At 32.6% G+C, this 72,089-nt stretch overlaps 4 protein-coding genes across 4 annotated transcripts; 3 read left to right on the top strand and 1 right to left on the bottom strand.

Moving 5' to 3' along the window:
- The first annotated feature begins 8,315 nt into the window (after positions 1–8,315).
- On the top strand, positions 8,316–18,108 carry LOC110686922. The gene is made up of 7 exons (XM_021863535.1): positions 8,316–9,265; positions 9,351–9,401; positions 14,245–14,498; positions 14,633–14,756; positions 14,848–15,147; positions 15,252–15,368; positions 17,508–18,108. Exons 5-7 carry the CDS (start codon positions 15,118–15,120, stop codon positions 17,949–17,951), a joined length of 591 nt encoding a protein of 196 aa, XP_021719227.1. The 5' UTR covers positions 8,316–9,265; positions 9,351–9,401; positions 14,245–14,498; positions 14,633–14,756; positions 14,848–15,117; the 3' UTR covers positions 17,952–18,108.
- LOC110686990 lies at positions 10,412–11,458 on the top strand. The gene has a single exon (XM_021863625.1). The coding sequence runs from the start codon at positions 10,412–10,414 to the stop codon at positions 11,456–11,458; it is 1,047 nt and encodes a 348-aa protein (XP_021719317.1).
- Positions 18,109–52,468: 34,360 nt separating the features above from the next.
- On the top strand, positions 52,469–53,467 carry LOC110686989. Its single transcript, XM_021863624.1, has one exon. It carries the CDS (start codon positions 52,469–52,471, stop codon positions 53,465–53,467), a length of 999 nt encoding a protein of 332 aa, XP_021719316.1.
- A 4,940-nt stretch (positions 53,468–58,407) lies between these two features.
- On the bottom strand, positions 58,408–70,320 carry LOC110686920 (probable beta-1,3-galactosyltransferase 14). Its single transcript, XM_021863534.1, has 7 exons — positions 69,312–70,320; positions 65,356–65,508; positions 65,196–65,278; positions 64,998–65,097; positions 63,167–63,280; positions 61,830–61,972; positions 58,408–58,971 (listed from the first exon to the last, which is right to left on the bottom strand). The coding sequence occupies exons 1-7, from the start codon at positions 69,671–69,673 to the stop codon at positions 58,892–58,894; spliced, it is 1,035 nt and encodes a 344-aa protein (XP_021719226.1). The 5' UTR covers positions 69,674–70,320; the 3' UTR covers positions 58,408–58,891.
- Positions 70,321–72,089: the final 1,769 nt, after the last annotated feature.

The following is a 72,089-nucleotide window of genomic DNA, read 5'->3' as shown; positions in this document are numbered from 1 at the left end:
TAGTCTGGAACAGACCCTTGCGCAGTGGGAGTCGTCGTCGAGGAGGGATTACTGATGGTTTTGTCATTTTATTTATAGAGCACTTTAAATATTATCGTTTTAATTTATTAAATTGGACATTATGTTGTAAGTTTGTAACATTTTAGATTGTTCTTTTAGCTTCCAACTTAAACATATTATCATTGTTGTTTTGAAATTTTGATATAACCGTTCGTGGATCCGCGCAACATACCCATGCAACATATAGAATGCAGTAAGCAATACAATATAAAAGATTAATGTTCTCATTAAAAGAGCAACGTACAAATAAGATTACATAGGAAGAATGTAAACATGAAAAACTAAAATGCAGCTAGGGTGTTCCATTCGTGGATCCGGTCATGATATAGCGCATCCCAACCCTCTACGTACCAGTTCTCAGGGGCATATTCACAGACGATGAAGATTGACTACGACTAGATGACGATGTCCGACTACGAGCACGACCACGACCAAGACCACGAATATACTCAAACGCACTCTTGTTCCGCCGTTGTCGACCTCGAGGACGGTCAACTCCTTCGGGTTCCTCATAATATAAGGTAGACGTGTGGTAGATGTCATGAAGTACATGAGTAGCGTCACGAATAATAGAAGGATGGCTGGAGGACACTCGGTCGTACATCGAACGAAACTGCTCCAACTCCTCCTGTTCACGGTCGGCCGTTTGAGTGTCTGCATGCTCACCAATAACAAGCGTCCTCTAGAATGAATGGACCTGATCAACATGTAACGACGCCCTTTCTTCTGTAATAACGCGGTGTATGGTGCATGCGCAAGGTAATCCATGAGTTACTGAAATAGCACACCCACACCGAGCATACACTTCGTCAGCCAAGTCCCTCATCCTGTTCAGCTCAGTGAGAATCAACCCCAAGCAGTAGTGCGACACACGACCATGGAGAATCTTAAATATAAAATGGCTATACATCGTACCATGTCGTCGTCTGGAGTCCTCTAGAGAGTTCCTGATGCCGTTCTTCTAAGTTTCAATTGACTTATTAAGTCTATCGAACAGTGTATCCAAAGCAGCGGTCGATGAATCAATCCAGTCCTTGGTAGCTCTATGAGCGCTCTCAACTCTACATGTTGTAGTGTTCCCGAAATGAAGTACCTGGTTTTTCCAATATTTGACAAACTTTTCCCTGTGAGGGACCCATTGCTGCATCACATAGTCCACCAGTGTCGGACACCACTGGTACGAATCCCTGAAGTTAGCCAATGCTCGCTCATAAGCTTCCTCTGTGGTAGCCTGTAGGATCTTCCGCCACTTACCATTCACCAATCTCTCTGCCATTTCCAAATTCTTGTTTCACGCAGTTGTTGATGTGCCATGTGCACAATAAGTGGTTCGATTCTGGAAACAGCTCTGCTATGGGGGAAAAGAGACCTCCCTCATAGTCGCTGACGATGGCTGCTGGATGAACATTAGGCCCGATGTAGTTTCTCAGCTTCTCCAACACCCAATAATAACTTGGAGCCGTCTCATCCTTGATGATTGCATGACCAATCAGAAAGTTCTGGTTCGTTGGAGTCATCCCCATGATCTCAAACAGTGGGAACTTGTACTTGTTTGTCTTGTACGTTGAGTCGATCAAAATCACAAATGGCCAAGACTTGATCATATCAGCAAAATCAGGATGCACAAGGAAAAGATGAGTCACCTCCGCTGTATCTTCATCAGAATCAAACCAGAACAGGTAACCACGTGATTGTGCCTGGTGTAGCAGCTGCTGTATAGGGTTCCTTCCCTCTGACCGTTCAAACCTGAGTTGCTGTCTGACGTTGTAGATGTGTCTTCGGTTTGGATGGTCTTCTGGAAATTTCTCTAACACAGATGCTAATATTTTAGCAGGCTTGACTTGAGCATCACTCATTTCTTTCACAACTAGTTTCGCAGCAGGACTTAAGCCGCTCAGCTGTCGATGACCCTCTTCATATACTATCATCTCATGGTTGTGATACCCCCATTTAGAGTAACCAATCACTTCCCAACCGTCACGACTCCGTAGTTGTCGAACCTTTACTCTGAACTCACACCCACAACCTTTCCGCTTTGTATCAAACCGAGTGGCTGTACGAAAATCTCTTTCTTCTCTTTTGCGATAACGGTCACATCTCAAAATGCGATCCATTCTACCATCCCGTTGAGATTTATGAGTTACTACTACCAAGCAAAATCCAGCTGCAATTGCAACCTGTTTTGCCCAATCAATCGCTTGTTGAGCTTCTTCGAATGGACCATCATGTCCAAATATCCCACTGTAATCATTTCCGTCTCCACCATAATCCTGCATCAATTATATATTACAATAAATACATTTAACGGATAATACATTTAATTTCTATATTTACACAGAATTAACACAAAAAAAAGCATAATTATGTATAATCAAACTTAATTTTTATAAAAACCCAATTCGAATTTTCAAACTAAATTTAAAAATATACCATTTCGAATTTTCAAACTTAATTTTAAAAAAACCTATTTCGAATTTTCAAAATTAATTTTAAAAAAACCCATTTCGAATTTTTTTAAAAAATCATTTTCGATTTTTTTTTTAAAAAAATAAATAAATAAAAAACAACAACAAAATCAAAAAAGAAAAAAAAAATTAATATATAAGGGTGGCGTCTGCCAGGGCTGCCACATCCACTGGACTGGCGCCTGGCAGGGCCGCCTTAGCCAGTAGAGTGGCGTCTGGCCAGGACGCCAGTCTGGTGGTCTGGGCGTCTGGGCTGGACGCCACTCTGGTGGTTCTGGCGTCTGGCTTGGACGTCCAGGCTACGGTTTGGGCGTCCATCCTAGGCGCCGGAGCCACTCCGACGGTAAACCGTGAATTTTAACGGTGACTTACCTCGTTTTCCGTCGACGACGACGTACCTCCGGCGTCCCCCGCATCTCCGGCCTGCCCTCCGGTCTCCCCCGGCGAGCCAGTACGGCTCCACATTTTTTAAACCGAGATTATTTCAATTTTAGAAAATGGGCATAATGGTCACACCAAGTCATATTTGTGGGCTTTATATGGTAATTTGCGGGCGATGTTTAGCGATTCACTAAATTAAATAAATGCTCAGATTACTACCCATTTTTAAATTCCGGTGGATTTTCCTTCTGTAGGCCCAACCTAACACTTATTTTGACCCTTTTTACTTATTTCCCCCCCCCCCAATTTTTCTCTTCAAAAACGCTCTCTATACTTCAATTCACATTTCCTTCACCAATTTCTACCAAATTTCAAAGAGAAAAATGTCAAACTGTAACACTTATTAAAACACTAACGGGGTAATAACATACATACTTACATAGGAACATTTTTATAATAGATTTATTGTGCATAATTATATACAAGTTAAAAAGTACTTCATCCGTCTCCTAATACAAAGTCTCTTTTGGTTTTTGGGCGGAAATTAAGAAAGTTGTAAATTCTTTAAAACTAATGATTAAAAGTACATATGTGCATGTGGGTTAGAGAGAGATAGAGAGAAAGACAAGGTAGTTGGGAATAATTAAAGAGATAGAGAGATAAAGTGTTGGAAATTGATGTTAAAAGTACAAAAAAGTAAAGGAAAAAGACGACAACTCATTAAAAAGAGGGTTATAATGTCAAAATATACAACTTTTAAATAAAAAGAGACATTGTATTCTGGTTTACCCAAAAAAGAAATGAGGCTTTGTATTAGGAGACGGAGAATTGACACATGTAATAGAAGAAAGCACTAATATATATATATATATGTATAACAACTTAAGTTTATATAAATAATTTTATTTTTTTTATGTTATGTTAATTTAATACATTTTTTTTGAACAACTTTAATTTAATTAAGTTTATATAAATAATTTATGTTTAAGTTTATATATAAACTTAAACATAAGTTATTTGTATAAACTTAATTAAATAAGTTTATATAAATAAACTTGTTTAAATAAGTTTTAATATAATTGGGCATGGGCCGTGCCACGAGGCGGTCGACGACCGTGCCGCCCGCCGTGCCCTTGCCGAATTTATATTTTTTGTTCACGGCACGGCCCACGGCCCACAAGTGGGCCGTCGTGCCGGAGTCGTGTCGGGCCCGTGCCGCCCTCGTGTCGGCACGACCCGTGCCCATTTGTAGGTACTACTTCCTCTATCCCTTTATTACCTGCCCGTAGTTCTTATCTGGTGACCCAAAATGTTTTGCTTTTTTTTTTAATTTCATGGAAATTACTTTAATACCCCACTCTTTATACTTTCTAAAACTAAAATTCTTTAATTACTCTTCAAAGTTGGTATCCACATGTAAAAATTTCACACCAATAAAGTGCATTAAATGTATTTTCATAATTGTCCGTGATAGAAAATAAGATAGGAAAAATTGTTGGAAATAATCCCACATTTGGGGCATCTGCGAAAAATAATGTATCACACCTTTGGAATATTTTTAAATAATCCGACCTTTATACTCAATCCGTTCAAAACGTTAAACATCTCCTCTACTTGAGAAAACAATTTATGTTCTCTCACACTTAAATAATTACTTGTCAAATTTTTTAAATTATTAAACTCACACAAAGGAAAATAAATTTGGACATCAACCCTACATTAAAATTGTCTTGTCATTACCCTCCATCACTATCATGGTACGCATTATCACCTGCTCTTCACAAAAAGAAATCACCACCCTATTCAATATTTCAATATCCACCATTACCGATCGTAGACGTCATACGAAAAACTCTTTGCCGTGGCAGTGACGAAACTTGATTTCCTTGTTCCCGACGATCTGTACAAAAGGTAACTCTGACGCCAAATGCGAGCAAGCCAGTGGTAATAGTATTTTGATTATTAAATCGTTTCAGGATTGAATTTGACTTTGTTCTTCAGCATGAGGAAAATTCAATATTTTAAAAATCAATGAAATAATATAATATCGGTAAAATTAACAATATCTAGTACAAAAATTGAAAATCGAAAGAAATGTTAAAATGAAGAACAAATTAATAACCAAAGGTTTTGAATGGTCATTAAACGGGCCTGTGTAATTGTCACTTGTCAATCCCTAAACTTTGTATGTAATGATTTAATTTACCATCTAACCCTATATATGTCTTTAAACTTTCACTACTATTTTTATTAATTACCATATCACGAGGGCAAGATCGCTAAAACTTTAGTATTTAATTGGAAAAAAATGACACATCAGCAGTAAGGTCTCTAAACTTTGCTTAGCCAACAAACTATTTACTCCAATAAAATATAATTGGAACTATTTTCGAGTGTTGATAGAGTGACTAAAATGCCCCACTTGAAAGTTATAGTAAGGAAATAAAATGAAACAAATACTGAACTTTAGGAACTATATCTTGTCTTTAACTAGATATGATAAAAAAAATCTAAGGGTGACTGTGCCTTAAAATTAAATGTCATGCCCAAACCTATAAAAAAAATGACGAGATTACCGGACCAAAACGGACTTCTCAAATTTTTCGAGTTCGGATTTTTATATTTAAAAGTATTTTTTCACTTACCCAAATCAACCCTATTATCAAGGCCGAATGGACAAGCCGAGTCATGATGGATCACCTCAATGTTTAATACGACTATACGAGTAACTCCTTAAAAATAAATGTCATGAAAATACAATCATCTCCCTCCACAATCCTCGCACATTGGTGTCCCAATAAAAACTAGAGCTGATCAAAACAAGCCCGGCCCGCTGGCCCGACCCGATTTTGGGCGGGTTTTGGCAGTATTTTCTGGCCCGACCCGAATTTTTTATTTTTTGGGCGGGCTTGGGAATGCATTTTAAAGCTATTTTAGTTCATTTTTTTGGCTCGGCCCAAAAATGGCCCGAAAAGCTCGCACGGCCCGTCCATTTTGGGCGGGTGTGGTCATGAAAATTTTGGCCTAAAGCTAGGCCCGACCCGGCCTGGCTCGAGAAATAGACTGATTTTTTATGCCTCGACCCGCCCGAACCCGCCCCGCCCATTGATCAGGTCTAATAAAAACTGAAAAAGTAATCCTTGAAGCTCTTCCTATCTAAATCATTCCATCATAGATTCCTGTACTTCCTAATATACGCAATGCCAGAAACCCACATCGTCAGATATTCACAACCTATTCCAAAATTACTAAAATACCCTCAAATAAACACCCGATTCACAATAATACCCTTGTGAGTTGTTATGCATATGATACATTCTTGTAACGTACGAATTTGCCAGAAACTCCAACCTTTTTCTTTATTTTCAGCCTGACAATTCCAAAAAAGATTGATTAGAAATTTAGAATAATTAATTATGAAGGTCAACCAATAATGAAAGCCGAAAGTGAAGGTTAAAGGAGAAGATTAAGGTGGGATAAAAGTGTAAATAAGATGTAAATGAAGGGTAAATATGGAAAAAGGGGGCACTTGTCGACAAAGCAGCTGGCCATGTGAGTTGCCAGCTGGGCCATTTATAGGACACTAAGACAAACAGTGGCTTCCAGCTAAGCTCATTACGGTTTTGAGCTTTTTGACGGCGTTCTTGTTATAGGATATCCCTATTAGTCATTGTTGATCATTGGCTCGGGATTTATACCAAAGTAATAATCAAGCAAGTTTGGTGTAGTTCATGTAAAAAAAAAAAAAACTTGGTGTAGTTGGTGGGTAGCTTAGGTTGTGACAAATTCAAGCATGCCAACTACATTTGCTCGGGAGTAGAGGGAATCATTTACCCTCCCCCTATACTCTCAAGCGTTATTGGAGACCTATATATGTAGTCATTTTAGTTTAATATGTAAGAGGTGCTGGCACAAATTTTTTTTTTATATAAAAATAGATAATGTAAGTATGTAACGAACTAATTCAATATATATCACATTATTTTTTGATAAACATTTTACATAATAATTAATTAGTAAAGAAATTTAGCTCAAAAAAATGTTCACTCTTGTCGACCCTCGTGATGCAATGCTTGCACTTGCTTAATTACTTCCTCATAATAATAAGCATCCTAATAGTATACTACGTATTTAAAACTTTTACGCTTATTATATAGAGAAGTTTACATAACCACTAATTTGAATCCGTGCATTTTATTTTTTTCCCCTCATTATTTTTAGGGTATGGATCTATCAACATTATCAAGTGATACATAAGAATTACTTCGTATAACAATTGGAGGATGTGTAATATATATATAATTTAAATTTGTCTTAGGAGAAAATGATGAAAACCTAAATTGTGATTTATTTTATTTATTTTTTTTTGGAGAAAATACAAATAAGAAAAATAATGATAAAACCTAGATTGCTCATTATTTTTGCTCATTATCACAAGGGTATATGGCAAAAGATGGAATAGGATGCTCGAAAATGATGTAACACAATCAAGTAATTGTCTTACAAAAGACAAAAGGCCATCATAATGCATGTAAAAATGAATTGAATGATATAACTCGACTGATACTATTCTGTGGTGATTTGTATGAATTTATGCATGCATACCATGCATGCAAGAAGCATAATTGAGTAATTTTGGGAGAAAAAGTATTGCACCGTTACTCCTCTATTTGATATCAACTTTTTTTTAATACTTGCACTAATATATAACAGTAATAAAGATATTAATGTTCAAAACTTTGCATTGTTATATGACAAATTAAGGATTTCTAAGTAGGGGTAGCGTGGAACAACGAGGAAAAAAAAAAGTTGGAAACCAGTTATTAGCCTTTAATTTTCACTCATTCATCTTGGTAGATAAATTTTCATTTTAAAATAATAAAATAATTTTATTCTAGCTTTATCAATACAATACAATACAATGATCAAATTATTAAAAAGCCCTACATATGCTTAATAAAGTAGTAAATATATATGTTACTCGTACTTATTATCAAATAGCAAGAATTTCATCAAATGAAGATTTTTTTCAAGAATATTAAGCTACTCGTTTCATTAATATTAAGCTACGATGATTAAAAAAAATTAATTAAAGTATGAGTATATATTTATTTTATGACTTTTAAACCATAGGTTCTAATGACTCTATAAAGTATGAGTAATTTAAATAAGGGGCTTTTTGGAGGGAAAAAAAACAAATAATTGGATGTATGGATAATTAATAAAGAGAGTATCTAATAAGAGACCAGATTCTATACATAATCAGTCTCTTTTAAGAGAGAAAATCTAAGAGAACTGTTGTTATAAATAACAAGTCTCTTTGATTTTTAAACCAAAAGCAGCAGACATTGATGTTCTCTATTAATTTTGCTATGCAGCATCTAAGAGACCAATTATTATTAGGAAACATTCATTTTATAAATTCCAGCTTTGGGCGTTTTACTTTTAAAAATCTCAAATGCAGGTTATCTCTAATAAAATCCCAAATTTTAGGGGTATTTTCTTTCATAGGACCCAAATGATCTGTTACTTGAAGAAAAGGTTAACTTTTAATTTTTTTTAAATTACCATGTGTCACACAGTTAGTGGCTCAAAAAATAAAAAATATTTGTTTTTAAAAAATCTGATTTAATTTAAAAAAAAATTAAAAAAAACCAACTCTACCCAACCCAGCCCCCTACCCTAAACCAGCAGCCCATCCCGGAGAACACCCCCATCCCCGTAAACACCTCCCGCAGCGCCGAAATTCGGCACCCAGCCCTCCCCCGCCCTCAAAACCCACCCTTTTCCTTTACCCCACCCTCGAACCCCTCTCCAAGCCGGTTTTCGAGTGTGGGGAATTAGGGGAGGGTGGTCTTACGGGATAGATTTAGGGAGGGGAGGGGTTTGCGACGGTGGGGTTGTTTTCCGGCAATTAAAGGAGGCGGAGGGTCGGGGAAGTTAGTTTTGGGATGGGGGAATTCCGGCAGGGGAATGGTTTTTTCCGGGGGAGGGGGGCTGGTGGTTTTGGGGGTGGGGGCTGCTGGTTTATTTTATTTTATTTTATTTTAGATTTTTTTTTCACATTTTTTTTTATTTTCTGATTTTGTTTTTAATTTTTTTGATTTAATTTAATTTTTTGAATTTTTTTGGACCAATTATAGTGCCGACTTGTTTTCCGTCGAGCCTCCATTGACGCTGCTGGTTGTTGCCGGCGCCGCGTCTAGGTAAGTTGTTTTCGTTTTTTGTTTTCGTTTTTTTTAATGACATTCAAATCTGACTTGACCACCACAACCGCAGCCTCCCTTGACCACCACAACCGCAGCCTCCGGCCTCCTCCCTTCCCTCGCCGTGGCTGTAGCAGTTTTCATCTCTTTCTGGTAAGTTGTCCACTCCCCAATTTTTTTTTAATAATAAACCCTTATTTATTTAATTTAATTATTTTTTTTAATATTTTATATGTAGGATTTGTACAATTAGATGGTTTAATTGTCAAAAAGAAGTGCAGATCTAAAGGTTAGTCACATTACAAACCCTAATATAATGTATGTATGTTAGTTTGGTTTGGTTTTTGTTTAACATAACTTAGTTTAGTTAAGTTTATTCTAATATAATGTGTTTTAGTTTAGTTTAGTTACTTTTTTTTTGTAAGTATGTTAGTTTAGTTTAGTTTAGTTTACTTTTTTGTAAGTATGTTAGTTTAGTTTAGTTTATCTTAATATAATGTGGTTTAATTTAGTTTAATTTTACTAAAGTATATTAGATTAGTTTAATATTATGAAACTTTAGGTACGTTTTGTTTAATATGATGTATGTTAGATTACTTTAGTTCATTATAATCTAGTTTAGTTTTGTTTAGTTTAATATAATGTTTCTTACTTAAGTTTAATTTTTTATAATGCATGTTACTAGATTTAATATTATGATATGTTAGTTTAGTTTGGTTTTGTTTGGTTTAATTTGTTTATATTAATGTTATGGTTTTATGATATGTTTGTTTATGTTAAGTTTAATTATGATATATTTGTATAATTTTTTGTATGTTAGTTTAGTTTTAATATCTTTAAATAAATCATTTGCATAATCATATGCCTAGATACCCGTTCAAGGCATACACATTAGGAGTATATCTTGAATAGTCCCCGGTTGGGACTGTCCTTGTACGTTTAATCTCACTTAGGTGGTGAATGTATTCCTTTTTTTTAATTCTAAGGAAGATCCTTGCTTGTCATTTCTCTATAATGTTCTCTAGGTACCTATATAGGTGTTTCTAATCGCCTATATCGTGTACTTGGAGAACTGTAGGGAATGCTGCCGGATTTTCCATAGAATTGAAATCCTGTCATACATTCACTAGTGAGATTAAACGTACAAGGATGGGTTAGGTTGGAGTGATAAGGACCCTTGGAAATCATTTCTCTTCTCATTTGCATTTCCATAACACTTTGATCTGTAATGAATATATATTGTGCTTTGTGACTAATGTGATTAATGGCATATGTGTTAGTTGTGTAGAACTTGTAATCATGCAACGAAAAGAACGTAGTTGGATGTACGTAAGGAAGGTTGGGAATTCTATTAATCCTGAGTTCTTGAAGGGGGTAGATGAATTCCTTACATATGTGGAAGATCATCCCGAGAGTAGCAACCCGAATGAAGTTAGGTGTCCATGTTTTAAATGCAAAAACAAACGTCGTCTTTGGGATGCGGTTAAGCTTCATTTGTATCGCAGTGGTTTTTTACATAATTACTATGAGTGGATGTGTCATGGGGAAGGGTTTCCTAGAAATCGTAGAAGGCAGTCAAATGAATATCGTGAAATGGTTTTGGATGCATTTGGTCAGTCTCAAGATCAAGGGCATTCCGAAGAGGCGGTTGTTTCATTAGAGGAGGAGCCTAATGCACAAGCCAAGCCATTTTTTGATTTGTTAAGGGCTTCTGAACAACCGTTATACGAAGGGAGTTCATTGTCTGTGTTAGAGATGGCTTCTAGAATCACTAGCCTAAAGTGCGAGTATAATTTGCCGCACAGATGTGTTGATGGATTTGCTTCTTTGGTTAATGAAGCGATTCCTAACAACAACCACATGGCCGAGACATTCTATGAGGTCAAGAAAATTGTTAAGGGGTTAGAGCTACCCCATGAAAAGATTCATGCATGCCCGAAAGGATGTATGTTTTTTTGGAAAGATGATGCTCAATTATCTACATGTAGGGTGTGTGGCAGCGACCGATACAAGAAGACTTCTAAAGGTAGCTTAGTGCCTTTGAATGTTCTATTTTATTTCCCTATCACACCTAGGTTGCAAAGGCTTTTTGCAACTAAAAACATTTCCGAGGAAATGACATGGCATGCTAAAAATCCTCGAGTTCAAGGCATAATGGCACACCCTAGAGACAGTGAAGCGTGGAAACACCTTGATAGTTGCTTTCCTGAGTTTGCCTCTGAACCTCGTAATGTTCGACTTGGCCTATGTACGGATGGATTTGCTCCACATGGTCAGTTTGGGGGACAATATTCTTGTTGGCTTGTCATTTTGACCCCTTATAATTTGCCCCGTCAATGTGTATGAAAAGAAAGTTCATGTTTCTTTCGTTACTCGTTCCTGTTCCTAAAAACCCTAAGGGAAACTTGGATGTTTACATGCAACCGCTCATACACGAGTTGAAACAGTTGTGGGAAGTTGGGGAAAATACTTACGATGTTTCGAGAAAACAAAATTTCAATCTTCGAGCAGCCATCCTATGGACCGTTAGTGACTTCCCGGCTTATGGTATGTTATCTGGTTGGACCACAGCCGGTAAGAAGGCTTGTCCATATTGCATGGAGAAAAGCAAAGCATTTTGGCTCGAAAATGGTGGTAAGGTTTCTTGGTTTGATTGCCATCGTCAATTCCTTCCGACAAATCATCCTTTTCGAAATAGTAAAAATGCATTTTGTAAAAACAAAGTCGAAAAAGGTTCACCACCTCACATCATGTCAAGAGAGGAACTCTGGGAATGTGTGAAAAACCTCCCGAAAGCAACAGATGGCCCCGAGGCACTGAAACGTCTGAAGAATGCAAAAAAAAAGGGTGGTTCAAGCAAAGCACTCTGTGGGACCTTCCATATTGGAAACATCTGCTTGTTCGTCACAACTTAGATGTCATGCACGTTGAAAAAAAAATTTTTGATCAGTTGATTCACACTATAATGGACGTAAAAAAGCTATCTTGTGACACGCCATCAGCTCGGAATGACATTGCCAAATACTGTAAACGACCCAGCTACATCTTCAAGAGGATGATAGAGGAAAAGAATTCATGCCAAAGGCTCCATTTGCTCTTGACAAGGCTAAGAGAAAGGTTTTGTGTGAGTGGGTCAAACAACTGCGGTTTCCTGATGATTACGCTTCCAATTTGAGCAGATGCGTTGATTTGCAATCAGGTAAGTTACATGGAATGAAAAGCCATGATTGTCACGTGTTCATGGAGAGGTTGTTGCCCACTACTTTGAGAGAATTGCTCCCTACCCATATATGGAATGCAATTACAGAGATAAGCCAATTCTTTCGCGATTTATGTTGCTACACAATTACAGTTAGCGACATGGAGCGATTGGAAAAAAACATAGCTGAGATCCTGTGCAAGCTTGAGAAGGTTTTCCCTCCATCTTTCTTCAACTCCATGGAGAATTTACCAATTCATTTGCCATATGAGGGCAAGTTATGTGGACCTGTTCAATATCGGTGGATGTATCCTTTCGAAAGGTAAATCAAAGGCCCCTTCTCAACTCTTACTTTCATCTCTTTCATTGCTTTTCGTTACTTATACTTATACGACTATATAAAAATAATTACAGGTTCCTCAATCACCTGAAACGAAAAATTGGTAACAAGGCTCGTGTTGAAGGTTCCATATGAAACGCTTATCTCACTGAAGAGATATCAAACTTCTGCTCCAATTACTTTCAGCCCTCAGTTGACACAAAAACACGAGATCTAGGTCGAAATGTGAATGCTGATGTGGAATCCACGGCTGACAACGATGAAATCCCAGAGCTGTTAATGGTGGATAAGGGTCGTGTGTCAAATTTGGGTAAAACTCGGTATTTAGATGACAAGGAACTCGAACGTGCTCATTTGTTCGTTTTAAGAAATACCGGCATTCTTGGTGAATACGAAAGGTATATATGTTTAGGATAAACTTTTGAAAAACCCTTAAATTTAATATAATTGCTGTAATGATTAACCATGTGTCATTAATCTATTAGGCAGTTTGAGGACTACATTCTTAGTACTCGAACTTATTTGCGTCGAAAAGATGTCATGGAGAAATGCGAAAGTGAATTCCCTGATTGGTTTCATCACAAGGTGATAATACTTTTCGAACATTGCATATCGATTAACTTGTGATAATACAATATATTTCATTTCAATTAGTGTGACATTTGTATTCGTAACGGTTATAGGTGAGAGAACAGAAACCAAGTTCCGATGTGTTGGGAGCATTGTCTATGAGGCCTTTCAAGCGTGTTCGAACTTGGAACCAGATATTTGTCGGTGGCTTTAATTTCCACACACAATCCTATGGCAAACACAAATCTACGATGAATTATGGGGTGTGTGTCTCAAGTGAGGACGGTGGAGAGTACTTTGGCATTTTAAACGACATAATTGAACTTGTCTACACCGGTCCCGAAAATGAGTACAAGACTATTTTGTTTAGTTGTAATTGGATGGATTGTGGTAAAGGAATGAACATTCATGAACAATACATGCTTGTCGAAGTAAATCATACTAAGAAATATCCCAAGTATGATCCATTTGTCTTATCTTACCAAGTGTCTCAAGTGTATTATGCATCTTACCCTAGCCTTAAACGTGATTGGGTTCAATGGTGGGCTGTATTTAGAACTCAAGCAAGGTCGGTGATTGATGCTCCAGTGGATTTAGAATTTTTCAGGGTCCTTCACCACAAGTATATGCAACGCTTTGTCCACCAACTAACATTCCAGACCATGAACTTGATAGTGATGATGATGATGACGATGGCTTTATTATCTCAAGCGATGAAGAAGAAGAAGAAGAAGAAAGCATTGGATCCAGTGATAGTGACGAAGAAGAGGACATCGATGTATTTTTTAGATGACACTAGTGATAGTAATAATGAGTGATAATGATAGTGGTAGTAGTGATAAGAGTAATGAAGAGGAGAATATGTAGTTACTCCTTTAACTATTGTCTTCGAATGTTTAGTTTTTAATGACTACTCGAACTTGTAATATTGCATTACAATTTTGGTCTCATTTTATTTTTTAATGTCATGGATCTAATTTATGAAATTACAATGTGCGATCATGGTACTAACAACTTTTTCAGGTGGTCATCATGGGAAGAGGAAATAAAGGAGAAACGTCCAAGAGGAGAAAAACTAAGAGGAAATCTCAGGTTGTACGTGATGACGAGGATGAGTCAATAGAGGAAGAGGAGGCACATGATTTGGGGGCCTCTCAAGAAATCATCAATCGGAGACAGATTCATAGGCATGTACAGGGGCAACAGGAGCAACAGGAACAGGAGCTACAGGACCCGCAACCTAATGACTTGCTGGAGTTGGACCCTTCCACACTTTGGTGCGTATGTATTTGTAATGAAATATCCTTAAATTCGTATTTATTTTGATAAACTGAATTTGTATTACTTTTACCATGTTTTGTTCACTTTTTGTTGATTATCTACTTACATGAATGTCTATCCTTTATTATAGGTTTGATGATAAGCCGGTGAAGAATGTGCTCTCCGACACGCTAACCGGCTACTATGTTGAGCCTTGGAAGAATTATGGAGAGGTTGATGAAGATTCGAGAGAGCACTTTTGGAATTTGTTCAGCGTATGATAACTTTAACCTAACATAATACATGTTTTATAAAGTATATTGATGGAGTTGAATTTTGTAATAAAGACATTTTCTTTTTTTGCAGAAAAAATTTAAGTGGGCACCTGAGTTAAACGACCATGTGAAGGACACTTTCGAATACAAGTTTGCAAATCGCCTACATGACACGTTCTACCACATCACACACAGGATGAATGGTGGCAGACCAAAATGGCTTAATAAGGATGTCCACGAACGCATGATGCGAATTGTTGCCACTAATCCAGATTATAAGAAGCGGTCGGAACAAAACAAGAAGAACCGAAGAGGCGGATCCATGGAAAATGTCGTTAAACCGACCCACTTTTAAGGTTCAATGTCATCTGTACAACATTCTAAAAGGATGGTAAGGTTCCTAAAATATGTCCAGTAACAATTAAGTCATTTGTGTATTAATGAATTTTGGTGGGCTAACATGTTTTCATTGATTTTCTACATGTATATATAAAGGCTGCACAAAACGAAGGCCAATTACCAAATGCCCATGATCTTTTCTTGAAGACACACTTCAAGGAAGTGCCTGGAAAAGGCCAAGTGGCTGCCAACACCAAAGCAAAAAGGATTGCGGTAAAAACTTATTATATGACTTGATATACGGCAAATTAGCAAAGTAGAACTCATTATATGCTTATTTGGATGATTTTGGATGAGTAAGGGTCGATAATTGACATATGTGCTTATTTCTCTTAATTTCTATCCTTATGTACCTAAAATTATGTAATATTGGAATGTTAGAAGAAAGAACGAGTCCATTTGATTAAAAACATAGAAAATAGGCACGATTTTAGCCATATAGGCCAAATTTGGATGATTTTGGATTAGTAAGGGTCGATAATTGACATATGTGCTTATTTCTCTTAATTTCTATCCTTAGGCACCTAAAAGTATGTGATATTGGAATGTTAGAAGAAAGAACGAGTCCATTTGATTGAAAACATAGAAAATAGGCACAGTTTTAGCCATATAGGCCAAATTTGGATGATTTTGGATGAGTAAGGGTCGATAATTGACATATGTGCTTATTTCTCTTAATTTATATCCTTAGGAACCTAAAAGTATGTGATATTGGAATTTTAGAAGAAAGAACGAGTCCATTTGATTGAAAACATAGAAAATAGGCACGGTTTTAGCCATATAGGCCAAATTTGGATGATTTTGGATGAGTAAGGGTCGATAATTGACATATGTGCTTATTTATATTAATTTCTATCCTTAGTAACCTAAAATTATGTGATATTGGAATTTTAGAAGAAAGAACGAGTCCATTTGATTAAAAACATAGAAAATAGGCACGGTTTTAGCCATATAGGCCAAATTTGGATGATTTTGGATGAGTAAGGGTCGATAATTGACATATGTGCTTATTTATATTAATTTCTATCCTTAGGAACCTAAAAGTATGTGATATTGGAATGTTAGAAGAAAGAACGAGTCCATTTGATTGAAAACATAGAAAATAGGCACGGTTTTAGCCATATAGGCCAAATTTGGATGATTTTGGATGAGTAAGGGTCGATAATTGACATATGTGTTTATTTCTCTTAATTTATATCCTTAGGCACCTAAAATTATGTGATATTGGAATATTAGAAGAAAGAACGAGTCCATTTGATTGAAAACATAGAAAATAGGCACGGTTTTAGCCATATAGGCCAAATTTGGATGATTTTGGATGAGTAAGGGTCGATAATTGACATATGTGATTATTTATCTTAATTTCTATCCTTAGGCACCTAAAAATATGTGATATTGGAATTTTAGAAGAAATAACGAGTCCATTTGATTGAAAACATAGAAAATAGGCACGGTTTTAGCCATATAGGCCAAATTTGGATGATTTTGGATGAGTAAGGGTCGATAATTGACATATGTGCTTATTTCTCTTAATTTATATACTTAGGAACCTAAAATTATGTGATATCGGAATATTAGAAGAAATAACGAGTCCATTTGATTGAAAACATAGAAAATAGGCATGGTTTTAGCCATATAGGCCAAATTTGGATGATTTTGGATGACTAAGGGTCGATAAGTGACTTTTGTGCTTATTTCTCTTAATTTATATCCTTAGGAACATAAAAGCAATTGATATTGGAATGTTAGAAGAAAGAACGATTCCATTTGATTGAAAACATAGAAAATAGGCATGGTTTTAGCCATATAGGCCAAATTTGGATGATTTTGGATGAATAAGGGTCGATAAGTGACTTTTGTGCTTATTTATCTTAATTTCTATCCTTAGGAACCTAAAAGCAATTTATATTGGAATGTTAGAAGAAAGAACGAGTCCATTGGTTTGAAAACATAGAAAATAGGCATGGTTTTAGCCATATAGGCCAAATTTGGATGATTTTGGATGAGTAACGGTCGATAATTTACATATGTGCTTATTTCTCTTAATTTCTATCCTTAGGCACCTAAAAGTATGTGATATTGGAATGTTAGAAGAAAGAACGAGTCCATTTAATTGAAAACATAGAAAATAGGCACGGTTTTAGCCATATAGGCCAAATTTGCTTGCGTTTGGATGAATAAGGGTCGTAAAGTGACTTTTGTGCTTATTTTTCTTAATTTCTATCCATAGGCACCTGAAATTTAAGCCATATAGGCCAAGTATGCAACTGAATAATCAAGAATAAGAAACCTTACCTTATGTTGTTGGTTGTTTTTTTAACAATTTTTTTTATTATCTTCAATATTTTGTAGGAGACCTACCAGAAGAAGCTCAAAGAAACAAGGAGTCAGGGGATTCAGAAGAGTCCCAATGAGTTGTACTGGGAGACGGTGGGTGGGCGCAATAATAAGGGTCGTGTGAAGGGGCTTGGCCAAAGTGCAGAGCTCTACTATGGCAACCGGATGGGTCGAGCTTCCCGTTCTTCACAGAAATACACGTCGTCTGTCATTTCTCAGATGCAAGACCAGATGGAACACAGGGTGCAAGCTCTCCAAACTCAAATGGAAGCCGAGATGCAAAGGCGAATTGACTCCCGAATGGCTGAAATAGAGAGGAGATACCGGGAGAGTATGGATGAGATGATGAGTCGTTTCACCAACAACGACTCATGTTCCACCATTCATCCTCAGCATCGAGACCCAAGGGATGACCCGGGCAGTGGTGGAGCAGGTCAGGGTACCCAGGTGATTGCGTAGCTTAGCTTTAGTCTAGCAAATATCCACTCTAACATAGCTTTTGTTTGGTATAGATACCAAAATATGGACTATCTTTTGTACTAGAACATAATTACTATATTTATATGTAAATGAATATAATTTCGTAGGTCGGTAATTAATTTTTTTAAAACAACAATTTCAGGTTTTGAAATGCTTTTTTTTTTGTCGATTTATTATAAAAAAAAATTCAGGTTTGGAAATGCATATTTTTACAGAAATTTATGGCGGGCTGGAACTGAAAATTCCGATTCCGACAGAAAATTCCGTCGTAAATTATATTTCCCGATAGAAAATTCTGTCGTAAATTATAGTTTGCGACGGATTTTTCCATCGGAATTTTTAGTTTACGACGGATCTTTTTTCGTCGAAAAATTGCGACGAATCATCAGTTAAGGCTAAATTCAAGTCCGACGATGTTATTTCCGTCGGAAGGAAGGTTTACGGCGGAAATTCCGTCGGAATATGACCAATTTCCTACAAAGGGTTTTTCGATGACCGGTTCCGTCGGAATTTCGTCGGAACCCTTCTTTCCGACTGATATGGCATAAGTTCCGACGAACTTTTTGCGTTGCAATTTTGCTGTTTTCTTGTAGTGATTTATGTGCAACTTTGGGATATTATTTGTGAGATACGGAGTATAAAATATTCTAAAGTTGCACATACTCCCTCCGTCCCTTAATACAATGCCTCTTTTGAGTATTTATTCCTCACATAATAAAGAGATTGAGGCATTGTATTAAGGGATGGAAGGAGTAACATTTAACAAAGGTAGTTTAAAAAGAATTTTAAGGCAGACATTAAATGAATTCAAACTTTTTTTAAAAAAAGCTATATAACTAATTCATTAAATTAACTGACTTTAATTTTATGATTTGCAAGTCTTATTATTATATAACGGTGCGTAGCACCAGGAAAAAACTAGTTTATTATTAAGATTGAACTTATTGTAACTTATTAAACATGATTGAACTTATATATAATTGGACCTTATTAATTCTTAATGAATTATCAAACCTTATTTAGCTTATTATTAGAACTTATTGAATTTATCTAATTTATTAGAACTTAGACATAGAACACGACCTTATAATGCTAAATGCTTCCTTGAATGTAATCATGTCTCCAAACATATAACTAACTGGTTTTATTTATTTATTTATTTATTTTTTATTTTAAATTCTGTTAAATAAAACATTATTTGATCTCATACATCTTTCGTCCTTCTTATTGTAATGCTTACTATCATTTTTTTTAATCGGCCATGGGGGTCTTTGGCCCAAAACCCACCATATTATTTATTTTTTCCACCTTAAAATGTACTCCTTATATTTTTTTTACTAGATTAACCCCTTGCGATGCACGATTTTAAAATAAGAATGAATCATAGACTTTTAACACGTACTGAAAGAAAATAACTTCCTCATTTTCCTAACTAATTTCTAATTAAATATGAATATACTATTCCCGAAAGTGCATAATTATCATATTTAATTAAAAAATTTCAATTTAATTATACTCGTATTATTAACTATTGTTAACAACTTGTAAATAACTAAATAACATAATATGTGTAGAAAAATAAAAATTTAAAATTTAAAAAATCAAATGGAAAATATTTTCAAAGCTATATTAAATAGGGTCCTTAAAAAGGAAAAAAAAATATGAAATCATCCTTGCATTTTGGAGGGAAAAAATTAAATAAATAAGTGACATGTAGGCAATGTGACATCAGCAGTTGTTATTTTAGTATATATATAGATAGAGTGTATTACTTTCTTTTTTAGCATCTTCTCCTATTTGTTAAAAGGTATTTTTAGAAAATAACACCACTAAAAAGACACAATTTTGATTATAACACCAAAAAAAAAATAAAAATTATTATGACACCACAAAAAAAACACAAAAAATTGATTAAATCCCATCAAAGAATCCATTAGTGGGGCAAATAAACACATGTCACTAACCTATTGGTTTAACAAAAAAATAATTAAAAAAAGAAAAATTAAAAAAAATCTAAACAACCAAACACAGCCCAATTCCACCACCTATGCCCCACCTCCGACAGCCTAACTCAAGTCGACGGTACCCCTGCCCACCAAAACCGGCGAAACCCACCCTTCCCCCTCCCCAAAAACCACCCCAGGTCCGCCTTGCCTTACAGTACAACTCCAATTACATCAACTATGAATTCGCACCGAGCAACCCTCGCAACCACCACTGCCACTGCAGCCATCGAATTCCCACCCCTTCGAACCCCTTTTGACACTTCTCTAGCCACCGAAACCTCTTCCACCGAAAACCTCGTTCGACACACCCCAGCCACCAAAATGCTCCTCCTTTCCCCACTCAAAACCAATAGCCACCACCATATATCTTCCACTCTAAAACAAAACTAGCTACTTGCACTTCAGATCGGTCAATTTAGGGCTAAATTTGACCACTCATGCCCTAATTTGACCGATTTTAACCGTTAGTGGCCAGTTTGGGTGGTTGCTAGGGTTTAGGGGGTTGCGGGTTGGGGTCAATTGCGGCGTCTGGTGATCGATAGGGTTTTTTGAGGGTGGGGGTGACCTGGTGAACGCTGGTGTTGCATGGCGGTAGTGGAGGGTCGTGCCGCTGGAGAAATGTAGGGTTGCTGGTGGTGGGCTTGGTGGCTGACTTAGAATTTATTTTTTTTCTTTTTTAATTTATTTTTAAACCAACATATAAATGACACGTGTACTTGGCATGGTCCACAAACGATTCTTTGGATGGCATCCACTAGGTGCTGGTGAAATCAAATTTTTCAATTTTTTTGTGGTGTTATAATTAAAGTTTTTTTTTGGTGGTTTTGTAATCAAAGTGACTTTTTTGTGGTGTTATTTTCTAAAAAATCCTTTTTAAAATAATGTTTCTTTAACCACATGATCTCCACTCCTACCTTTTTTTTTTCTCTAATCGGTAAGTTTCGTGGTAATATCATTATTGACAATGCAAGATGGTTTCGTCGGCGGGGAGGCCATGAGTTATGTGGTCAAGAGAAGAATTCCTACCATTAGTATGAAGTCTTTTGGAAAAGTGTCTAAAAACAAATTTGTGTGGCTAGGTCTAAAGTGAACAAGCGGTAGCATACTAAGGGCCTGTTCGGTTCAGCTTAATTTCAGTTCAATTCAGCTCCAATCAGTTTAGTTCAGTTCAGTTCAACTTCAGTCAGTTTAATCCAGTTCAGTTCAGTTCAGTTCAGCTTCTAATTTCCCTCTCTCATAAAATATTCTTTTCAGCTTAGTTTAGTTCAACTTCAATCAGTTCGGTCCAGTTCAGTTTAGTTCCAATCAGTTCAGTTCAGTTCAGTTCAGCTCAGCTCAGTTCATTAAATGTGAACATGCCCTAACTAGCCTTTTTAAGAAGTATAAAGAAAAAAGGGAAAGAAAAAATTAACAAATTTTGTCCATTGGAATCTCAACAAGGGTTTTAGCAAAAAATATGTAATTGTTGCGGGTTGAAAATCTATCCATTAATCTAGTGGAAGTTATATAGGAGTGGAGAAGAAAAATATTACTTGTATATAGTTGTATCTGAATTGAATATGGAAGTGTAAAATTGATGAAAACTGATGAAAGGATTTAAGGTCGAAGCTAAATGGGGAAGATGTAGGGTTAAGGCAAGAGAAATTGTAAAAGACGAGGGCATGGTGCATCATATTAGGAATAGATGTATGGTAAAAGCAAGCATGCAGCCCAACAATAATAATAATAATAATAATAATAATAACAATAATAATGGTAGTACAATGCGATAATGATAGTAATAATAGTTAAATTAAATAGTAACAACATTAATAATAATAATAATAATAATAATAATAATAATAAAAATAATAATAATAATAAAAATAATAAAAATAATAATAATAATAATAATAATAATAATAATAATAATAATAATAATAATAATAATAATAATAATAATAAAAGGGTGTTCCATTGTTCTCGGTCTCGACGTCGTGCTCTGCTTGTTCGAGGGTTTTTGCTGGAGATATTTTCGGTGATCACGCGGTGTCTTGTGCTAGTATTGTGGGTATTAAACATCAGCATAATGTTGTTCGGGATACCCTTGTTGATGTTTGCTATCGTTCTGGGATTTCAGCGAGAAAGGAGGTTGACATTGGGTTGGCTGGAGGGAACGACGAGGCCCTCAGACCTGCGGATGTGTTACTTTATTCATGGGATCGTGGTCGCGATGTCTGTGTTGATTTGACAGGGTCTTCTCCTTTGACACAGTCAGGGCTATCTGACTTTATTCCTGGGCGGGTTGTGGCTGATGCTGCTCATCGGAAGCGGGTTAAGTATGAAGCTCGATGTCAGGCGATTGGATATGGTTTCATTCCCTTCTCCTTTTATTCGCTTGGGGAATTAGAGAAGGAGGTTGTTGCGTTACTGAAGCGGATTCAGAGGTTCTCGACGACGCAAGACATTGGGGCTCGTGCTGCAGCTCATATCTTCACTAGGGTAGGATTTGCTATAGCTAGAGGAGTGGGGGCCCAGATTGTATTTCGGCTTTCCACTAATTTATTGTAGGTTGTATGACTTTTGTTTTTGAGATAATAATAATAATAATAATAATAATAATAATAATAATAATAATAATAGTTGTATTAATATTAATAAAAATAATGCTAAAATCTGCTCTGCTCTGCTGAAATCTGCTCTGCTCTGATTTGCTCTGCTGAAATCTGCTCTGCTCTGCTGACCCCTGCTCTGCTCTGCCCAGAAACTCAAAAGAACAGGGCCTAAGTTGACAACCCTATTAGTAAATTGACAACCCTTTTATTGATAGCAAATTTTCTATTTGTTTCATGTAATTTTCTACCTAAGAACAACAAATTAGTTTATGTTTATTGCTACGAAATTAATATGATTTCTGTCAACAACAACAAAAAAAGTGTTTTTTTAATTTGATTAATTTACCTTCTTTATCGTTTGAAGAATTGAAGGAATATATTCCTGTCCGTGAGTTGATCGAAAGATAATTTAGTTTTCAAAGTCCGAAAACAATACAACTTACAGTATTAAATGTATTTATTTTGAGGCAAGTAATGAAACAATGCAAAGTCATGCAATTAAATATAAATGTGGTTGAAATTAGCTACCCCTGGTCCCCTTTAAAGGAGCAATTATTTTCAAGCTTTTTATTTTTATTTTTATTTTTATTTTTGAACTTAATTTGCTTATTTCTCATGCTTATATACTTAGGAGTTAGGACCCGTTCACTTCACTTATTTTTGCTGAAGTGAAACTATTTTTTACTAAATTGGTTATTTTTGCTGAACATAAATTATTTTACTTAATTGAAATTAATTTTACTGAACTAAAGTTATTGTTACTGAACTGAAATTATTTTTTACTGATTCTCTATTATATTTTTTTCTCTATAATTATTGAATTTTACTGAATACTATATTATTTTTGTACGGTGAAGTAAACGGGACCTTGGTTAAACAAATTTTCGAGCTTAAAAAAAAAGTTAAAGAGATTTTCTAACAAGGACACACAACTTATTAAAAGATTCCTTAATTACGGAGTATTAATGAAATCATTCTAACAATAAAATCATTTCAAACTTAATCAAAAATGAATTGAGGAAGTCATAAATTTCCTTTAGGCTTCAATTAATCGAGGAAGTCATAAATTTCCTTTAGGCTTTCATCATTTTCATATTTACACTATTTTAAGGGTTTAATATATGATTTGATAGCTTAAATAATATATTTTTTGCTACTTAATACGAAGTATATAATAATTTATTTATTCCAAATTAGTTAAAATGATCTACTTTTGACATTATTTACAAATTATATATTGCTTATCTTTTGTGAATTATTATAGATAAGAGAAACACAATCATGTTAGCATTTGATAGATTCTTCTCAATGTAAGTTTCATAATATCAGATTTTTATAATTAGAGATATTAACGGTTGATTTTATACATTAACAAACATGATAAAAGAAATATATTCACTAATTGTAATGACGGAGGAATATGCCCATGAAGACACGTTAGACAAACTATTAATGCAATAGATTCACTCCTTATTTTGGATCAAAGAAAACTTGTTAAAAAAATTAATTAGAATTAAAGAGCTAGTTGGGTGACTAATTTTATTTTATTAGAAGTCACAAGACCACTTCTATTAATTAATTGTCTCAGCTTAGAAATTTACATATGAGATTGATATTGTCATTTGACTTCCTTCTTCATATCTTTCCCAACTAGACAAAAAACAACTAATAAAAATAGAATAAGCTCACATCAATTTCCTAAAAACCTTAGTCTAGGCTCATAGGCCTAGTCCCCCTATTAACCTTAATACGACACCTAATCACTGACATCCAAGTGAAAAAGTACCTGTTAAAAAGTAATTAAGATCCACTAATCTAAGCTCAATTCCTCAACTAGTATTCCCCACTACACCCACTAGTCCATAGTTTGAGCCTTAGAACGTGACAGTCCTTGGATAGAATTACATAGGCGTAAGAATCTATTACCTTATTTTTATTTATTTCAGATATCTAATACGTAGTATGTTAGATGAATTTAGTGTTAATAATTTTTTTATTATTTTTTTATTTTTTTGAATGGACATATATTATAGTTCTACTATATCAATTATTCCAAATAAGTTTATAACAAATTCATATGCATCGCTCTTCAAAATAAAATCCTAACTTATTAGATTAGTTACGTGATATTTAGGTGAAAAAACTAGTCGGTCTAATTAAGGTTTTTATTTATTTATTTATTTTTAATGACTGATAATAAAAATCAACGTCTTAAGAATGGTACCTAAACCCTCGGATATACCCTTTACTCTGTAGTCCGTACTATACTTGGTTTTGTACTTCATATATCGTAATAGAGGTCACAACTCACAACCCGAACAATTACTCCTAACAACTTTGTTTTAGTTACGTTCAAAATTCAAAATGATTTAGGATCACCTCTACTTTGATTTTTTTTAGTTCGAAATTAAAAACAATCCATGATCACCTCTACTTTAAATACGCGAAAATCAAAAGTAGTGAGATCGGATGAAGAATACAGAATACTGGTGTAGTGGAGGATCCCAAGTATGTAGTACGTAGTGGAGATTTGAAAAGATGAGCAGAGAGTGATGAGATAGTAGCAGACTAGCAGGGTATGGGGACTGGGGTGGTGTGTTCTGATCATCATTCTTCAACCAGTGAGCCACCCATCGCCCCAACACCCTCCTCTTTGTTGTTTCTTGTCGTTATATACTACCTGCCCAGTTTTATTTATTGCAAGTTTCATCTTAAATCCCCAACAATTTTATTCTTTTATTGGGAATTTGGGATATATAATACTATTAGAATCTCAATTATTTTAAGGCATCAAGTGTTTTTCCTAGAATTGTATATATCAACATGTAATATTCGCACGTTGGAGAAGGTAACGAAGATTTATGATTTTTAAGGCATCATACAATATACACAATAAATAGGCCCTAACAAAGTGATTCTTGTTAATAAGAAAACAAAACTAATACAAGCTCCAAAGAAAGCAAAGACCATCAGCAGTTTGCTACTTCGTGAGCTCCCCTGACCTAACTTCAATCTATCTTAAGGATTATGCATAATCACAACTATATTATTTTTGCTTAATTTAAATTATTATTAAAATTCATTAAAAGGATTTTTTTTGACTTTTACCAACAAAAATAAAATTTATTAAAATTCATTAAAATGATGGAAAATGCCTCGTTTTGCGTGGAAAGTTCCACACAAATCGAGGTGTTTTTTAGTAGGAAAAACGAGCCATATATGAACTTTTTTTTTCAATTCTGACTTCAAATTGGACTCAAAGAACCAAAATGCCCCCCAAAACCCCTAAAGAGCATGTTTTTGACACAAAAACCGAAGAATTTAAAAAATCCGTTAGGTTTACCATTTTTTTTACGGCAGGTGATAAAAAAGTAATTTTTAATTTTTTTTGTTGATAAAATTAAAGTTTTAGAAATTTTGGTACTCCCTCCGTCCCTAAATTACATTCCTCTTTGGAAATTTACACGTGAATTAAGGAGGAAAGAAAGACAAATAACAATAATTAGATAATGCAATGGGAAGTACAAAGATAGATTAGTTATTACTCATGACATGTCATCAATCCTTTGCAAAAAAAAGGACCAATTACATGCTCCTAATTGAAAATTTTTAACCAATCATATTCATTGTAATTTGGCACAAGAATTATGAGTGAGATTAGGTAAGGGTGAGTGAGAAAGCATTAAATATAAAACAGAAAAAGAGAGTTGATTTACTAAAAAAAACTTACCAAAAATAGAAAGGAGGAATGTAATTTTGGAATACCAAAAATAGAAAGGAGGAATGTAATTTAGGGACGGAGGGAGTACTAAAAAACTAAAAGTAAAAGTAAAAAAATTACACTTGATAAGACAAAATTACTCATCCATCTGTGTACTCCATTATTATGTAGGTGCATTTTTCTATGTGAGGATGCCCCACTTTCTCATGGTGAGAAACAAATTTTATTTCTCACATGGAATTTTCGTAAATAAACCAACAACTTTATTCAACTTTATTCAATTGTGGAGCCCATAATAATAAAAAAGTTGTTAATTTATTCACAAAAATGCCATTATGAGAAACAAATTTGTTTCTCACCATGAGAAACACTGAATTTCCCTATGTTGAACAATCCAACAATATCAAATACAAGTAGCTAATTTGAAAGTTAACCTTTAACATTTAGTACACCCTTCTATTCTCAAATAAATGTCAAGTATTTTATTTAGGTCAAATAAACCTCGACAATAATCATACATGTTAAATAATACTCGTAGAAGTTTTACATCGTCCAATTCGCTCAACCTATGTGATGTACATCATACTTCTAGTGATGACTATCAAATAATTGTTATTAATGTTTATATAATTTCATTTTTGACTCCGGGTATACAAATGTAAGTCTGTAACAACGTTTAAGGGTCTCTTCTGCTCAACTTAATTTCAGTCCAGTTCAGTTCATTTAAATCTATGTAGCTCCAATCAGTTCAGTTCATTTCAGTTCAATTCCTAATTTCCTTCTCTCATAACAATTCATGTCAGCTCAGTATAGGTCAGGTCAGTTCAATTCAGCCCCAATCAACTTTAATCAAGATCGAGCCAACAAGAAGAGAGACCATCTTGAAAATGCAACAAAATATGAAAATACAAAAGTGGAATAGTTATTTAAGGCCGAATCTAGGGGCATAGTTTTCATGAGCTGCAGTTGCTTGAATATTACATTTGGCATCATTCACGTACAGTCCATAACATTTCTACACACTCTTGAGTCTTCACTCCTCCTATCCCCCGCTTCACACCTATTAATTTTACAGCAGATTTAGTATATCAGTACGACAAAACAATGATACGGTTAAATATTTAGAGTGATTTTAATTCATTTGTTCTAATTTGTGAATACCAAGTATTTATACATTGATGTAAATTATAAGAGGAGGTCAGGAAATTTGGAGAACTTGTAATAACTTAGCTTGGACGTCATGGGGTTAGTTTGACTCTTTCTAGGTATGCTTTAAGATTGTGACTATCTTATCCTATTCTTGTTTTGCAAGTATTTGGGTTCTTATTGGCTATTTGAGTTTAGGGGCACCCTAATACCCTATGTAGGGTCATACACTCATACTTCATGCTCATTTCTCTAATAATAATGTGAGAAAAAAAATATAATACTTCTATTAATAGTTATCTGTAACTTTCAGGTATTATTTATGAGATATTAAAATTCCAAAGTTGCTGATAACCATTAACGGAGGTAGTAGTATAAAATATCTTATAAAAATGAGTTTGAAGTTGGAAAATAAAAAATTTTCTGTAGATACATTTAGTGGCGTCGCACACAATATTCTATATACATGACCTTTAATTTTTCACTCTTTTCCTTAATCTATAGCTCAATCTTCATTACTTTCTCCAACGTGCAAATATTGCATGTTGATATTAATGTTTGACATTATTGGTATAGTGTATACACGGATACCTAATATTTAGGAGATTACACATTCTCTCTCATATATGAGTAGCTATTTGTGTTTTGTGCACCATGCATTTATATTACAGAGTATCTTAATAGCTTTTGAATATCTCTACCTAATAAATTTGTATTACGGAGTACCCGTCCCATGCTCACTCCTACCTAAACATAGTTATTTACATATTTTCTCTTATCGTTAATTTAACTAAATTTGTGACTTAAAGGTCAAAGCGAAAGAGCATCTAGATATGACTAGCTGCGCGGTTGCGCGTGTTAGCTCCCTAGTACTTGTATATTTTTTACTTTTAATATCACACTAATTAATGATATCTTTTGGTTTTCAAATAAAACTACATTACTACTAATAAATTTTTAAATTAAAATTTTATGTAATTAATGAGGTTCTTATGTGATCTTATCCCCCATTCTTAAGCTAGCATCATATCTTATGTATCATTTCTTACATACAAAAGAATAATTAATGGTGCAAATTGTCAAAATTAAATACATTTAAGGCTGTTCTCCCTACAATACCCAAATGTCCCTTTTTCTTTGAAAGAGCTTTTCAATATACGTAGTGGTTTTAGAATAACTTACATTCTAAGAAAGTAATATGAAACATCGGCCTCTACACTCTACATATATAAATTGTATTTAAAATGAGGAAAAACCAATTAATAATGTCCTGTGCCATGCAATGCATTGTTATTTTTCGTAACTATGCATAATTGCATATATACAATTTATTTTTTCGTACCTTTTTGTTTAGAAAACATGATATGATAATTAATCGTTTGATATTTGGAAAAATAACCTTGAAATTTTGAATGGAAATGGCATGGCAAAGTAGGTTACATTAATGGAATTTCTATATGAACTTGATTGGATAAGAATAGATTTTTTTACTATTATAAAAGTGTTAGAAGTTTAATTATCAAAGTAAATTTTATAATGGATATACTTTTAAGATTATAATTTATTAATTTTGAAAATTAAAAATTGTTGTGTTATGTGGGATTGAAGAACAATTTGTAGTCACAATCCACAAATAACACATATTAGAATCATTCTCTAACATTTTACTACCTATGTAGTAATTTAGTATAGATAATAATTTTCTTTGGTCGGAATAATAAATCACAATGACAACACAAATTATAAGTGGAGTGTAGGAATTTGAACTAGTGACCTATTGTGCATATGTCTCATTCTTAACCATGCATTAGGGAGAGATCATTTAAGGAATGTCTCACCATTTAAGGAATGAAAGAAATTGATTGCTTGAGACGAAGTCTTCTTAGTTAGTTCTTCCCTTGAAATGTATTGGAAGCTAAGCTATCAACATGTTTATTGATTTCACATGCGTATTACGTGTATCCACTCCATTATTATCTATTAAGATATCTAGAAAAAGTTATCACCGTCATAATACGTGAATTACTGGTATAGAAGTCTTGTAGTGATACATGTAAATTTTAATTTAGTTAAACAAGAGTTCGACTGTGTATGTGTTATAGAAAAAAAAAATGACTAGAGAGATTTATATGACAACTAATTACGAACGAAGGTAATAATCTAGATTTCCCATTTTCCCATGCATTCTTCTAACCCAATGGGAATAGTACTTGCGAAGTTGAGTGTATTCATATATTTAGACTTGAATCTAGAGTAATCAACTCTCTTTAATTCATGAATGCTGACTTTATAGTTTGTTAGGCATGATTTTACAACATTAATTAATTCATCATTATTATTTGTAATAACTTCTACTAGTCTACTACTATACGTATTAATTTACTTTTTTCTATGGCTTTTTTGACTAAAATATTTGAGTTATAGGTTGAGCATATATAATTAGGTTTTGACTTTTGGTTCTAATCTCACCTAATCGATCTTTCTCTACCTTTAATGTAAATAAATTCATCGATCACTTGAATGGTGTTGAACCTTGACTTTGATATAGAATTTCTAGAATTACTTACAATTTTGGATTAAAATCTTTCAAATTGTCATAGTTAATTTTTGTGGTCATCTAGTTGGCTGAAAAAAGCTACACGTACTTTCTATTCATTTATGAAGTTTTACTTCCTAAATAACGCAATAAGAATCATTATTACATGGGGTTTAGGTCATCAATTTCCCCAATTTGTGGCCTATTTGCATTAGAAGAAAATTGTATGTACAACTTTTGTCAACTGAATACTCCATTATATTTATTCTTGTTATTCCCTTCGTTTCTGAATACTTAGAATAATTTAACTTTGATACTAATTATATATTAATTTACTTTGATACTAATTATATATTAATTTAGGCTACATCTATATATTATACTAAAAGACAAGCGCCTCAATGTGAGGATGACAAATGTCACTCTCTCATTGGCTTATCTTATGTATAAAATATATCTATATAATTACTGTTTACATATTCAAGCATAGTTATTTTTGTTAAACTTCAAACAATAACAACAAGTTTCTATACATGCATAAGCTTTTCATGATTTCCTAACAAAAATATTGATTTAATTTTTTATAATAAATATATACGTACTTTTCAATACTACAAATAATCCATAAAATCTTTCCAATCTTTATTTATAGTTAAGTTAAAAAATAATAACTAATTTGAAGCAATATGATTAAAGTGACATAATTAAGGAAACAAATATTTCGTCTTTTGAAACGCTAATATTGTTTTTTTTAATGAAAATTAAATAAAATCGATAATATTTAGTTTGACGTCGATTATGAAATCAATACAAACATTTAAAAAAAATCAGATGTACAATAAAATATTGTGCACCTATTATAAAAGCTACCCTGTAATGAATGAAAGTTATTTATTCTTTATTGATAAAAGTTACCCAAAATAGTCTTTATTTATAGTTAAGTTAAAGAATAATAACTAATTTGAAGCAATATGATTAAAGTGGCATAATTAAGGAAATAAATATTTAGTATTTTGAAAGGCTAATATTGTTTTTTTTTTATGAAAATTAAATAAAATCGATAATATTTAGTTTGACGTAAATTATGAAATCAATACAAACATTTTAAAAAAAATCAGGTACAATAAAATATTGTGCACCTATTATAAAAGCTACCCTGTAATGAATGAAAGTTATTTATTCTTTATTGATAAAAGTTACCCAAAATAGTCTACAAGTTATCCTAAATTCAATTTAAGTAATCGGATGAATACAAAAGTTTTTTTTATAAAGATACAAAATAGTGTAAAAATTACTTTTATCATTTGTTGTACTCCTTGACAAATACTGAATGCTGAGCCGAAATGTTGTCTTTGTAAAAAATACATAATCTTGAATATAAATTTAATTTTAATCGGCCTTTCATTTTCTATATAATGTCTTTTACAATGACCTTTTGGTTTTTTTTGCATAAAAATAAAATAATAATAAAAAAAACTGAACCAATAACCAATCTAAACAAGAAGAATAAAAGTTAAATTGAATTAGACATTTGACGCAAAAGGGATAGATATAAAATGTATTATAACTATTATTACTCATGTTTTAAATTGTAATATTCGTACTAACAATGCTATTACTTATGAATTTTTTTTAGAAAAACTATCATTTTGATTTAAAAATCGTGCATTGCTCATGTACTATACTAGATATACCACAATCATGTGCAATAATTTATGTTGTTTTATACATGATAATACTTTTAACTATAATAGTATGTGTATATAATATAATATTTTTTATAATATAAAAAAGTATATGTATATAATATAATATTTTATAACACGTGTCCTCCATACCAAGTGTAGTCCCAATAACCACTACACCAATTGGTTGTTGGTCTAGTGGTGATTGAGACTACACTTGGTAGGGAGGACCTGTGTGCTCCCCTGCAACAACAATCGGAAGGGGAGTGGAACCTAATAACCTAGAACTGATCCTCAAATTTGGATTAGCCCAAAGGGTGAACCGGATAGAACACCCAAAACTCAATGCATATATGACGGGAATTAACTTATCCTTTATCTATCTTATACAAAACTCCAAAGTCTTTTTTTTTTTTTTTTTTTTTTTTTTTTTTTTTTTTTTTTTTTGCAAAATATGATAATAACATTTGTAAATTTTTGTTAATATGAAAGATATAAACCTATCAAAATGTATATATAGTTAAATTTTTTAATAACTTATATCGAATGCGTAGTTTTATTAAAATTATTTGCATGTAATCATTAAATGTGTTGGATGTTGTGTAGCTATGCAATGTCCAAAACTTTAGTAGAGCGACTTTTATTTAGTGATTGTACGGTAAAAAGATATTGACTTCGATCTTGAAACCTAATATTCTAATAAATTCTAAATAGAAAAATTAAAACAAACGGAAATGAAAATAGTAAATGGCTTTAAATATTGAAATAAACATAACCTTTTAAATCAATTTAGGGAATTCAAGAGACAATTTTAAGGCATTTAAAATTAAATGGGGGAAAATATATGTAAAAAGAACATTTTTAGATATATAAATGTCCATGCACTATTATAAGAGTTTTGTTAACCTTTTTATAATTAAGGTAGAGATAAATCTTAGTAATATATACTCCGTATATTTTATTTATATAAAATTATCAGTATCCATACCTATATACGAAGTATTTGTGTCGTATACTATATTTAATCAGTTGTTGGTTATATATATGACTATTATATAATATATAGTTTTTTGCACAATGCTTAACTTAGGAAAATATATGTTCTGGTAGGTCAAATATAAGGTTATAATTGTGTCTATAGATTTAATGAGTGCGACAGGTAAATAAAACATGTATATATTAGATTGATTGTAGCTACTGATGCGGATGGTATGATAAGAAAATTTTAGTTTTTTCTCAACGGGAGATATAAATAAATTAGTCCACTTCTTATATAACTATGTGGAATATTATTCAATTATTTTTCAATTAATAAAATAACATTATAAAAAATTAAAAGAAATTCAAATAACATAAAATACTATTCAAATAACGTTCCTTTAATTTTTTTTTTATTGACCATTAGTACAAGTTCTTTAATAGTAAATGAATTACCTTTGTTTTTATTTTTATTTTTCCTACGAGTTTAATAATTTGATTTATAAACCGTGCATCGCACGGGCACTATGCTAGTGTTTCACTAATAAGTAATACTGTATATAAATTTCTAATGTTACTTTGTAATATGTTGTTGAAATTATTTCAATGTATATTTTTAGATATATGAGTATCATTTTCATATTTTTCGTTTATCAATACATGCATTGTAAAAGGCAAATTGGTGCATTAATACGTATATTAGTCAAACTATTGCTAAAAACAGACGGAGCACATTTGTACTCAGTAGTACATACATTCAAGCAAATGTCTAAATAAAATAGACAGATGTAAACTATGATCAGATTATGAATTTGAGTCCAAGCAATCACAAGACATAAACACAAGAACATGTTTTTAATTATTATTATAGGACAAACACAAATACATATAGTTAATCATCTCATTTAATTACCATTAAACATTTAACAAGCTAATTAAAGGTAATGAAGCTTCTTTTGTGATTACTTATACACAGTTATATGTGACTCCCCAAAATTTAATTAACCCTAATTAACTCCAAATCTAGACTATTAAATACAGGAATTAAATGAATGAAGGGCCAAGCTAAGATTGCTGTAAATAAGATCCAGAAAGCACGTGTTGAACTGAGGTCATGCATGCCTTTCGATATACACTACCATCCCGTGTGATATATAAGATTCAAAAATCAATCTTAATTAATGTCGCTTAATAACGTAATTTTTATGATTAGCTTAATTGTATGTATGACACAATATCAGAAATCTAGCTAGGGTGGTATTTAAGCATCTAAAAACGGATAAAAACAAATCAAATTTATTATTCACTTACGAGTACATGTATTGTATACATTAATTATTTGGCTATATATAGCTAGGCCTTAAATTAGTGCATTAATTATCATCATCACAATAAGTACAGTACGGTTTAATCAAATCAGTTATTTCGCCTGTAATTAGCTGTCATATTACTCCCTCCATCCCCAAAACTTCGACCCTTTTGGGTTGATTTCGCGGTTATTAAGAAAGTTAAATAAAAAAAAATAAAAACATATTGGAAAGATAAATTTACATGAGTTTTGTAGAAAAAATAGAAAGATAAATTATTAAAAATACATGAAAAAACAAAATTTTATATGGGAAAGTTAATTTTGCAGATATATTGTTGTAAATTAGTGGGTATTTTAATGTAAATGAGTCGATCATTTTAGAACTAAATTAGGCTAAAAGGGGCGAAGTTTTGAGGACATAGGGAGTACTATTATATATTACGGTATCAACTTGTCTATTAATTGTGACGGTTGAAGGTATTAATATGTGATATGTGATATGTGATATGTGGTAGTGTTATCAAGATCAGTTGTAACCTTTGTATCAAAATACACATTTTTTTTGCTAATAATAGTTGCATTGTACTAGGGTGTGTAAGAGGTGTAGCTTACAATTTGTATTAAAGAGGATAGAAAGTAAGATCATTATCTATGGTTTTGTGGGTAGGTTGTGAAATGAGTCTTTTAGAAATTGATCCTCTTTATGAATTACTATATTAGGTAGTCCGTATTAATATGTGATATGTGGTAGTGTTACGGCTGTTACCTTAATTGTAAGGCCCCGCTTGCATGTATGCTAGGTAAGATGAGGTGATTAATTAGTTAAAGTCTTCTATTTTAATCATTAAATTACACATTAACTAAAAGTGCATAGTCCTCCTCATGATGATGTTTTGACATTAAAACTAAATTCATAAAGACGACATCGAGCTAAGGGTGTACGTGTAAAAATGGGCAAATTCATGGAATCCCTAATATTATAGGGCATTATATTACATACTTGGAATTTTATCGTGTGTAACAATAAGATGTGTTTTTATTCACTTATCTGAACTTATCTTATCTTATTTTATTTTGTGTGAAATACTTAATATTAAACATGCATGAAGTAAGTAAACACCACGTAAACAAAACACATTTCCTAAAAGAGCAAATAATATGGTTTACTGTTTTTCCAGCATTTTTTTTCCTTTTACCCAACCTAAAAAAAATAAAATTGTATAAGGCCCCATATATATTATAACCTGCTCTTGACTAAAATAATTTTTTCACAAGGTTAAATATTTTAATATGCAGCAGATATTTCATACATTAAAAAATGCTCTTATTATTTTCAATTGTTATAGATATGTATTGCTAGATTTTTCTAATTTTCTTATTGATTTTTTCGACTTATGGTAGTTGAGCATAAGTTGAATGATGGTAACAAAATAAAGCTTCTGAAATTGATGGAATAAAGTCTAGTTATATAAGAGAATAAAGCTGCTAAAAGGTTTATGTACGGAATAGAAGTTGATGCAATAAGGCTCCAAGGAATCCTTGATGCAATTTTTTGTTTTAATTAAAGGAAAAGGGAAAAAAAATAAAAAAAATTGCCACCATTAATCCCAACTTCGTCTCGTTCGTCAATAATAATCCCTACTACCGTTTATTCACCATCACTTCCAACTTTGTATGGGATTAATTTCTATTACACCTAAATGACTTGGAACCGCTTGAAGAGGTAAATTTTGCTGACTTGTGATTAGTTGCACACGTGTCACAACATGATAGGTTAATTTTTTTTTTTTAAAAAAAAAAAAAAACTATAGCCACTTCCACTACCACCACCACCACCACTACCATCCTCAATCTTGTCGGGACCCTAACCCCAACCCTCAATTTCATCGGCAAACGGTCGACCAACCTTCGACTTCCACCAAAAACCACCGATCGTCCTCCACCACCCATCCCCAACCCTCAAAACCACCCAGCACAACCGGTTTTCGTGGCTGATTGTTGGGGAAGTGAGTGAAATCGAGGGTGAGGGAGGGGGTGGATTTCGTGGGCGGGGGAGGGGTGGGCGCTGTTTTTTCGGCAGTGGGGGAAGGGAAAAGGATGGGTTTCGAGGGCGGGGGAGGGCTAGCGTTATTTTCCAACAGCGGGGGAGGGGATTTCAAGGGTGTGGGAAGGGAAAGGGGTGGGTTTCGAGAGAGGAGGAGGGTTGGGCGCTGTTTTTCAGCAGCGGGGGAGAGGTTTTCAAGGGTGGGGGTGATTTTTCGATGGGGGTGGGGGTGGGGTGTTTTCTGGGAAAAGGGTGGGGGCCTGGGTTTGGTAATTATTATTTTTTTTGTTTTTTTTTAAATTTTGTTTGGACCTATCACGTGTCAACATGTGTCTAGGTAACCTGCTACACCAAGTTAGATTACCGGTTGGGTGCAATAGAAATTAATGGGGTACATATTTGGGAGTGATAGTGAATAAATGAAAGTTGAGATTAATATTGACGGACGAGGCAAAGTTGAGATTAATGGTGGCAATTTTTCCAAAAAGAAATATTGAGACACGAAAGGAACACCTATTACTTATTAGTACAAAAGTTCATATTGATAGTATTAAATTGAATAAGTTGTATTTTAAAGATAGTTTTTCCTTTAGTTTACAATGTGGCATATTCTATTGGTTGATTCTCATCTAGACATAGTCTAGATTTCAAAACTCATATTGATAAGGGTGAGATTCGATTCCAATATCCTAAAGAAAGAAGACTCTAACCAATTAATGAACTAAGATATCTCATACTAGCTCAAGAGTTTAGACGAATGGTATACATATCAAGACTCTTTTATTTTTTTTATTTTTTTTTAACATAAAGGAACTTACGAAGTATATTACGATTTACAAAGTGGTGACTAGTGAGGGAACTCGGCAAGATAACAGTTTGAGAATCAAAATGGGCAAAAGAAAGCCTCATAATGCTTTAAACAACAAAATTAGGGATGGCAACGGGTCAGATCTGGATTGGGTCCGGATGGACCCGGATCCAGATCCGTTTTTGTATATAGGATCCAGATCCGACTCGGATCCGTCGGGTCTAGAAAATGAAGACCCGGATTCGGATCCGTCAGGTCCAACGGATCCTAACGGATCCGGGTCCAAAACGGGTCCAATATATTTTGCCTAATTTTTTGCAATAAATGTAATGTTCGTGTTAAAAAAATTTATTTCAAACTTACGTTGTTAGTTATTAAGTTCAACCCCAAATTAACCAACTTATACACTCATATTTTGAATTAAAATTATAAAAAAAAAAAAAATACGATGTTACATATGAGCTAGTGAAAAAACAACGATGATGTATATAATATGAGCATCCAAAATTCATCTTTTGAAAGGGTTAATCTTTATCATTACTAACATTATCAACATTTTTAATAAAGAAACAAACAATTTTAGTTTTTTTTAATAAGAAAAATAAAAAAAACGGGTCTACGGATCTGGATCCGTGTCTAAGGCCCAGACCCAGATCCAGATCCGTTTTTGTCAGTAGGACCCGGATCCGACCCGGATCCGTCGGGTCCAAAATTTGAAGACCCAGATCCGTGAAAAACGAATCTGGATCCACGGATCCGAGTCGGGTCCAGATCCATTGCCATCCCTAAACAAAACTTCCATCCTTGAGATGATCTGACAACATAATTGCCCCGCAAAATAAAAATAGACGACCTGGCAACATACACATCAAGACTCATGATCTGCCATATTTACGTATCATACATGAAATTATCTAAAGTAAAGGCCTGTTCACATTTGCTGAACTGAGCTGAACTAAACTGAACTAAACTGAACTGATTTGAGCTGAACTGAACTAAACTGAACTGAACTGATTATAGCTGAATTGAACTGAACTGAACTGAGCTGAAATGAGTATTTTATGAGAGAAGGAAATTAGGAGCCGAGTTGAACTGAACTGAAGAGAACTGATTGGAGCTGAACTGAACTGAACTGATTGGAGCTGAACTGAACTGAACTGAAATTAAGTAAATGTGAAAAGACCCTAAATTTGTAATTTTCGAAAGGGGGCTAGAGGGTGATGTTAATGTTAACCAATGACAAAGAAATAATGATGGATAATCCACTCTATTGTAGTATATGCCTTGACCTTTTCGTCCATGGGTGGAGGAATTGAGTTGTATCACTTGTATGGCTATTATGATCTATGAGGCCCGTCAATTTTTGGATGTACACATGAATCATTCCAATATATACTATATACTAAAGTAATCACTAGAGTTATTCCTTAAGTACATATGTCACATTCACAACAAAAAATTTTCCGCCCAAATATTTTTTAGCTTTTTTTTTAAATTTCTTTTTTTCCCTTAAAAAATAACATGATAAAAAAAATTTAATGAAAAAAAACTTACAATAATTCATAAGATATTTTAAATAATGTATCTAACATGAGAATTTTAAGGATAGACATGATATGAATTCAAATTCAAAAATAAAAAATGTTGCATATAAGCCATTTCATTTAAACTAACTCCATTTTAATTGAATTTTATTAATTAATTTATTTATTTTAATTTTCAAGTCTTATTATTATAAATCCGTGCATTTGCACGGGGATAAAACTAGTGTAACATAAATTAAAGTCTATGATATGATCAATATGATACCAAAAAATAAAATAAAAAAAAATTATGGTTGGTCCAGCCCATGATTAATACCCAACCCGCTAATTTTTTGACACGTGTTTTTTATTAATTCAATATGATTGATTTCGATATATATATTTTTCATTATTATGGCTTTCATGTATGTTGTTGCTAATCATAGAAAAGCCCATTGGATTGGCTATATCAAGTCTTGATAATTACACTTCTAACAATCATGTGATACATAATTACAAATCCCTTGTCGAGTGGAGTTTTTATTTATTTTTTTATTTTTTAGATTATTATATTTTATTTATGATATTTATTTTTTATGCTATGCTTCCAATTTCAGCAAGGTCCAATAGTGACAAATTATTTTTACATCTATCAAACATCCCAAGAAGGAAAATTTGGTACTCCGTATTATAGATCAATATAAGTTCTTTGAACAAGAAATCAATCAATAATATTTATGTACACGTGATAAGCAGTGATGTAATAGAATGGAAAGAGATTTCATTATATTATTTTTATTTTACTTTTTGTTTTTTTTTTGAAAAAAAAAACACCACTTGGCCTAAAGTGTTTAACAGTGAAATTACACATAGTTGAGGAAAAAAAAGGTGAAATGAAAATTTTATAGACCTTATTGTTTTCACCTTACTAAATATATATAAATAGTAAATATAATTTAAGGTCTTGTTCACTTTATCTAATATATGTCGATTTTTTTTTTTTTGGGTATATATTATTAATTTTAGAGCACTATATGCATTATACACCCTAATGCTCCATCTATTTTGTGCATGTAAGTGATGTGCATGCTAGTTCTTTGCATGCCGACTCTTTTGAGAGTCTTGCATAATGATGGGCATGGGCCGTGCCGTCACGCAAGCAGCACGGGTCCGGCACGACCCGGCACGACACGGTCACCGGCACGGCCCACAGGTGGGCCGTGGGCCGTGAACAAAAGTCTGGGAATCGGCACGAGCACGGCGGCCCACCTGTGGTCGGCACGCCGGCACGACACGTGACACAGTCCGACACTGCAGTGGTAATTTAATTTTTATTATATGTATTGTTATTTTTTGCTAAATTAATAAAATTATTTATATAAACTTAAACATAATTAGATAAATAATTTATATAACCTTAATTAAAATGAAGTTTGTTCAAAACAAAATATATTAACATTAACATAAACATAAATTAATAACATTATTTATATAAAATTAAGCTGTACTAAAAAATATTTATATATCGTTTTTTATTTACGTTCATTTTTTAAAAAATAATAAAAAAAGTGGCACGGTTTGGCCCGTGGCCCGGCCCGGCACGGCCCGCCAGACACGTGGGCCGTGCCGTGGGCTGGGGTGTGCCAAATTTAGGCACGGCACGGCCCACCGCGGAGCCGGCACGGCACGCCCACCACCGCGGCACGGCACGGCCCGTTGCCCATCTTTAGTGTTGCACTATGTAATCGATTGTACCTTACAAACTTAAAAGTTACAATTAAGACTATTTTTTTTAATTAATTATTATCTATGTGCTTGTAAAAAAATTAGCACATAAATAAGAAAGCAACCTTAATTAATTGTACTATGCACATTATACAATCATTTACTTGTTAAAAATCGCTTTATTAGTTGTAGGAAATTGAATGGTTTTGGTAGCTTAATCCTCATTTTTGGTATTTTGGAAGCACTATACATGTTTTGTATGCTGTGAAAGGGCCAAATGGGTCAAGGTGTTACAATCAATGTTGTGTTACTTCTTAAACCACCGGCCAAACCAACCCCCACCCCCACAACCAAAAAAGAAGATAATGATTTTCCTATAATTTCTTGCTCTTAGAGTATTTAATTTTTTGTATACTCTACTCTGTATATTATAAATTGGAGTGTATTCCGTACGAAGTACTCAAGATAAATTACCCCATTGTCACGTCATACAATCAATTATTTTTTTTAGGAGAAAGATAATTTCATTAATTAACCGCCATACGGCATCAACAAGAGATATTCAAGAAAATTGAAATACAGTCCAACTAAATCAAAATAACACTTTTTGGCAAAAATACTATGATGACGATGAACTAGATGTAACAATGCAGCCCAACTTCTGTGTGTTCGATGGATCATGCAGCCCTCTGTGAGAGAATCTATTACTTTGACATAGTTTTGAGAATAAAGAATATTATCTAACCTAGTAGATCGCATCTAAAATTTCAACACCGATTGTAAAGTAATATGATGAACCACCAATGAATTGAACCTTTCAACTAAACTATAATTACCAATATCTAATCTCCCACGAGGGAAGAGAAGAAAACAAGACCCCAAACTTCCATTGAAGGAGATAAAGAACACAAACATTGGGTATAGTAGAATACTCTCCCAGAGAGAGAGGAGGATTACTAATGAATAAAACAATATAAACTAAATAATTACAGACAAATTAAATTTGGGGCTTACCACCATCAAAGAGATGATGATGGTAGCCCCTTGTGGCTGATGAGAAGGATTGAGTTTTTAGGGTTTTGGGGAGGAAGAGAGTGAAAAAGTCGTCCTACAATCAATTGATGTCAATAAGCTATTGTATTAGTAAATAAGTCCGGTCAAAGGTGATTCGTTAATAAATTAACAACCTTGAACAAAATCATTTTAGGTCTGTACTTTTTTTTTTCTTTCATCAGTGTCAAAAACTCGGATGTTTCTACAGTGGTCCATTTCAAATGGACTACCACTATACTTTAATTTCATTGGTTGATTTTATCTTTTTTTTAAGCATGGTCAAACCTTAATTAAGCATTTTCCTTTTTTAATTCTTTTTTTTTATTTTCCAAAATCTTTTTTAATTCTTTTTTGATTTACCAAAATTTAATTACTTTATTTCCAATAATCAATTTATAATTTTCGAAATTTATTTAATAAATTCATTTTTTAATTAAATAAAAAAACAAGATTAAATTAAAAAAACAAAAATGAAAAAAAATTCATCAAAGTTCTTCGTAGTTCATCGACATTCTTCATCGTCTTTCAAATTTGTGCAACAATCGACGAATTTCTCCACGAAATTAAGAATTACAGTCGTGCATCGATGAAGAAACCGTTAGAGAAGATCTGCATTCGTGCGTGGATGGAGAAAACGAGATAAGATCTACAATCCCGATTCATAGCGGCGTTAATTGTAAAGAAATTGTACAATATAAATCAACGGATGCAAAAAACATCGAATTTATGTATTCGATCAAAAAAAAAATTGATTTATTTTGGTAATCTAAGTTATTCAAGAAACTCAGTTAAGAAACGCACTATCTTTTCTTCGAAACGCTGTTTGATCCAAAAAATTTCAAGATCGAATTACAAATCGTGTTTGTGTGTTAGGAATTCACCCACGTACAAATTGGACATTACCTTTTATGGACATTTTACATATTAAATGGTTATGCCCTTACGTTATGTTGGACATTACTATTTAATTTAAATTAATGTGCGACCAGAAGAAAATAACGTTACCAATACTTGTGTAAAATTTAAATTCAATCTCTTGTCAAAATAAATAATAAAAAATAAAAAATTCCATTGAATAGCCTCAATATCTTTTAGGATATCTTTTAACAAAAGAAATATTATTTAAAAACATTTCAATCACCAATGATAAAAAGGATAGTTTCCTAATTTCTTATCTTATTATTAATGTATAAAAGATTTTAAGAATAGTATAATTTTCAAATTCAAAATGATTATATTCTAATATTTTCAGAATATTTTAACGCTGCACATCTCCATCGTTGTACACGGAAAACTCTTTGCAAATTTTGCGGCTGCCGAATATTGTGTTTGAACACCAACCATGGTTAAAAAGAAAGCAGATGTAAGTGTACTTAAATCAGATTTGTTTATATGTATTTGTACTGTAATTTAATTATTAAATTGTGTAATTTTTATTTTATTCAATCATATATATAGGGTTTATGTATTGAAATTATTCAAAAATAAATTAATTGCATAAATAATCTAGGGTTTATGTTCTCGATAAAGACTTGTAATTTACTGAATCATGTGTAACATCAACATCAAAATTTACTTGTTTTTTCCTTGTAGAAAGATAAGGAAATGATAAAAGACATTCACATCAAAGTGTCAAACATGGAGGCGTCATTGGCTGCATTACTTACCGAAGTTGCTAGTATAAAAAGTTTATCCAATAGTACGTCCAAGGTTCCAGAATCAATTGGTACGACCAATCAAAATCAACAACTCGTAAATCGCTCTAAGTCTCATTTCCTAAGCCCAAATGGTGAGTTGATTGTTAGTACACGTGTCTCAACCACTAAGCGAAAGCTAGATGTGGACAACACTCTAGATGTGGATAACACTCTAGAAGTGGTGGAAAACACTTACTTTGAAAAAGAAGAACAAGTTAATTGCTTCGATATTGATTCATTCAGCATTCGTAATATCCGTTTTAATGAGCCTCAATTTCCGCCGGGTCTTGAAACACTTAAGGACCTTATTGAGAAGGAGGAAACAGTGAAGGACACAAAAGCAAAAGAAAAGGCGAAAAGCCCTGACATCAAATTGAAAACTCCAAAGGCAAAATCAACAGCAAATACTGGTAATGACAAATCAAATGACATGCTTTCCTCAGATTCAAATTCAGAGAAGAGGCCGCATAGGAGGCCAAGGACTAGAGCAATAAATCAAGTAATTGATGATTCTGTGATTGTAGAAAAGGTAATGATTCATTAATTTATTGGTCATTACATTACTATGTGGTAAACATTCATTAATTTTTTGGTCATTATATTTGATAAATTTGATAAAGGCTTCACCGTCCTCAAAGCCAGAAAAAGGAAATAAGGGCAAATCAAAAGCACAAGTGGAAAAGGTAATAGACATGAATAATTCCTTAAAATTTAATTTGTCTACTGACTACTAAGTATTGCTAATTGTGTATTGTAGCAACATACACCTGTTCATGAAAAAACACCAACGTGCTCCATTGAGAAGGATAATCAAACTCTTGGAGAATTGGTAATCATATTTCCTTTATGTTTCTTAATTTCATATTCAACTCTATTTGATCCAAATAAGTGACATCGTACAAAGAATTATTTTCAGGCCCAGTTATCAAAATCAAAGAGGCAGAAGAAATGCATTACGAATGCATTTACCAGAGAGGTGATCTTGTATAAAATGATTTGTTTAAATAGCAATGACTAAACACAGTACTGGTTATTGCATAATTAATTTATTACCCTATTTTCCTATGGTTCATTGTTATCTAAATTACTACTCATAACACGCATGGACCAACAAATAAGGTTAGAGTACAAAGTTGTGATGATAATGGTGATGTGAATCAGTTTCAATATAAGCATTCTTCTCCAACTCCCTTATTTCTTGAATATGTATCACAATTAACATCCTTGGAGAAACATATATGTGTCATGGTTCACAAGGAACGACATTCTGAAGAATTCTATTGTGCCAAAAATAAACCAATTATCAGGTTGACCATCGGTGAATCTTGGTCTTTGTATCCAGATAGATTTCTATCTGCTCAGGTATGATATATCGTAATCTTCCAACCCTTCTTAGTTCAATGATCATAGACATGTTAACCTATATGTCATTTGTTTTGTAATTTTTTTTCCCTTCAAATGCAGCTGATAAATGTGTACTTATATTGATTTGGTAATGGGATTAAATGACCCAACTAAGCTCATATTGCCGGCAATATTTCAGGTATTCACAATAGTTAGTATTACACATGTCAAATTATTATGATTTATAACAATAGTTTAATTATACACTGCACCCAGACTATAGTAATGAGATCAGATGAACGGTGCCCACATATGATAAATCAATCTACTCTTAATTACCGGTACAAAGTGTTTGAACCCTTTGTACCGTTTGGAGATCTCGACAAGATTGAACAGGTTTGAGCCTTTTTTGTTTGGTACAATTTTATATGTGTTTAATGGTATGTGCGTCATTAAGTGATGTATGTTCATCAGATATTCATCCCAGTTACGGAATTAGGCGCGCCAAATTGGTTCCTACTAGTATATCATGTCTTTGCTAAAATGGTGTACATCGTTGATCCGCAAGAGAATACTAATAGCCGAATGCTTCTTTCAATGGATATGGTAACTATCTGTTTGTGTGTTAGCCTTAAATACACTTGTTGTTATTGTTTGTTTATAATGGTTTTTGAAATTGTGAACACATGAAATATGCTAGCAATGCTACACGAAGAAACCAATTGGGTCGATTTTTCAAAGACTATACAGTTATTTCACATCAATTTGTAGATGTTCATATGCAACCACATGGGTACATCCATCTAACATCATAGCATTAACCTAAATATTCATCAGTTTAATCTATATTGCTAAGTTAAATTTATTTTCTACCTCTTTTCAGTCGTGATTGTGGAATGTATGTATTGAAGTACATCGAGTGTGGTGATATCAGGGCCATGAAGGACATTACATATACAGTATGATTTGAAACTTTATTAATTGTGAAAGTTACACTATTGTAATAGCAATAAATTTAATTCTCTTTATTATTGTGCCATTGAACAGACAAGTGAAATGTGTGCTGAACGGTTAAAGTACTTGGCAAAGCTTCTTACCAGCGAGCATAATATCGATGACAACATCAAGAGGTTGTGCAGTGATTTTTCCGCTTGAGCGGGCTAACAAGATTTTTTTTTGTTTACCAATTTCATATAATATTGGATGACAGCATTAGCTAATCTTTTTTTTTTTCAATGTATATATATAAATATGCAATGATTTATTTTCAATACGGACAATACCTAATAATATTACACTTTTTTACAGATTCCCTCTTGTTTTTAAACCACCTCTCCTTATATTGTCGCCTATCGTTTATCATATAATAATATATATTTTAATCTCACTCATGTTTGTATGATAACAAATAGGCAATGTCTCATTGTAATAATAGACAATCCATATAGTTGTAAAAATAAATATATTGTCGCCTATCTTTTCATATTTTTAATTTTTCATTTTAAATCTTTTTTCCTTAATCTTAGTACTCTATTCAGCTATGTCCAACTATAACTAAAGAGATTACCACAGTTACAGCAAAAACAGGAACCTAGTAATCCCTTCGAGACCTTTTTTTTTTGTTTTTTTTTTTAATTTTTTTTGTCATTAATTTTTTTTTATGTTTTATTTATTTATTTATTCATTTAAGTATTTATTTATTATACATGATTTGGCAAGTCCCATTAATCAACCTATCTTTTCATAGTGTTACTATACATTATTGGGCAATGTCCTATGTTTATACACGACGTTACAAAATAAAAAAATAAAACAAAAAAGATGTTGTGCTGCTTCTTGTTTATTTATTTTTATTAAGTTATAGTCCCCGTGGATTGATTTCTTGTTTATTTTAACATGTAAAAACCTGCACTATATTGTTATTATACATGATTGGGCAATGTCCTATGTTTATAAATGACGTTACAAAATTAAAAAAAATTAAAATAAATAAGCTGTTGTGCTGCTTCTTGTTCCTTCTAGTTTATGTATTTTTATTGAGTTATAAGCCCTGTGGATTGATTCTTTTTTTTTTCATATAAATTAAAGATGCTAATCATTTGGAAATACATTTTCTTTGTCGTTTTTCTTTATTTATATTTATTTTCTTCCAACTAATTACATTTGGAAATACTAATTGTATTGTTTTTATTCATTGTTTGGAAGCTGATGATGAGGCTGATGATGACATGGGAGCCAGGGATGCTGGTGGTGGTGCTAATGATGAATCTGATACTGATTCTGGAAATGAAGACTTTGTTGATGATTAAGCTATCGACTTTTATGTTGTTTTTTTAGTTAGTATTTTATGGTTATGCTATCAACTGTTCTAGAAAGGTATCTATAGCTGGGTACAATTTTTTTTTTGTCAAGTAATATGTTGTTTCATGTGCGATGTGAAGACAATTTAACATCATATGTTCTGTAGGTCTTAAAATATATTTGGCCCTATGTGGCAAAATTCTACTGATGGCATGTAATTAAAATGTGTTATGTTTCTACACTTTGAGTTTAAGTACCAAATTCAATTAAAATGTGAACTTAAAATGGATATACAATTTTTCCATTTAGTCTAAAGTTATGTAAGGTCATGGATGATGCACTCAATTAGCAATTTTCCTATGCTAACACGATGTATAAAAGTCATAATTTAAAGTACATTAATACATCATTACATAAATTTTTTTTTTATAATTTAAATAACAAACGCCCGAACAGTACAAGTGATTTCAAAATGAGTCTTATTGCATTAGGTAAATCATTCAGTAGAATTTGACCACAAACACAGCCCATGATATAACCATTGCAAACAAAGTCGCTATTGTGTATGCAATATGTTTGTTCTTCTCCAAATTTGATTGACATAACTTGCTTTTCAAATCGCATATTTGTTCATGAAATTGTGACTTTTTTGCCTTCACTTTGTTTAGCTTCATAGTAAGAGATTCAACTTCCTTCTCAATTGCATCCAACCTCTTTGACATCATCTCACACTCTACGCATCCACCGACATCATCGTACAACCATTTGAAAAATCCACAATCAACCTCCTGCGATTTACACATATTATACCCTAATTCGTAATTACAACCCTAATAAACAGAATATTACACGTACTCATCTTCATTAGATAAATTATTTAAATCCAATCTCCATACCACTTAACAAATGACGAAAGGATTTAGAAATTTTACCGGAAATTTTCCACATCCACGAAATTTCCTTCCCCTGTTGTGGTTACGCTTGGTCACTGTTCAAATCTTAGAGGGAACACCACATCCACATTTCATCATGAATCCGCCAAAACTTGTAGATGAACCTCCATAGTGTAGTGAATCCCCCATTTTTTTTTAATGATTTGTTTGTTTTTTTCCTTTTTGTGGTTATGTTTATAGAATTATGTCAAGGATATAAATTGTAGTTTTGTAACTGACAACCGAAAATCAAGGGCGTTCATTTTTCAATTTTGAATTCCAATTAATTTGAAATTTTCAATTCATGATTTAACCGCGTTGCTCTATACAAGTACTAAACTTATGATTTAGCATATTTATTATCTTGTCATTACCTATTTGTATTTAAACTAATTTTTACAAGTAAAACTGAATTTGGGCCAAACCATGTATGAATAAATAAAAACTACGGTTCATTTCAATAAAAACCAAGCAACTACCCATTTGTGCAAATTATAATCTTAAAAATTGGTTGTTTAAAAAAAAAATCTAAAAATTGGTAATATCCTAAGTAGGGAACAAAATAATGGAGTTATTTCAATTTTGAACTAGCATATTAACTTTATTACAAAGATAGCAGAAATTATAAACTATGAATTGGTGATGTCCAAAACATGTTATGACCATATCCAATAGTTATTTAATTTGTGTTTCGCAGGTAAATCCCTATTTGATGTTTGGTGAATTCCTTTTCCATAAATACGGTTTATATTCATTTCTTAAACAAGGGGGGATTATAATTGTTAGAAACTGTCCTTTTATAATTGGTGATTGAAATGTTTTTAAATAATATTTCTAAGTTAAAAGATATCCTTTTATAATTGGCGATTGAATTAAATATTTTTTTTTGACAAGATTGAATTTAATTTTTGTATGTATAGGTATAATTTAAAACAATTGGTCGCACGTTAATTTAAATTAAATAATGTCCAACATAACTTAGGGGCATAGCCATTTAATATTTAAGATGCATATAATAGGTAATATCTAATTAGTACGTATGTGAATTCCTTACACACAAACACGAATTGTAATTCGTTTTCAAATATTTTGGATCAAACAGCGTTTCGAAGAAAAAATATACCGTTTCTTATCTGTTTTTCTTGAATAACCTATATCAACGAAATAAATCAAAAATTTGTTGATCGAATACATAAATTCGATGTTTTTGCATTCGATGATTTATATTGTACAATTTTTTTTATAATTAACGCCGCTATGAATCGGGATTTTGAATCTTATTTCGTTTTCTCCATCCACGCACGAATGCTGGTCTTCTCAATCGGTTTCTTCATCGATGCACGACTGTAACTCTTAATTTTGTGGAGAAATTCATCGATTGTTGCACAAAATTGTAGGACGTTGAAGAAGGTCGATGAACATTGATGAACTACGAAGAACTTTGATGAAATTTTTTTTTATTTTTGTTTTATTAATTTAATCTTGTTTTTTTATTTAATTTAAAAACTGAATTTAATAAATAAATTTCGAAAAATTATAAAATGAATTTTGGAAATACAGTAATTAAATTTTGGAAAAACAAAATAGAATAAAAAATGAATTAAAAAAAGAAATTACCTAATTTAAGGTTTGACCAAGGTTTTAAAAAAAAGATAAAATCATCCAATGAGATTAAAGTATAGTGGTAGTCCATTTAAAATGGACCATAGTAGAATTTTCCCAAAAACTCGATAAAGTGAAATATTTCTCCGAGGCAAACAAATTGAATAAGTATAATATCATGTATATATAAAATTTGGTCTACTATTAATTATACTAGTATAAATTTTTCAATCTACGTAGTTAGAAAAATGGGTAGTATTTAGTCGGCACAAGGCATATGTAACGAATGCCCCTTGTCCCCCACTGCAAGTACTGCCCCATTTCGTTTTTATGAAGAAAGCAATGTACAATTGTACATTTATTGTACATGAAAATGTACGATATTTCCAATGTTTTATGCGACTTACAATTTTATTTATTTGTTTAAATTTGTTTTTATGACGTCGTAGAAGTTGCCTTCGAGAAGTTGGACCAGCTTTCGAAATATGCATGAGGCTTGGATTCAGTTCTCAGTCTTCTCACCAAGGTTCTAATTCTTACTTACTAATTAGATAATTTATAATGATGTATGCATTTTGACAAGTAATAGAAAGTTTTAATTGAATAATGCCATGTGATATCTACATTTGAAAATCTCCAAAATCATGAGCACATCTTGTGAGGAAAGGTAGATGACCGTTACACTCTTGCCCGATTGAGCGCGAGTACAAGTGATTTTTGATACGTTTGATTGCCTTGTTCGGGCGGATGTTCGCCCGATGGGGCACATTAGTCCGATCTAGTGCACATGCAAATTGAGATTACATATCACTCTCGCGGTCTCGCCTGGTCAGAGGAACCTTTCTCGATCAGGCAAACCTCATTCGATTGGGCATGGATGCGCATCAGCAGACGAATGAAAATGAAAATGTTATGGGCATAAGTTTTTATGAATCACCCAAAAGTGCCTTTGAGTGATGTGATGTGTAACTTTAGAAAACGTACTGGTGATAAAATGTACACCCCGGTTGCACCGGAATTGGTAAAGAGAAGAATGTGTAGCACATCACATGCGCACATTGGATATTGGATAGCATAGGCATGAGGGCATCAAAGATGGACATGGAGAGAGACAACTTCCAAACCATCTTAATTCATTATTCATATTCACAGTCATATTCATATTATTATGGGCTCCCATATTCCCTTTATTCTTTTGTATGGCCACAGAAATAACACTTAGCACATGCCTACATTTTTAGAGTCAATGTGGTGGGTTCAACTATTTTCTACATTTTTATTTTTATTTTGTTCTTTATTATTGTTGTTGTTGTTATTATTTTTAATGTTATTTTATGTTCTATATATACAATATATTGTCATCAATTAAAGTTTATATACTCATTGAAAGATCAATCACTTTGTAATTGCACAATCTCTAATACATCTGACCATGAATATTTTCAAATATGTGTAAATAAAAATTACTAAAAGTTGATATTTAGAGAGTTTACATTGAGAAATCTACAATTAGGGGTGTTCGCGGTGCGGTTTGAATAGATTGTGATTTTTATGATTGTGAGGTTACATTGAGAAATATACAATTAGGGGTGTTCGCGGTGCACCAAACCGTAAAATTGCAGTTTGTGATTTTTTTTTCAAACCGCACTTCTAAAAAAACCGCACTGCAAAATGCGGTTGATGCGGTGCGGTTCGCGATTTAACTATATTTTAAAAAAATTATAATTATCCTTTTTAAAACAAAACTTTTTTTTTTATTTTATGATTGTAAATTTATAAATTTTTGAGGGAATTATAAATTTAAAATTCAAATATTAAACTTTTTTTTTTTCAACCTTTAATCAACTAACTAATGTGTGGCTCAGACAATGCTCTGAGTTTTTTTTTTTTTTTTTTTTTTTTTTTTTTTTTTTTTTTTTTTTTTTTAAACCTTTGTAATTGAATAGACAAGTTCATTCTTTATTATTGTTATGAAATATTTGTGGATATCCATTATCCTCCCTGTATCATTCCGGAATATTCTAGATTTAGGGTTTATTGTTATCTAAGTAAACCCTAGTTATATTGTATATATATATATCCACATTCTATGGAATAATAAAACTGATCTATTCTCTCTTAATCTCTCATATTTTTTTTCCTTATTTTATAACACGTTATCAGCACCATTGCTCTTGGATCTGAAACAATATTATTGATTCATATGATCAAGAGCATTACTGCTTCTCAAAACTACCCAAACTCCAAAACAACTCTCCTCTCCTTCGACACCCTAACTCACTTTCACTCATAGACTAACAGTCCCGCAGTCCGTGACGGCGTGACGCGTAATCAGGTCGTGGCCTCCGTGCTCCGTTCTCTGTGCTCAACCGATTAGTTTATGGGTTTATCTGAGGTCAGAGTTCGACAGTATTAAGTTTTGATTTTAAGCAATTTCTAGCATTACCCGTTCTTTGTGCTGTTTAATTTGTTTGTTTTAAATTTATGATGTTGCCCTTTTGATTTTAACACCCACTTAATGTTGCTAGTTGCTCTTTAATTGTTGTTGTTTCATGTGTGAAATCGTTATTTTAATTGTTCAACTAGAGTAAAGTGTTGTTCTTGGCATACTGTGTTAGTTTTAGTCCGGAAATTCGAGCTAAGAAATGTGTGGTTGATTGATTATAGTTTATCTGAGGTGGAATATTTGTAACGAATTGATAACGAAGTTTTAATCATTAATTTTTTTTTTTGTTATAATATGGTACTCATCCAAGAATTTATTATATCCAAGAAGTTTTAATCATTAATGCTCTGTATTTTGCTTCGTCTTCTGCTTTCGTCTTTCTTCGCTTATCCTATGTCGCTGGTTTTGTGTTAATCGTCTTGCATAATTTGTGATTGGGATCGGGATCCTGTTTAATCCATTCAATTGGTTTGATGATTTTGGGGTTTTTGATCGTTTTCTTTGTTGATTGTTACTGCTTCTTTTGGATTGATCGGTCTAATATTTGCGGGATATTAGTAATGAGAAAATATTGTATGTTTTATTGGGAGTTTTTATACATTATCGAGAATAATACGGTTAACAAAATTTTTTTATATAGAATTTTTTGAGAAGTGGATGTATCTTTACAGTGTATTAATTAATAAGCAAGCTTGTCATTGAAATGCTTTGAATCAATCATTGCGTGCAAAGACCTTATTGATACATTACTTTTTATAATCCGATTACATACGTATTTCCACAACTTACTTGTCCCAAAATAACGTTTTTGTTTTTTATAAGGTTTATGTTTATTATGGTAAATTAAGGTTCATGTTTTGTTATGATAATTGATTAGTAGACTTAATTATGGTCTCATGAACAATAACCTTCTCAAAGTTCAATACGCAAATCTTGTTATAATTACTTACTTGAAATTAGTTATCTTAATTGAAACTTGGAGTATATATATTTATTATACCATCTTAGTTCCTAATTTATAATATTGTTTTATATATCAGTGAATCATGTCAAAGCTTGCAAAACTCAAATTTGTTGCTCTTGATATTACTGGAAACAACTATCTGTCTTGGGTGTTAGATGCTGAAATACACTTAGATGCAAAGGGACTTGGTGATACTATTAAAGAAAACAATACTGCAACAAGCCAAGATAAGGCTAAAGATATGATATTCCTTCGCCATCACCTTCATGAAGGCCTTAAGACTGAATACTTGACTATGAAAGACCCACAAGTCCTTTGGAGTAATCTAAAGGACAGGTATGACCACCAGAAAACTGTGATATTACCAAAGGCTCGTTATGACTGGTTACATTTAAGATTACAAGACTTTAAGTCTGTGAGTGAATACAACTCAGCCATGTTTAGAATTACATCACAATTGAAATTATGTGAAGAGAAAATCACGGATGCAGAAATGTTAGAAAAAACATACTCTACTTTTCATGCAAACAATGTTGTCCTGCAGACACAATACCGTGAAAAGGGTTTTACAAAATATTCTGAATTGATATCTTGTCTCCTTGTGGCCGAGCAAAATAGTGAACTATTAATGAAAAATCATGAATCACGCCCAACTGGCTCTACTCCATTCCCTGAAGCGAATGCGACATCCCATAGTGGGAAAGAGAAAAAGGCTAGAGATCACGCCAGCAGTCGTGGTCGAGGTCGTGGTCGCGACCGCGGACGTGGACATGATCGTGGTCGAGGTGGTCATTTTAGAAACTCATACTCTCACCAGAAGTGGGACAATAAAGATGGAAATAAGAATGAGAAGGATAAATATGAAAACATATGCTACCGTTGTGGAGGAAAAGGCCATTGGTCTCGTGTGTGTCGCACACCAAAACATCTAGTAGACCTTTATCAACAATCAATCAAACAGAAAGGAAAGAAAGTAGAAACAAATTTGGTGTATGAGGATGGCGAAGGTGATTTTGATTACGGTGATAAAACTCACCTTGAAGCAGCTGATTTCTTTCCTAATTCTGAAGAAAATAATTGAATAAATTATGATACATTGGCGAATAAACACTATTAATTAGCTTGCATTTATTTTAGAATTTTATCGTAGTACTGTGATTTTATGCTTTATGGGACATTTGTTTTTGGATATTTTTATGTTTTCGGATATTTCATTATTATTATTATCAGTCATTTATTAATTTAAGTTATTTGGTTTAGTGAATCTTATTTTAGTTCCTTTAATTCTATTAGAATATTAATTTGAGAATTTATAGTATAAAGGTTCGTATAATTGGGCAAGAGGAACGAATATGAGTCTTATAAGAATTATTTTACTTTGCTATACATACATTGATAAAAGAATTTGTGACTTAGAAGGTGCAAGAGATTTAAAGGTAGTTGGATTAATTTAATGCCCCCACATGCAAGGATTAGGGGGAGATAGTATTTATATCATTATTTTATGTAATCCTTGCACATAAATAATAAAATATATTGATGGTCAGTTTGGTACATACATTAACTTAAATATTAATGTTTTAATTAATAAAAGTGGTCACATGTTAATTAATATATTTCAAAATGATACCATCCTGAAGATGGATATGAATAGATGTCATTAGCTATATACCTTTATAAGTTGCTAATGAACCTAAAGCACGCCTGAAGCGTGGTATCCGTAGCCGAGCCCAATAGATTCCAAAGATAAGAATATTCAAACAGGAAAAGAGCAATTATTGACAATAGTAAATTTGAGGAAGTAATACGTTTTGATAGACCTTTATAAGATATTATATTTAGTAAAATGGATATGTACCATGATTATATAGAGTACTCTAGAAGAGTATAGAATTATCCAACAAGCTTAGCATGTATCAAGATTATAGTCAAAACTCTAGCAGAGTATAAAATTTTGGATCAAGTATTAGTTGATTGTCTTGCCAATTATATAAAGAAACACATTTTGGTGTTCTAATATCACATCATATTATGTCTCATAAAGTGATCACCTGGAAAACTAACCGTAATATAAAATTGGATAAATGATTGGATGTGATAATTAAATTAGGCCATACGGGTTCAATAAATACCCGTTATAGAAACCTGAAGTTTCATTTGATAATGTGCTGACACTCTCTCAATGTTAGATATATGAAGTGAATTGAATGGCAAGACATAACATTGAGATTGAACTATATTTGGATTCTGATTTTCAATGATTTGTGTTGAAGAAAATTTCAAGAGATAATATATTCGTTCTGAATAAATTTTCATACGAATAATAGGTGACTAGAAGTTCACCAGAATAACTTATATGTTATCACATGTTGGTGACCAAAAGCTCACCAAATACAAGTTGTATGAGAAAATTCTGAATATTTAATTAGTATCATACTATCAAGGTTTCTAGTGATCTAGAAAACCATCACCTAGTAGAATTACAATCAAGTTTATATTTGTATAATAATTCTTTTGATTGGGGATATTATATGTCAGCACATAAGAAGTTGGAAAAGAAAGAAAAACGTACAACTGCACGACACATGTCTCCCCATTGACATTGATCTCCGGAAGAGAACATATTATAGAAAGTGTAACAATAAATACACATGCAGTGTAAAGTTAATGAAGAAATGATTCTTCATTGAAATTGTTCTCTAGAAGAGATAAAACTTGTTTAATACAAATCTTCTGAGATAATTATTTTGATTGTGATCCTCCCGATGAAAAGAATTTTAATTTATATACTAAGTTGGTATAGAATTAGACGCCCCTATAAATGAGATATTTTACCAACTTAGGGGGAGAAGAATTAGCAAAAGTTGGAAAAATCGGAAAATATAATTGATGATCCCGATAAGGTAGTTTGAAAAGTTATATGCCAACTTTTGTCTATATATTATCAAGATATGTTGCACATTTATGATTTGATTTGTATTTAGTTATGACTCATGTTGCATAGCGTTGAAGATACTTTTTGGTCATATTATGTGTATACATTGAGATAAAATCTTGCCAATTATACTTGAATCACTACACCTGAAGTGCAGGTTGTATGATCGGTTCCAAAATAAAAATATCTTTAATGGATATGATATATGGCAAGATAGTGCAGTTAACACTAATAGCGTAATAATATATAAATACCATAGAGTATGAAATACCCTAAAAGTGGTATAGATATCTGAATTATTACAATATATGGCCTATGATGTAAGGAAGTTATGATGGTACCAATAAGAAAAGTATTTAGATATCATAGTAAAATAGCATGCGAAATGTACGTTAAAGGAATATTATGATACCGGTATACAAGGGAACCGATAAATAATATGCATATGTATGATAGAATGGACTAGTGAATAAGGGATCTGAAATATATATGTCCATTTTGATGTCAACATAATGATAATGATCAAAAGTTTATCATGGACTAGAAGTCCAATGTAATATAGATTTTTAAATCCACACTGTACAGTGTCTTGCATTATTTTGAGTCCTATGCATGTTTATATGCATAATTCATAGGTTAACGGATTGTTCATTACATATGTTAGTAGTTGTTAGATGCATTACTTATTGTATATTTTGCTTAATATGTTATCATGTTTTATATATCTCATATTGCATGCATTAGTTTCTATACAATATTTGTGGTGTATGTGCATGTTCATTCAAAGTATAGTAAGGCATATTTACAACTTTGATGGAAAATTAGAAAGACATATTTATATTCCAACGGGCTTATAATTATGATGAAATTAAATATGACGTTGATCTAATATTATTTATGAATCATGTAAGAGAAGTTCCCGAAGAACGTATATGCAACGTATTTATAGCCCTACAAATTTTATATCTTGAATATTGCAATTATTATCAAACTCTTGAAAAGTCTATGTGACTACATCATTGACTTCTCAACCTGAAGTTTGAGCATATGAAAGTTAGTGAGATTTGCTTTTGTATTTGCAAGAGAGCTATCGTGTCAATTATGAAACGTCTAAGGAATATCAATGGAATACTTATGCGTGAGAATGTTTTCTTATGGTCCAGAAGAACCATGATTAGCGTATCTAATTACATGTGTTATATTATAATTCAGATGAGATTGAAGAACGACATTAATAATATCAAGTTTTGTCATCAAATTATTATTAATGAATGTTTGATCAAATAATGATCATCGATTTCTATTATTCACGACCTCCAGAAGAAGGCCTAACCGCATAAGTTTAACTTTTAAAATAACTTTATTCAAACAGAGGTTTGGAATGATGTAGAGATAAATACATGTATGGTGAAATGAAGACACTTCACATGTTCACTTGAAGACTTGAAGATGCAATTTCAGTTTAGGAGGATCGAAGACCAATGAATGATATTTTACTACATATTAGAAGATATCCATCTATATTGGATTCATTGTTGCAGCACTAGAAGATCTCAGGTTATGTATTCATCAGGGGGAGAAAATACGCGCTGCACTCTTTTTCCCTTGACCATGGTTTTGTCCCACATTGGGTTTTCCTGGTAAGGTTTTTAATGAGGCAGCATCTCGAGCGTATTACGAAGAATGTTGTACTCTTTTTCCTTCATTAGGTTTTTTTTTTATCTCACAGGGTTTTTCCTAATAAGGTTTTAATGAGGCACACTCTTCGATAATGGACATCCAAGGGGGAGTGTTATGAAATATTTGTGGATATCCATTATCCTCCCTGTATCATTCCGGAATATTCTAGATTTAGGGTTTATTGTTATCTAAGCAAACCCTAGTTATATTGTATGTATATATATCCACATTCTATGGAATAATAAAACTGATCTATTCTCTCTTAATCTCTCATTTTTTTTTCCTTATTTTATAACAATTATTTATTTATTCGTTATTGTTTATGATTTATAATATTTTTTTTCATTATAATTTTGAATAAATTATTAATGGAACAACTATTGATTAAATATACAAACGTGTTCTTGTTAAAATAATTATATAAACATGTCCTTTGTTTATAATTTATAATATAATGAAAATAAAGACATAATTATTATCAAAATAATTAAATAACTAAAATTAATTTATACCAATAGCTAATTTTTCTTGCTTGTATGTATTACCTCGATTAGCATAATAAACAAATAATAGGATCGGTTTTTTTTAAAAAGAATTTCAATCATTAAATGTTCAGATCTCCATCTAATCCATATAATATATATTTATGAGTGGACTATAAAAACATAATTAATATATGGATGAGATGGTAAGACACCTAATGCACATTTTTTGGGTTATGAGTTCGAATCTCATGATAAACGTTTTTAGGAACGTTTTTTAATAGATAAGTATAGATAGTCAAAGATTAGCTCATATATTTTGGTTCTTTTATATTATTTTATAAAAATATAGTATAAAAACCGCAAAGGACATTAAAGTGTTGCTTGCGGTGCGGTTTGGTCGAACACGGTTTAGTCATTTTCAAAAACTATTTCGCAATTTTCAAATCGCAAACCGCATTAAACCGCAATGTGAGATCTAAATTGCACTGTGTACATCCGTATCTACAAAGATCTCACATGCATGCTATTTTATACTATCTTATAAATCCAAAAAAAAAAAAAAAAAAAATTAAAGTTATTTTAATTTTTCACCACATGAATAGTAAATGAGTCAAACTTTTAGATTGGAAGTGATATGAGTTTTGTGTAAAAGCACTATATTCCTAGTTTTCTTTTTATTTTCATGCACCTTTAGGAGTTTCATGCGTAGAAATGTACCAAGTATAATTCTGACCATCTTTGGGTAAAGATGAAAAAAATAAATCAACATTTTAAAAGTATGTATCAAGACGAATCTAACATGACTACTACGCATATTTTTGCTTGTGTTTAGATTGTATTATAAAACAGTGCCAAAGGAGAGCGAAAACAGTAAAGTGTAATGATCTAAATGCCGCGGAAATTAAAGAACGGAGAAAGCTATTTACGTAGTACTAAAATTGTCCTTTATATCTGAAAGTAACAACGGAGTATAATTTTGGTTAGAAAGTTGAATGATGTTACTACTGATAGACATATTAGACTGTCTCTTACACAAGACATACTCGAGCTAAGGTGAAAGTCTGTTCTATTATGCACCTAACAAGCATAAAGTTTTTCCCAGATAATGGGGGTGTAGGGGGTGGGGCGAAGAAAGTTTAATGACACAGATCAATGCATAATAACTAGCTAATTCACAACAAATATACATCTCTCCAGTATGTATGTAACTATGCTACTGTAACCGCCTCATCTGCTTGTAACCAATCAAACTAAATTTAACTTAAGTGGGGAAATATTTGCAGGATGAACAAGAAAGAAAACAATAAAAATTGAATAGCCGAGGGATATGTATCATGAATGCTAGGGATACAGATAACAGGTAATTGCAAAAAAGCACCTTCAAATGAGCAGAATTGAGCTAATGCTATTCACTGGCTGTAGTGCTACCTGAACATTCTTCCATCTTATGCAGTTCCAGCATTCTTGCTTCAGGATTACAAAGTCCTGTGTAATGAATTTTAAATAATAATCAGTAAACTATTGGGTTTGAACTTGTAGGAAATGAAGGAATCATTCACGCATTTTGAGGAACTATGCAGAGTTAGATTTTCGAAATGTCACTAGTAATCATCTACAGAGCTTTTAACAGGAAAAAAAATGATTATTGGTGGTGATTGAACGAAAAAATTATACGTTGATACTCCCAAATCCCAATTATCTTGATATTAGACATTATGAACTCAGATTAAAGCCTGGGTTCACGGTCATTTTATATAACCATAGTAGGGATTATCGAAGTATTCCCTCCATTTAAGAAAGTTCGACTCATTTTCCATTTTAGAATGACCATCTTACTTTTGCTATATTCTATCTTTGTCAACTTATAAACACCTTATCACCTTACCCCATAAGATACATGACTTTACACATTCTCTTGTTCTTATTATTAATCTTTTTTAATTGACTTTTATTTTCTTACATCCACTCACCTATTCCAAAATTTCCTAAAAACAAGACTTTTGAGTCAAACATCTAGAACTGGAGGGAGTATGCCTTTTCAGTTAGAGTTTAAACACCAAAAGTTGTGATTGGTCTTTACAACAATTTAAGAGGGCCATCTCTCTCTCTCTCACTTGTAACCACAGCACTTCAAAAACCCAATTTCTAACAATTTGTTTTCAAGAGTGTTTGTAATGCTTATACATAGCCTTTTTTTTTTGTTTTTTATTTTTTTTTATGTGCAATAACATATATTAAAATAACTACCTATACACATAAAATAACTACCTATACATTTTTTTTTTTGATTTTTTTTTTTTTTTTTGACAGAGGATCAATAACTACCTACTACATAAATTTTCTAAAGGAACTAAAATATTCAAAATTCATCGTAATGAATATGTATCCACGTTCTAGTTACGTTAATTTTTACAAATCAATTTCATCCCATCTAAAATCGATCCTCCAATTATTTATTAATATTTTTCTCAGGATACATGAACACACATACATTCTCTTTTTGCAACAGATTTTTTTATTATCCCTCTGCATGATTATTACCATCAACATAACATTTTCACCTTCTTTTCATTGTTGACTCTATATAATATCCAATAGCTTAAGAGATACTCCCTCCATTTTTAAATACTTGCTCCATTTCTCTTGGACACGCATGCTGATACTAATCTTTGATCACTAATATCTTTAATTATTAATAAGTATAAATTCTAAAAATTGAAAATTAATAATCTATTTATTGATATGATTCCAACAAGTACCCATAAGACTATATTTTTTCCTATGTATAAATCTCAAACATTAGTCAAAGTAGAACAAATGAATAGTGCAAAAAATAGAAATGGAGCAAGTATTTAAAAACGGAGGAAGTAACATATGATCTTATTTCATTGTGCCAAATTTTTTTGTGCCCTTCCCATTTATTTAAGATATATAAATAGCAAAAAATAAGCACCCATTAGAACAATTTTTTTGTAAAAAAACTTGAGTGTTTTCTTAATAATCATGCACACATAATAATTTATCAGTTACCACTATGAACCACCCTTAATTATTTTTGGGTAAGAATGCATAACTTATTCAACTTGATAATCTTACTAATTAGTCAAATATGTGTGTAACCTATTAATAGAGCTTTAGGAATCAAAACAAAGAACAAAATACGAAGTAACCATCAATAATCGCAAATTCTCAACTTCTTTGATATCCAATACCAATGGCCACTAAGGGCCTGTTCTCTTCAACTTAATCTCATTTCAGTTAGGTTCAGTTCAGTTCCAATCATTTCAGTTTAGTTCAATTCAGTTTCTAATTTCCTTCTCTCATAAACAATTCATTTCAGCTCTATTCAATTCAGTTCGGTTCAATTTAGCTCCAATCAATTCAGCTTAGCTCAACAAATCAACAGGCCCTAATATTGAATATTATCATGGTTGGGATTATTGATTTTCTATATAGGTCCCCTTTGGCAAAAGTAGCGGTAGCGGGTAGCTATTAAGGTAGCAAGTAGTTGTCAATTAGTGCCGAGTAGAGGTTAGCTGTCAAAGTAACGATTGATAGTATGAGTGTTTGACAAAAGTAGCGGTTGTAATACTAAAATATATCAAATTCATATAAATTTTGTTTACAAAGTAATAAAAAATTGTCAAACGCTACCCGCTACTATTTTTAACGTTTGAAAAAAGCTACCTAAACGCTACATCAATCGCTAACTGCTACTAAACCCACAACCTTGCCAAACACTCTCAAATTTTTTGTAGAAGTGTTTTGATTGGTCAAAAAGCTAACCGCTATCTCAAACGCTACAACCAAACAAGGCCATAATTATTAATTAATATTTTTATTATCTAATCACAAACATTTAGGATTCTATTTTCATTTTATTTCAGATATCTTGTTATCACAGACAGGGATAGAATTGGGTAAAAGTTACATACAGGAGTGTGCAGTTGAGGAACACAGCAACTTTAGTAGATGCTCCCACATAAATTTTTCATACGTAAAGCATGAGTGGCCATCCTATTTTCATTCATTGATGTTCACTAAAAGATTACTAGTTCTCTATTGTTTGCACCTATTTAAATTAATAAATTTACTGGCTGAAAATAAGGGGAAAGGAAAACTATCAAAGTAGGCCTGGCGCGATACACAATTAGACATTCGTTTTGGGAAATCCTAAAAGAGAAATTAGTCACTTTAGTGTGAGAATTAAGATGAAATGGTGATGCCAAACATAGATTACATCTGGCATCCACACAAGAACAATGCTTGATATCCAATATCCATAAGCAAAAACATAGACATAATAACTTTAAAAGTTTTTAACTGATAAGTAGAGGACATACCTGAACATTTGGGTATATCCCAAACAGCAATGGATGTTGATGTACACTCTCGCGCGCACAACTCAAGATTGTTCTCATGATTTACATTCATCGCAAGCATCCATGCTCCAATCGTGACATCCTCATTGCTAAACATTCGGAAACTGCAATTTTAAGCGATACAAATGCGTTAAACGCCAATCATATAACTCATCCATAGGTAGCAACTCATTTTTATCACGTATCCTCCCTCTTAGCAGCAATGGGTGAGCAATGATGCCCACATAAATTTAAAGGTTAAAATCCTGAATATAGTTAAGGTCATGTTAGGAAAGTTGGACCCAGCCCCAGAGCCACTGGGGACAGGGTCCAGGTTCCTAAAAAATAAGGACAAAGTCCTGAGATAGGGAGGAATGTTTCCAGAATCAGTACCAGTTGTATTATCTTCCACTAGAGATAAATAAATTTATATTTAAGGAAAAATGCTATTGCTTCCAGAAATTACAAGCAAATAGTTTTGCATTTGCTTTGACTTCACAGCATGTTATTCTACTGTACTAAGTATAAACTTAAAATAAATCTAACATACAGCGATGGTCATGCTACAGTTTTAGCCTTCAAGGTCGGTAAATTCATAAAACGGAATCAAAAATGCTTTAATGTTATTCCAAGTTTGGCATTGGATCTGGATTCTAGAACCGATAAGATCAATTTCTGGTGTGGGCTTGAGGTTGGATACCAACTATCTAAACTTTTTGCTTATCCCCACTCTAAAACTTGATTTCAAGAGGAAAGAAATGTTTGAATAAGAGGGAAAGCAAGTTCCAATTTATGAAGGAAGACACACTAGCCTTTGTACAGCAATTGTGTTGTATAATAACTTATAGAAAATAGAATTTCCCCTTATCATGATTATGAGCTCACCAAGAAACAGAAAAACCTGGGAGACACCATAAGCTTGCTAGGTATCAATTTCAACCTGATAACGTGAATTCTTGGACTCATAATTTAGGGGTCTAATTCTACAAAAGGGATCACCTGTCCTGTATTTTCAGTGGGGTCATATACACCACCTGAAATGGTTGTTGGTCCACGTTAATCAAATTACAGCCTGGGATATATTGATAGGGGACTTGGAGCAATGATCACTTCCAGGTGTAAATTTAATAAGGTTTGAGCTGGTCTATTTTCTGGATGTACTGCCCTTAATTGTCTATTGTTAAGATAACGAGATCAAGATGGATCCAGGCCTCCAAAAATCAGACATGGGTACTTTTAGCATGATGGAGTCTATAAAACACAATTGCAAGAAAATGGGAAAATGCAACAATTACAAGTAATTTACAAAGCAAACTTACCTGTCATTTCTCAAGGCAACCAAGCTTCTGACAACTTTGGCTGAAAGTGCATAAATTGGACCATAGGCATGGAGAAAATACTCTGAGCCGAGAAGATAGGACATGGGTTCATACCTGCATGTTTTAAGTCATCGAGATTAATAGACCAAAGACATCCAAGAATTAAACTATTAATGAGGGAAAATCTAGTAGGAAGAATTGTGTTGGACTTCTTGGACTATGTTAGGTTTTCATGAAAACAATTATGGCCTAACACTAAGCCAGTGTAGTCGGAAAGAGAGCAATTATGCAACAGATCAGTAAATTCTTCCTTTTGATGTAGTTCAACTTGATAAGGGTTGCCTAAACACATCAGGCTACTAAGATCCTGTTGGTAAAAAGCACAATTAGGTAACTTTTTTCATAATACCCAATTGTTGCGTATTACATTTTGTAGGGTTTTTTTTTTTTTTTTTTTTTTTTTTTTTTTTTTTTTTTTTTTGCCAAACAATTCTTTACTCAAAAAAGGCTAAAGTGTTCTGTACTTGACTTGTTAGTTCTATTTCTTTACTTATGCGACATAAACTTCTTTTTCTTTTATTTTCAGGTAATCAGGTGACTACATAAACTTCTCCTTTTTCTTTAATTTTCAGGTAATGAGGTGGCTAAGGAGAGATCCCCGCCAAAGATTGTTGATCAATTCATCATCTAGTTTTATTGCTATGGATAATTGGATATCCTGTTATTGCAATGTGTTACTCTCTATAGTTAATTTTGATTACTCAAATTCCACAAGTTGATGGGTTTGGTTGGATAAAGAGGTAAATGGATGGTTTTCTAGAGATAATCCTATGCAAACTGCAAATTATATCTCACACCTAGAGGCATGCACATGCCGTTCTAAAACAAATACACTTCTTTTTCTAAGATAAATATGACTGAAAATAGATAGATTAAAAATAAAATATGAAATACTTTCATAATGAGCAGCTTATATATTCATTGGGGCATGTTTAATTTAAATAAAGTACAAATTACTAGGAGTGCCATGATCTCGGGAGAACCCTATCAAAATTGCTAGATTTTAGGTATTAAATTTACAAAATGCTAAGGTGTTTCAGATATGGAATTATTTGTTTTGAGGACCTTTTTCTGATTTTATCTATCTAATTATATATTTTAAATTTTGCCAATTAGGGGTAGGAGTTTATGTCCTTTAATGGATGAGTTTGAGACTTGGACAATCATTATACGTAGTGCAATTTATACTGTCATTCAACAAGCATTTTTTAAGAAATCAAGTGCAAGATTGTTAAAAGAAGACACTTCCTGACTATGTTGAGCTTATTAAGGGCATTCAAATATTAAGTGCTGAAGAAGCACCAGATCGTCTAATTACCTATCAAAAAAGAATCATACAATTAACTATACATGTAAGTTTGACTCCAGATGAGAGTCAGCTCTAATTCACTCGTTTGGGTTCTCAGATAGATAAATAAATAAAAAAAAAAAAAAGGATATTACCTTGAGACTGGAGAGGAGGATTTCCTAATAATGTATCTTACAGTCTTCCAATATTCACAATAGGTAGGAAGTAAAAACTGTGAATTTGGTTCAGTTTCAATATAATAATTGGAAAATGTCCCACGTATATCAACAAAGTCAAGAGACTAATTAATTGAATTATTAACAAATTTTCGAATATAATATCAAGTGCAGACTCAGATGATGCTAGAACATGGTTTGTGTGAATGTACTAGGAATATATATTTAAAAACTCAAATTATGATGAGTAACATTAAAAATAAAAGTTGTCAATTGTAACAGCAAAAGGAAAACATCAAGTGCTGACCATTTAAGCTTTGGACTGGTGAAGACTGGCCCCTTTTTCATGCAACCTAAATAAGTTTGAGGATCAGACCGCTCTTTTGCCAAGAGGAGCGAAAGGCGATCTGTCAATATGTAACCGCAAAACTAAGTAAAGAGTCTAGATGAAAAAAACATGTATTGAGCAATCAAGAAGTCCAAAAAATTAAAAATAAAAAAATACCTGGCTTCAGATATATGTCATCATCTGCTTTCACATAGAACTCAGAATCATACAGAGCATATGCAGCTTTGAAAAATGCTAACCTATAAGACAACTGCTGTGAGTGGAACCTCAATTGACAGGGACACAATAAAAGATCTTGGAAACAATTAGCACTAACGTTTTGTAGGGGAGCTTACTGTACTCTTCCACTATATCCAGCAGAATAAAGTCATCATGTAAGGAAACCTCCTTTCTAAGCACTGACATTTTCCACTCGGCACTTGTCTTGCCTATGATAAACCTGAAAGCCAGACCAGTGGCTTCTTCCAGTCTGCAATCAAAGCTTAGATTTTAGAAGGCATAACATATCGGCAATAATTGCACACAGTAAGCAACTTAGCCGGCAACCAAAGTAATAACCAGCTATGAACTTTCCACAGACAAGTAATTTCATTAAAAGCATCATAGTTCACCTTTGAAAAAAAGTAGATAGTCATAAATTGAGTAACATTTAAAATCACTACAGATCCGACCCCTTTTGATCAAAGGATACCAAATTCTCATGGTACTTTTCTCTTGCAACTACAGATATACAATAGGATGATCCGTTTGATTCCAATATAATCACTAAAGAACCGACCCATTTTGCTCAAAGAATATCAAATTCTCAGGGTAGTCTTCTCTTGCAACTACTGAAATACAACAGGGTGATCAAGGTATAGTAATTTTAAGAGGTGAAAATGTAATCAAATAACCATTTCCATTACAAAGTGCTTGGTATGGAAGGTAGGGTAACACATCCCATTTCCTAAAGGTAACTATTACCACATACTTCTTACCTCTCTCAACCCTAAAATTGTTTCTCTCCTCAATCCTCAAGTTGATAGTAGGGAATCCTTTCCTTCGGCATATTTAATAACTAATAATGGTAACACTTAACATTACCCTTTCCTCTTATTATTATTTACATTCCATTTCCTTTCCTAGGTTCATACCAAACATGCACTAAGAATTATAAAGAACATAATAGGCAATTAAATAAATAAATTTAAAAAAAAAGTATATAATATCAATTGATTTACTTGTATATCTTCAGTAGTGTTAATACAATGGAACAAAATGCAACGAAGAGAAAAATTTTGACAAATTCTTTACATAATAACTACATTACTTTGTACCCTAAAATACAGAAAATGTCTTGACTCTGAGAATCTGTTAATTATGTTAACAAAATATGATTGATATGCGTTCACAATTAATAGATTCCTCATCTGCTCAAAGGGTTCTTGAAATTTTTTATTTTAATTTTAATTTTGTATTAAAAAAAAAACATTAATTGGTTGCAGCATTCACTGGTTGAGCCTAAAATTCATTTTATTAAATTGTATCTCAAAACATTTAGAGCATTATGCCACAAAAGGCCTCTAACTGGAAATACAGATAAATTCACAGTAACTTTCTGTGGTTTATTTTATAGTACAGTTATACTATAATTTTTTCCCACAACTGACACAAACATGAAATTCAAACTATACATAAAATTGACGAGGTTTGGTAGCATTATGAAAGAAATGAATGCAGCATGATATATTCCCATAAATTTACTTTGATAACCCTTCAAGATTGCAGAGTACCACATATTGCACACACAAGGACACATCATAAATACCTACTTGCACAAAAGAGTACCATTACACTACTGAAAATATAGCATTGGTGTTTCATCTATCAATATAAGTTGTGCATATTAGACGATATAAGAAAATCTTTTGTGCATTCAGGATGTGCATAAATCTAGCATGATAAGCATTACTCTTTTTTCCTAATCGCCATAGGCCATAGAATTTGAAATAAATGAGAACCTTCAGAGATACAAGTTTCATCTAACAAACACCAATGAGGCAATGATTCTAAATCAAATAGGGAATTAAAGCACACATGTTTTAGTTCTTGAAAGAATGGACCACTAACTCCTTCAAAGGAAATTGTTAGCTTCTCCTTTTTATTTTTTTTAATTATTATATATATATAAGTGTTAAATTTTAAACTTACCTTAATCAGCCGTTTTAATTTAAGTGGTATGCTTCCTTTTTTGGCAAATTAGTAGACTTAAATATCATATCTATCCTCTCATAGTCCCCACTGCTACTTTTTTTTTTTTATTATTTTTCTCCTCACAATTCCCTTACTTTTCAATAAACTAAAAAAACTATTAATATCACTACTTTTCTTATTAATACCCTAACTACCCCACTTACTTCTTATTACAAATAAGTCAATTAAATATTTAAATTACCTAAAACTATGTCAGTCAAACTGTAACACTTCCACTACTTTTCACTAAAATTAAGATACAAATGTGAGAGTAAAATTTGAGGTTAGGCTAACTATCTTACTAAAACCTGACTAATAATCTTCTAGCTCAAGCGAGCCACCCACTAAAAGGATTCCCAACAGAGATATCATGAACCAACCAGACCAATATTACTTAAAAGGTAATTAAGTCACATCGATCCAAACGTAAACTAAAGCTTTATAGAGCTAGTGCCTAGTGTACGTCAAGTTGCTTGACTGGTTAAGTGGTAAGTCCTTGGTCTGGTAGTATGAAAATTGACATAGAATAAGAGCATTGGACCAAACACACCCAAGAACAAATACCCCAAAAATATAGGACACAAGGAAGCTTTGGGTATAAGCAATATGTTCATAAATTATCCAAAATATATATTTTTAAAAGAAGGCAAAAAAAATCTTTAGATTTGTTCTTGTTTTCAATATATTCATCATCATAAGAAGCTTTTGATAAAATAAAACATACGACGTATAATTTAAGGTGTAATTATAAATAAATTTATATAGTTTTTTTGACAATTTTCGTTTTCAATATATTCATCATCAAAGAAGTAGAGTAGCCTCCCATTTTCCTTCCAAATCTTTTTAACAATGGAGGAATTTGGTTTAATGAAAGATAAAGGAAGATAGCTCCATTTCTTTTCCCTATATCTTATCCAAATTAGAGGCAATGTATCCCTCACTTTCCTTACTCTCCCACTTCCTCCAAAATCTTCTCCAAACATAGTGTAATGGTTTCAGAAACACAATAAATTACAATCATAACAAGACCAATAAGGTGTCGAAGACATATCCAAGGTGCACTGGTATCCAATATGCATTGCAAACAGGATACAAGTTTTCCTACAAGTGTCCACCTATATAAGTCTGAGGATCTCCAATGAGCATCAACATTTTTCTTTGAAATTTGTAAACCAAGAAATAGCTATGCAGAATGACCCACATAAGGGATCCACGGTGGGGCAATACAAACTAGCTTAAGGCTTAACAGCGTATATATTTTCTGCAACTCATAAGCAATAGAAAAAGGAACTCAAGAGTGAGTTTCCCTACTATAGAATCCTAAAATAATGTTGCCCATAGAACATCATCGTCATAAACTCAGACACCAAACGAATTGACAAGGCAACAAACACAATAGCAACACCGTCATCTAACAATTCCAAACCCACTAATCCAGCAAAGCTAAGTATGCTGTTACTCTAACAATCCAAACACATCAAGAAAATAGAATCAACCACAAATTTGCTCGCATACTTATCACCTATAAGAATTTCCGGTTCTTTGCATTCGTATACATGTTGGTGAAAACCTTACCCCTAATCAACAATGCAGTAGAGAGACTATCCAAAACTTACAAGTTCCCCCGCGATTAATACTCATGCTCACAGTGTAATTCGAACTAGTAACAAGACAACTCCTACATCCAGACAAAGGATATATTTAGTTCCTTACCAACCATGTAGTAGAGAGACTATCCTGAAATTATAACTTGATCCGGATTTAATATTCATGCTGATAGTGTAATTCAAATTAGTAACATGACAACTACATCCAGAAGGAAGTATTTATTCCCTTAACAGTTTAACAACCATGTAGAGAGACTATCCAAAAATTATAATTCGATCCGGAATTAATAGTCACATTGATAGTGTAATTCAAACTAGTAACGTGCATCCCGACAAAGGAAATACTAATTTACAGGAAGGATCAAATCACATACTCCATAATACCAATAATCGAACAAAATGAAAGATTAGATTATGGATTAAAGTATTTTACCGTTGTAGGCCATCACGATCAGATGGCAACCAAGTCTGGCGCAAAGACCGTCGACGACCAATAGATCCAAACCCAGTAAAAATCCCAACAAAACCCATCACTTTATGCCTCTTATTCTTCACAACCCCATCTGAAATACCGCCATTACTATCATCTGTTCTTTCCCAAACAACAGAAACTATTTTGGGTTCGATTGAAGTGCAATTTTGGCTAAAAAGAGACCTTGAAATTGCAATTAAACCCAAGATTAACCCAATAATTCCAATCAAAAAACAAAAGATCTGAACTGTTGGTTTTCGAGAAAATGAAAATGGAGAAGAAGATCGATTGTGGAAGATTTTAGGCCCTTTTGATGAGGGCATTTCTGGGGTTTTGGAGGAAGAATTTGGGGAAGTAGAAATGAGAAATTGGAGCTATAAAGTGGACTACCCTTATACTAGGATTGAATTTGATGAGTACAATGAAGGATTTGAGTTGTACTCAGCTGAAACTTTGTTTAAAGAAGAAGGTGACAGTTACTTTGAATTTGATATATTGATGTCCTATTTTGTTGCCTAGATACGATGGGAAGGAGGGGCGTATGCTTTTAAGTTGTTGCGATTTGAAATTATTATGATTGACAGATTGGGTGGTGTTTTTGATTCGATATGGTGTTACTAAATTTTTACAAAAACTTTTGCATGTTTCCGGTTTACAATAATTTTATTTTACATTGAATATTTTGCGAAAATTGACTCTATTTACTTACAAAAGCGTTTTTTTTTTTTCACAAATATAACCCCTTTTTTTTCACATCAGTGACCCACAAAGGGTACCTTTTTCATGTATAAAAGTTGTCATTTTTACCTATAAAGGTATCCCTACTTTTACAAAAGTGGCTCATATTAATAAGAGTACATTAACATGGAAATTACTAACATCAAACTAACAATGCAAAACAGAGCGTGAAAATCAAAAAAAAAATAAACAACATAATCAGTATCACACACACACACAAAAAAAAATGAAAATTGACATACTAGAGCAGCAAAATTCAAATTTTCAAACTATAAATAAATGCATGTAGATCGTCTTCAGCAAAAGGTAGATTGGGAGTTTTCTTCATCGTGTTTACGAGTAGCAACTAATTTGCAAATTTGTTGAAAATTGAAGAAATAAATTCGTTAAGGAATTTAAAACAAAAGGCAAGAATTAAATTACATCAAACTAAGATAAAACACAAATAAATGAGGAAATAAACTTGATACTACGTGCTTGAATCACTAGAGATAAAATCGAATAGAGAGGAGAGAGAAAAAACCAGAAGATAGAGAAAGATGGTATCCAAAAGAAAAAGAAATGAAATGAGGATAGAGAAAAAATACGTAACGGCATCAACACTCGTGGTATAATTTTATACCACGATGTAAAATTTATCCAAAGTATGATAATTTTTACTACAATGGCGGTGTAAAAGTATACCATGAAAAGTTATACACCATCCCATGGTAAACAATTACTTTGATCCCCGTGTAATATAAACCAACCAGGTCACGGCTTGTGGCTTGATTATCATGTATCTTTTATATTCTTTTTTCAATTGCATTTTAAGAAAAAATTATAAAGTAAATAATTATGAAAAAATTACCATGGTTCATAATTTTTCAAGACCTACACATAGACACCCATATTCATATAGTTTTATATATTTTTTTCGAATTCGTTTTTTACTACCTAAATTACTTATTTTATTTAATTAACTTTACAAACATTAATTAGTTATTTCCAATATATAATAAAATAAAATATAATTATAATTAAATTAATTGTATAATTAATAAATATAGGAGAGAGAAAATGTGGTGGCAAACTTTTTTTATACCATGGGTGGGGTGATTTTTGGAGAAAGTATGTTGTATTGTGGTATAAATGATGTGGAGGATGAGAAAGTGGTAAAGAGAGGGATGGTATAAATTTTTATACCATGAGTGATGGTGGTCTAAGAGTATTGAAGTATTATTGGAGGGTTGTGAGACAAATGAAGGGTGTCTCACAATGGCATTTTCGCAAATATGTGGAAAATAAAGTGAAATGGGGTGGTTTTTGGAGGGAAAATAAAATTGGACAGTAAAAATGTAAACGGGGTGGTCCTAAAAAGAAGAAAGTGACATTTTTAACATAGGGCAAAAGTGAAAAAGTTGATTTCTTCCTCCATCCTTGTGAATATCGAAGGGAAGAAGAACAACCATGAAAACACCATGGAAGTAGCTTGTATAACCGGGTAAAAGGGCCTAAAAATATTCGTCATAGCTGTTTTAAATAAATGGTGGGTGTTGTTAACGAAGGATGTGTCGTGGGTGACACTGATAATGGCGTAGTACTTGATTTGGTGAAGCATATAGGTGACGCCGGCGGCTCACGATGCAACTTTGCAGACATTGAATGGGGTAAGTATAATAATTCAGCTTAAAAATGAAAAATGGGTTAATTAGGGGTTAGTCATAAAATCAAAATGAGAAATTAAATGTGATAATTGTCAAATATAGCATGAGAAATTGATTAAAATTTGGAGCATGAAAAATAGGAATTATAATTTGTTTAATTGTTGTAAAATGAAAAATTTAGGATCATATAAAATAAGAAAAAAAAATTGTTTGATTGCTATAAAAGTGTAAGTGAATTGTTAATGTTAAAGCTGAAAAGTAGGACATTTAATTTGTTTAATTGTTGGGCATGAAATAGGAAGGAAATGTATGTAATTATTTTGATATATTAGGGAATTAGTTCTTTTATGTGTTT

This window comes from Chenopodium quinoa, unplaced genomic scaffold (genome assembly GCF_001683475.1).
Source record: "Chenopodium quinoa cultivar QQ74 unplaced genomic scaffold, ASM168347v1, whole genome shotgun sequence".
NCBI lineage: Eukaryota > Viridiplantae > Streptophyta > Magnoliopsida > Caryophyllales > Amaranthaceae > Chenopodium > Chenopodium quinoa.
Note: the sequence above shows the minus strand (reverse complement) of the source record. Positions and strands in the feature narration are given on the sequence as shown.

Excerpts from the sequence above, each read along its gene's own strand:
- LOC110686990 (XM_021863625.1), top strand. The coding sequence starts at position 10,412 with ATGCAACGAAAAGAACGTAGTTGGATGTACGTAAGGAAGGTTGGGAAT.
- LOC110686922 (XM_021863535.1), top strand. The coding sequence starts at position 15,118 with ATGTCATCTGTACAACATTCTAAAAGGATG. Across the intron at positions 15,148-15,251 it reads TACAACATTCTAAAAGGATG|GCTGCACAAAACGAAGGCCA; the intron begins GTAAGGTTCCTA and ends GTATATATAAAG. Across the intron at positions 15,369-17,507 it reads CCAAAGCAAAAAGGATTGCG|GAGACCTACCAGAAGAAGCT; the intron begins GTAAAAACTTAT and ends AATATTTTGTAG.
- LOC110686989 (XM_021863624.1), top strand. The coding sequence starts at position 52,469 with ATGTCAAAGCTTGCAAAACTCAAATTTGTTGCTCTTGATATTACTGGA.
- LOC110686920 (XM_021863534.1), bottom strand. The coding sequence starts at position 69,673 with ATGCCCTCATCAAAAGGGCCTAAAATCTTCCACAATCGATCTTCTTCT. Across the intron at positions 65,509-69,311 it reads GATCGTGATGGCCTACAACG|ACTGGAAGAAGCCACTGGTC; the intron begins GTAAAATACTTT and ends CTTTGATTGCAG. Across the intron at positions 65,279-65,355 it reads AGTAAGCTCCCCTACAAAAC|GTTAGCATTTTTCAAAGCTG; the intron begins GTTAGTGCTAAT and ends GTTGTCTTATAG.